This window comes from Eptatretus burgeri, chromosome 2 (genome assembly GCF_056783735.1).
Source record: "Eptatretus burgeri isolate ZD-2024b chromosome 2, Ebu_testis_v1, whole genome shotgun sequence".
Lineage (NCBI taxonomy): Eukaryota > Metazoa > Chordata > Myxini > Myxiniformes > Myxinidae > Eptatretus > Eptatretus burgeri.
In genome coordinates this window covers 44,269,497-44,341,585 of record NC_140962.1, presented here as the reverse complement: position 1 = coordinate 44,341,585, position 72,089 = coordinate 44,269,497, and the positions used below count along the sequence as shown (strand labels likewise).

Genomic DNA, 72,089 nt, shown 5'->3' with positions numbered 1-72,089 from the left:
GGAATAAAATGTAGGGCACGACACACTGGGTTCAAGCACAGACAGGGTTAGGGATCTTTGTGAGGCCTTAGCTCCTGGTGGATGAGCAGGCGATGAGGAGGTGGGCACGAGAAACGAACAGGTGATAATGCAGGTGACGAAACATATGGGCAGGAACCAGAGATGACGAACAGGCGATCAGAAACGACGAAGCAGGAACAGGGCAAAGGCAGGAACACAATAAGGCAGGCAGGTACCATGGACAGAGCAACCGCTATTCCTCCACAATCTCCTTCTCCTCCCTTCGCTTCGTGCCTAACCAACTCGGAGAGATGACTTCAACTCTCTTGGTGCAATCCCAATTCTCCTCTCTCCTTTGCTTCATGCTCAACCAACTCCCTCGGCTCTCACTAGAACCCCAAACTCTGCCCTTTTCAGGGGCAATGAAAGCTCCACACTTCCGGAGGTGATGAAACTCTGCCCCCCTCTCACCTGTACATTGCTGCCCCTCTCTCAAAACTCCTCCCTCTCTCTTTGCCAAGACCTCACCTCAGTGCTTCACCTGGGGAGACATCAGAGGAGGTTGCAAGTACGATTGCCTTAACCTTAATCCCCAGTAATTACCATGGACCATGCCCGTATGTTTCACATTAAAGCAACCCAATTCTGATGCTAATGGTTCTCTACTTCATCACACATAGATGGGCTAACTACTTCATAACTTTCTACATGTTTTACTCCCCTCCACCTCCCCGCCCAAGAAACGAAACACAAATACTATCATGACTGCATCTGCGCTATGTTTTACAATGCAAGAGTGGGTGGTGTGTCCTCCACACATCCTTAAAACAAAAATTATTGACGGTATCTTCTAAACCTTTTGTGGAGGCAACATGGGGCTCATGACCATTCCGATCAATCGGCAGACAAATTGTGCAATTGAAATCTCCCACGATACAAATAAAAGTAGTAGCATCCAGAGTTGGCAAAACCCAGCAGGATTAAAAACCTGTCAAAGGGCGGAGGAGCTCCTTGTGAGCCAACGGCCTTCCATATCTAGTGCTCAAACTGTGTCTGTGGATGTCCTCCTGTAGTTGGGTTCCTTTTATTCGGAGTTTGATGGCAGGATTTGCACTCTGGCCACTGTAAAACCCTTCACTCCGCAAAACACAAGAAAAACGCAAAGAAACTGAAAACCCACTCCATGGGAGTACCTCGTGTGCAGCTGCCCTCCACAGGGCAGCTCACCAGATGACAGGATTAGGGCAAAGCCTTCAGGGCCCCCACTCTTTGATGATAGTAGGTCAACCACGGGGTAACCTTCCTGGGTCAGATTGAGGTCGTGTGTTGGGGTGGTGCTGAGGTGTCGTCCACCAGTGGGCGGTCTCCTTGGGTTAACCTGAGTGGTCCCTTCGGGTGGGCGCCTGGAATGTCCTATCCCGAAGAGAGCATGATCACCTGTCTCTGTTATCATCTTAGTTCAAGCGTTTGAACATCAGTATTGCAGCACTCTCTGAAGTTTGGAGACCAGATAGTGGCGAGATAATGGCTGGTGGTTACACCTGTTATTGGTCTGGTTGCTCTGATGGTTACCATGCCCAAGGAGTTGCTGTAGCTGTGTCCAATAAGCTGACTCCAATGATAATTGAGGAAACACCGGTCAAAGAGTGTATTATGAGATTAAGGATTCGTCACTCATTAGGTGTCATTTCCCTGGTCTATGTATATGCTCTGACTGAGGTGAGTGATCTCACCGTGAAGGATGCATTCTATGCCACACTTGGGTCTGTGGTTGATTCGTGCCCCAGGTGAGATACTCTTCCAGTCTTCGGGAGTTACAATGCATCGACTGGAACTGATAGGGGTGGTTATGAGACATGCGTTGGTCCCCATGGGTCTGGAACTGTGAACCAGAATACCACTAAGTTTCTTGACGTTGCAAGAAGTCGTGGACTCAGGGTGGCTGTTCATAGTTTCAGTGCCCACAGGCTCATCGCTGGACTTGGTATTCCAACACTGGTGGTGTGGCAAAGAAGATTTACCAAGTGCTTGTTGATGGTCGCTGGAGGTTGATCCAGAACTGCAGGTCTACCGGAGTAGTCAGTTCCTCAATACTGACCATCAGCTTGTGGTAGCAACTCTGAAGTTGAGGCTCACTGTAAATCTGGGAGAATGGTACCATCTCAGTCTCGGCTGGATGTTGGCGAGTTCAAGGATGAGAGGGTAGCTGAGGAGTTTGCAAACAGGATGAGTGGGGATTTGGGGGGGGGGGTGTTTTGGGGAATCCTGAAGAGTTGTGGAGTGCCTTCAAGACCACCATCCTTGATGTTGCTGGTGGATGTCTTGAAACTCACCATCAGGCGAAGAAGAATTTTGTCTCTCAAGCGACACCAGATACCATTGACCAGTCTCAGGGCCAGGCTTAATGGCAGAGCTGAGCTGCTCAGGGAGTTGAGGCATAAAACTGCACGTGCACAGATGGTGGACGAGGAGGTCTATGGGTGAGGAAGTAGAGCATCAACTGTGGTCAAGTGATTCTCGTCCTGCTTCCAGGGGAATTTGCGCATTGCGTTCCTCCAAGCCCATCCCTCGGTGTACAGCTGTTAGAGCAGAGGGTAGTGGGCTCTTGACAGAGGAGTCTGAAGTGAAGGCCTGTTGGGCTGGTTACTTTGAGCAGCTGTACCAGGCTGATCCACCCGCTGTTGAGTTGGATGTCAGGGGTGTTACTATCCCGATTGCTGACCCTCCACTCAACTATGATACACCTTCATTTGTGGAAACACAGGCTGCGGTGAACCGTTTGAAATGGGGGTAAAGCTCCTGGGATCTGTGGCATCCACGCTGAGCCTCTCAAGGCTCGTGGAAATGCTGTACTCATGTCATTGCAAGCAGTTCTGTGCTCTGCCTGGAACACTGGCATCATCCCAACTCACTGGAAGAGGGGCCTTGTTGATCCTCTCTGGAAAGGGAACGGTGATCGATTGCCAGGAATGCAATAACTACCGAGGGGTGACGTTCCTCTCAGTGCCGAACAAGGTCTTTGCTCAGATAATTCTTGATAGGGTTCGCCACCATCTGTTTGAGCACCAGCGTCCAGAGCAGTCAGGCGTAACACCAAAGAGGTCAATGATTGACCGTATCCTTGCTCTTTGGTCCTCACCGAACGCAGACGAGAGTTTCAGCAGAGAATGCTTGCAGCCTATGTTGATCTCTGCAAAGCGTTCGATTCAGTGAATCAGGATGCCCTCTGGAGAATTCCTGGTCTTCGTGGGGTGCCACTAAAACTGATCGATCTGATGTCTGAACTCGACTCTGGTACTAAGAGTGTTGTGAGATGTGGTGGTGCCATCTCAGACTTATTTGCAGTTGTTATTGGAGTTTGTCAGGGGTGTGTACTGGCCCCCACACTTTTCAGCACTTGTATGGACTGGATTCTGGGGTGGATGTGGGAGAGATCAAGCTGCGGTGCATCGTTTGGGAATGTCAAGATCTCTGACCTTGATTTCGCAGATGATGCAGTCATCTTTGTGGAGGCTCAAGATATCCTTTTGGGGCCCCTTGCGGTGCTGAATGAGGAGTCGGAGCCGCTGGGATTACAGGTTTCCTGGGTCAAAACTAAGATGCAGGCTTTCAATTACATCTTGAATGCTGCTATCTCATCTGTCTTGTATCTGTTTGTGGTGAGGATGTTGAGGTCATGGAGAGATTCACTTACCTTGGCAGTGATATTCATGTCTCTGCTGGCTGTGAGTCAGAGGTCAATAGACATCTGTGTTGGGCCTGGGGAGTCACGGATTCACTTGATCATGGGGTGTGGCGTTGTCAGTATCTGTGCTGGAAGACGAAAGTCTGAGTCTTAAGGTCCTTGGTGCTTGCAGTCTTGCTCTACAGATGAGAGACTTGGACTCTGACCAGGGATCTGAGACAGAGACTTAATTCCTTTGGTGCCAGGTCTTTTCGTAGAACCTTGGCTCTGGCTGGTCGGACATTGTGTCCATCGAGCGGTTGCTGAGACTCAAATGAGATTTGTTACCTGCATAGTCCGTGAGCATAAGCTGCGGCTGTATGGACATGTGGCTCGTTTTCCTGATGCTCATCCTGCTCACCAGACTCTCTCAGCGAGGGAGTCTCGTGAGTAGAGGAGGCCAGTGGGCCGACCACGTGCCTTGTGGTTGCAGCAGATTGATGAGAATCTCAAGGAGATGGGGATGGGCCAGGCATCTGCCTGGGGGATGGCCAGACGGAGGACCCTGGAGTACCGAATGAAAGTGGACGCAGCGACGTGCTGCTCCGGCGCATGCTCCCACACCTGGCCTGACCTGATCCAGAGTTGTTGCAAAGTCCTCTGTGGTGTGGAAAAGAAGATTTTCCTCTCCATTGGATGACTCAGTGTATAAACATTCACAGCAATAATCTTTTTAGTATTATGAAGAAACTCGACAGACATCACATGCCATTTATAGATGTTTTTTTCAAGGAAATTTGTTGAGTGCAAATCTTGTGATTTAGGTAAATGGCAACGTCGACTCGAGGTGTCAGAAAACCGCTTAACCGCCACCGCCCCTTAAAGTTTCCCCCAATCGGCCATTTGAGTATTTGTAGCATGGCTCACTTGTAAGAGAATAATATCAGCTTGAATGGTTTGCACCCTTCATATGTGGGGCAAGACCCCAATTTCTTTTCAGAAATTTCACGTTTAATTCCATCATTAATTCATCTTGGGGGTGAAGTCACCTTCTTCGTTTGACTCCTTATTTGCCTTCGTGATGGCTTTCCTTTGACACTGAAATTACGGGTTCAGAAATTTCCACAGTGCATGGTCATTTATTTGCAGCAGAGGTTTTGCAGCTGCAATAAAAGCCTGAATATTCGGAAAATGATCCTTTATTCACACATGTCATTCTCTCAAAGTTTCTTTCAAAAATCTAACAATATTCTCTTTTGGTATTTCAAAATGCTTTTCTTCTTCCTGAGGTGTGTTCAAAGCTTCTCTCAAAGGGGAAGAAAGGCTATCAACCATTACAACTGGCTCATCATGATCATTTAGCTGTGTCTCAGGAGCTACTGTAGCTTTACCTCTGCCATTGAAGGTGAAGGAGATTGTTTTCACCCCTCTGTCTGTTTGCTTGTTTGTTTGTTTGTTTGTTTGTCTGTTTGCTTGTGAACAGGATATCTCAAAGTGTTGTGGACGGATCTGTATGAAATTTGGTGGGCTGGTTGGGTGTCACAAGGACAAACTGATTAGATTTTGGTGAGGATCTGGATCCAGATCCGGCTACTATAATTTTCTAAATGATTCTTCACCATTGAGAGATCGGGCCAAAAATGCTGTGCAGAACGACATCTCAAAAAGTTGTGGATCGATTCGGACGAAACTTGGTCGACACGTTGGGTGTGTGACGAGGAGGAATTGATTCAATTCTGGTGAAGATCCGGATCCGGATACGAGAATTATTTCATTGCCGAAGTGATTATTCAGCATTGAAAGATAGGGCCAAAAACGATATATGGCGGAATATTTCAAAAAACGTGTTGGGCCCAATATGTTCTCGTGGATCAGGCATTACGTGGCGGAGGTATGCGCTCTACCGAGTGCCGTTCAAGTTTCTTTTGTAATGGTATTGGTAGGTTCTTCCTGTTGAACATGCACAGAAATACCTGTTCCATCACCATCTAACTTAGGTTCCTCATCCTCCTCTTTATCCTCATGCATCATTAAAATTGGGAGGGAGGAACAGTTATTAATGATGTTGGGCATTTTAGGTTTTCCATTGATATTATAAACAGGATGTTATTCACTTTCACAAGTTTGATTTCAACCTGAATAATTTCCTTTTCCTTCATTGTTCACAGATGGTATAGTCTTAGCCATAGTCTCACCACATTGCTCCCTGTCATGTGAAGGACTCCAGATAATTATCCCGCCCCCTCCCGGAGGGAGGGAGTGGGATATTGTAATCGTCCGGTTTGTTACTTACGAAATCTAACGAAAACGAACTTACGAAACGAACTTACGAACTTACTTACGAAAACGAACTTACGAAACGAAATCTACGAAATCTAACGAAATCTAAAGACGAAATCTAAAGATTTCGTAAGTATAATGATGACTTCCGTCATCTGTTTGTGTGTTTGTTTGTTTGTGTGTGTGTTTGTGTGTTTGTGTGTGTGTTTGTGTGTTTGTTTGTAGGCACGATAACTCAAGAACGGAAAAAAGCTACCAATGTCAAATTACACCACGTGATTCAGGAGGGTGATGGCTAGCGCTGATTAAATTTTGGTCAAAATCGGTCAAAGGTCAAGGTCACGGTGAGGTCAAACATTCAATTTTTGATGGTTTGGTACAGAATCATCGTAGAAACTTCTGGTTTGCGTCGCTGCCTTCTCTAGAGACAGATTTTATTAGACAAGGTCAGAGGTCAAGTTGACGATTTCGTAAGTACCAGTCTATGACTGCTTGTTTGTCTGTTCGTTTGTTTGTTTGTCTGTTAGCAACTTTATGGCAAAACGGCTTTTGCAAACACTATCAAATTTAATCCACAGGTGGGCAATGGACCTTGGACGACCCCATTAACTTTTGGGTCCAATTGGATCAAAGGTCAAGGTCACGAAAATATCAAAATCGTTTTTCACTCATAACTTCGTCAAAAATGATCTGATTTACTTCAAACTAAGCTTATAGTGAACCTTATTCTATTTGTCATTTATAATCCTACCCATTCCTATAGTGAAAAATGCATATTTGTGAAGATCTGTAAGGTCCGAAGTTTTGGGGGTCATGGCCATCGGTCAAAATTACAAATTTTCCATTAAAACTAAAACATGGTTACGAGAATACAACTTTACGGGAAAACGGCTGGCTCAAACACTGTCAAATTGTATCCACAGGTGGGTAATGAACCTCGGACGACCCCATTAACTTTTGGGTCCAATTAGGTCAAAGGTCAAGGTCAGGTCACGAAAAGGTCAAAATCTTTTTCGCTCATAACTTCGTCAAAAATGGTTTAATTGACTTCAAACTAAGACTAAAATATTCCTTGTTCTATTCCTTATAATCAATATTCAGGTTAAGGATATATCAAATTTAAATTTGATCCCCAAAATAACTTTATGCCTTAAATGGGCGGGATTTGTTGTGCCTGGCCCCACTTGTTTGAAATATTTTCTGTGTGTACCATTAACACTCTACCACCCTAATCCTCATTTTCAGTACACAAAAGGGAACGTTTCAATTTCTTTCACGAAGCCTCATCCATCACCTGTTGCTCCTCACAAATTATGTCCTCTAAAGGTTGCGACTTCTCTGTTATGTTGGCTGTCTCATCGTTTACATGGTGCACATCTGTATGGACTTTATCAGCACCACTCTTTGCCGTACTTTGGTGCTCCGGTTTAGACTCCTGCACTGCAGGTGAATCGTTTAGAGTCCTCCGTAACAGTCACAGGGGAGCAGGTCCAGTTGCGGTGGCATATGTTTTTCTCCGCATTAGGACAATGCTGCTAAGTGTGTCCATATGCACCACACCCATACCAAATCAACCTTGCCGCAAACATCCTGTGCTCACGTTTTGACAAATTTAAACCAAAGAGAGACATTCAACTGCATCACACAATCTTTCAAAACAACAGAGCAAAACCCTCTAAACGTTTCAATGTGTTTAAGCTTCCCATATGTGGTGCGCATGGAGGCTTTGATGATTGTCGACACCACAGTGCCGGACTGACCGAGCTTTTGAAGAATTTCTTCATTAGATAGCGTCGTTAGGACGTGAGATAATCTCTCTATATATTAACAGACCTCGGTCTTGGCGTGCTTCTGTCCCTCCGTCCCTCCCTCCGTGTGACTATATATCTGTTATTTACAACATACCATAGATCTATAGATCTGATCTACAGATCCCCTGAAGACTATAGGTCTGAAAAGTGTCGAAAGGGTCGAAAACGGTCTATTATTTCAAAAGGGTCGAAATTTATCTATATATAAAAAGAGCTCAGTCTTGGCGTGCTTCAGTCCCTCCGTTCGTCCGTCCGTCCGGCCGTGTGACTATATGTCTATTATTTACATACTAATGGAATTTACCTTTCGACCCTTTAGATTTCTGAGACCCCTTAGACCTTTGAAGACCCTTTAAGACCCTGACAACTCTTAAGACCTCAAACACCCCCCAAGCACCCCAAAGACCCCCAACAACCCCCAAAATCCAAAAGACCCCCAAGACCCCAAACTCCCTGGAGACCCCCAAGACCCCAAATACCCCAAATACCCCAAAGACCTCGAAGACTAAGCTGCCCAGGAGATGTTTTTGGTTGTTGTTGATGTTTTCCTCGGAAGACCAAGACATGGTCGGCCCGCTCGTTGAGAAATTTCAGGCCTTCTGCGAGCCAAGAAAGAACGTGACTATGTCCCGGTACCGGTTCAACTCCCGTGCCCAGAGGAAGGGTGAGAACTTTGATAGTTTCTGAACAGACTTACGCAGTTTAGCAAAAGACTGTGAATATGACGAGCTGGAGGAGTCATTAATCACAGATAGAATTGTGTGTGGTATTGTGGACAATGCGGTCTGTGAAAAGCTGCTTCAAGTGGACCAGCTCATGTTGGAGAAATGTCGAACTTTGCAAAATATGAGAACTCAGCGCTGAGCAAATGAAAACCATCACCCCAGCTACGTATTCCGTCCATTAGGTCCAGCGGGCATTGTAACCTCCAAGTGCTGGTCGATCTAGAAACTACCATTCTGGAGGCAACTCACGGACATCATTTGGTGATTGCTGCCGACACCAAGACCATCGGCAGACAAACACCCATAGATGCGAGAAACACACCTATGAATACCTGCCTGACAGATGCCCCGTCGAGTTTGAAAAATGTGGGGCATGTGGTAAGACAGGGCATTTCATGAGGTCGACTGCCTGTACCACAAACAAGGACAAATGTGTCCAAGAGCCGCATCATAAAGGTTTTGTCTTCACCAGAAGAAGAAGAAGAAGAACAACAACAACAACAACAACAACAACAACAACAACAACAACGCGGAGCTCTCTTAGAGCCAGCGTTCGCAATGCGACGCGGCTAAAAACCAGAGTTGGTGTCAAAGCCACCCAATGCTCACCTGTTTATACATTTATCGGACTAGTCTCATAATATTTTTTTATAAAGCATTGCAGTGAAGTCTGATCCAAATAATTTTAAAGCAATACAAATCTGGAGACGGCGATGGTTCACGAGCAATGTACACGGTTCGCCTTTTTTATTTTTTGACCTTCGAGGGGACGCCACGGGCAAACTGGCGGGAATCGGGAAAAACGTAAATGATGAAAGTTGTAGTACTCGAAGAGCACGACTTGCATTCGAAACAGTTGAAAACCCTAGGAGCTCTATGCCCAATTTATTGATTTTTTTGACATTTTCTAAGTTCGTGACCTTGTGACCTTGACCTTGGGACGAAAATGAAAAATCGAGCTCCGTGGGGCTATGCAGGTGCCATTAGGCTAACCAAATACCGAAACCCCTGCCAGATTCGACAAACCCCCTCGGAGAAGATGTAACTTGAAACCGGCTACCCCCTAAAAACACATGTTTTTTGGGCGTGGCTCCACCCATAATGGGCGCAGCACGCCCATTCTCAGGAAAACACAACTAGATCATTATATAAACCTCCCACCCAAATTTTATCAGGATCGGATCAAAACCCACAGAGCTATGCTCGGAACAGGCAGACAGACAGACAGACACACACCCATAACGAATATAGTGGTCACTTACTGACTCGTGAACCAATATGTATTTGTATATTGTAATCAGTAAAAAATAGTGTGGTAGATAAAAGCATTAGAGAGGAAATAACTTGCACCAAAAACTTTAACATTTTCACACTCACGCTGACGCTCACGCTGGGGGTATCGCTATAGCTCTCTGTTCTTCGAACAGGCGAGCTAAAAATGTGCAGGAGATCGACGCGCAGTGCGATGCATCACTACACCACATCAGGGCAGTCAGCATCGACAATCATCTCGGTGATGAAGAGGAAGCAGAGTTTGATTTTGAGGACCTCGTCGTGGATGCCCTCACCGAAGGCAGGGATGGTGACCTCGATTGGATGCAGACTGGATTCATCAGTGAGATCCCGGTGACCTTTAAGATGGTTTCTGGGTCCCAAGTGGATATTATACCAGAAAACATTTAATAAGAGAAAGAGCAATCAGAGATTGCAGAGCCTCGCTCAGACTACTTTTGTTTGGTGTATTTTGTGTGGAGTTTGTGTAATGGTGTGTTACCTAATTAATGAGACAAAATTAGAACTGCCACTTTATAACTGCTGGCAGTGATGACCAGGTACCAAGACATCCCGCTTTGATGCAACTCCACTTTGATTGGACACTTGACCCTGACCCATGACAATTTTTAAAAATAATTATTCATTATTCAATTGAATTTTTAATGGGATTAAAATAAATTCAATTCAAATCAAATAAAATGGGGGAAAAAAAACAAAACTCAAAAACTACAAAAACTTAAAATAAATAGATAAATGAAAAGAAACACAAAAAACATTTTTTTTTGCATTTTCTTCTTTGGATCCTGTGTTCATAAATTATTGTGGTGTTGATGTCGTGCAGGCATGATAGGCTGAATGGCCTTCACCTGTGTCTGATTTCCTTGTTTTACACCGAATAGGTGCAGTTCTGCATTGGAGTAATCAGAAGGAACCTGAACAAGCAAAAAGCAAAAATGAAGCCACCAGGAGGAACCTGGATAGGATTCGCAATTCAGCTGCTTCTCCTCCACCCTCAAACCCATCCAGGCATAGCCAAGTGAGCCTTTTTCAAAAAAAAAAAAAACTTAAAATAAAAAAAACAAAACAACCCATATCAAAAATCAAATAATTCTGGCTGTCATGCCATGTGTCTGATGGAGTTGAAGTTTAAAACATGTATTCCCCATCACTACTAGATCATAAATCTGAAGTTTCACGTCGATTGATTTGGCGGTTCCAGAGAAAACATTATTTCATATTTTCTTCAATCCAATATGGCTGCCGACCATGTGACCTATAAATTATTCCTTCACAAACTTGCACACCCATGGCTTGGGGAACATTTGTGTGAAGTTTCCCCTCAATTTGTCCAGCCCTTCTGGAGATGAAGACTTTTTGTGGGTTTTAGGGTAAAATCAAAAAAATATGGCTGCCAAACCATGTGACCGATGACATCATATGTGTGAACTTTGTTTCTCATGGATCGGCGGACATACATGTAAAGTTTCGCCTCAATCTGTTCAGCCACTTCAGAGAAGATTTTTGAAGGTTTTTTAAAAAAAAGAACAATATGGCTGCTGAATCACATGACCGATGACATTATCAATTTTTTTCTGTGGACCATTTTATTCCGAGATGATCCTCAAAACTTTTCATGGGGAATTTTTTTTTGCCAAGGGCCAAGTTTCAATTTTTATCTTGGTGCAGTTTCAGAGATCGAGGTCCAAATTTTTTCCATTTTTCCAACATGGCTGCCACACCACGTGACCTATGACGTCATAATTATCAATAGAACATTCAACATGAGTTGTCATGCAAATGGTGAAAATTTTGTCTCAATCAAACAAGCGGTTGCAGAGAAAAACACAAAAGTTCTGTGCAGACAAACAAACAAGAAAAAGATGTTGTGCAGAGCATGATACTTGCAAAATACACCACCCTCTCCAAAGGTTGCCATGGATACATCAAATTGTCCATTTCATTAAGATTAAAATTGACAATCTTAATCAAAGCTCAGGTCAATCGAATGAAAATTGATTCTTTTTCAGATTGAAATTAATGATTTTAGAAGTTTGACCTTGAGCTGACCTTTGACCTTTTGACCTAAAATAATTGGTTTCAAATTAAGTGATGTACTATTGTACATCACTGTATATCAAATATGCTATTGCTGCTTAATTTTCAGGTTAATCAGATGAAAATTGGATGATTTTAGAAGTTTGACCTTGAGTTGACCTTTGACCTTTTAACCTCAAAAACAGTTATTTTCCCAATTCAGTGATGGACAATGCAAATCCTGTTCAACTTTCAAGTTAATGGAATGTAAATTCACGATTTTTCTGTAGAAAATTGATGATTTTAGAAGTTTGACCTTGAATTGACCTTTCACCTTATGATCCAAAAAAATAGCTTTTTCCCAATTCAGTAATGCTCAATGAAATTTCTGTTTAATTTTCAAGTCAATCGAATGAAAATTGACAATTTTTCAGATAAAAATGGATGATTTTAGAAGTTTGACCTTTGACCTTTTGACCACAAAATAGTTGGTTTCCCAATTCAGTGACACAATGTGCAAATCTTGTTCAAATTTCAAGTCAATCGGATGAAAAACCAGAGACTTGGTGTCAAAACCACCCAATGCTCGCCTGTTTATACATTTATCGTTTTTAAAAGACTAGTCGAATCATATTTTTTTATAAAGCATTGGAGTGAAGTCTGATCCAAATAATTTTAAAGCAACATATGTATTTGTATATTGTAATCAGTAAAAAATAGTGTGGGAGATAAAAACATTAGAAAGGAAATAACTTGCACCAAAAACTTTAACATTTTCATGCTCACACTCACGCTCACGCGGGGGTATCGCTATAGCTCTTAGTTGGGTGGTAGGAAGGGGGAATCACCACCGGAAGAGGGACAAATTTTCATCCAACTTTTCTAGACCAGTTTTTTGTGTAGATTACGAATATGAAAGGTCATCGGCCAGGTTCGGGGGCTTTTCCGAGATATTGCGGGTCAAATGTCAATCGGGGTCAAATTTAGCCAATTATGAGTTTTTACTATAAAACTGAGTCTGAAAGCTAAAATACTCTGTATTTATGGCTCGTTTATACTTTCAAGTGTCTAATCTTTATCAAAACAGAAAATCAAATCATTTTAGGGCTGACCTTAACTCAAAGGTCAACAAATAACAACTAGTGGAAAAACAGATAAAATGCCTAAAACTGGTCTATGTTGCTGAAAATTGTGATCAATGTTTCATCTAAGCTAAAATAGAGGAACGGGCACCCCTGCCCATTTTCCCACCCATGTGTCCTTGTGGGGTCCCCCAGGGGCATCTTGTTTCCCCCAGAACGTTTTCAAAAATATCGATTTTTTTTTAAATTGCAAACAATTTCAAACTGGTAAAATAGCCTGAAGTCTGTGTAAAAAACGCTAAAACTGAAAATAATAAATTGATGAAAATGACAGAGTAATTTCCATCTTTTGCAGCCAGTGACGTATGTATGAAACAAATGAAGCTAAAGCTTTCGGGTCCCCAATCCCGGAGGGGCCCCTGAAGCAACTTTTTACTATCATCAGCTGTTACTATGCCGATGTTGTACAGACTTTAAGCCATGGACATTGTTCACAATAAAGTCCCCACAGATGCTGCTCAGGAACTTTCAGAAGAAGTTGGCTTCTCTAGTGTTGAACAACAATACCAGCAGACAAAATATCAGTGTCTTCGAGGAGACTATGGCAAGACTCCACAGTTCTGGGAAATCTACATTGAAGCTGTTGATTGTCAACATAAACTCCATTACTCGATAAACCTGAATGAGTATGACCTTCGACTGCAATGCTGGACAGACTCATTGCCATTTTGTTTTGCTATGAACAAAGAGAACTACGCTAGATATGGAACATTCTATTGTCGTCAACTCATGACACTTGATGATACGCATCCTGGTGCCAAGGATGATCTTCTGAAGAAAGGCCCGTCTGTCTGTAGGAACAATACTGGTATCAGACAGTCAACTGATGCAGCTGGAGAGCAGACTTTTATGAAAAATTCAAAGACACCAGGTGGTATCAAGAACTTCACTCATCAGGAAACAGCATACAGAAAGTGGGTGCTGAATCATCCATTTACGTCTGCTATGGTTTCTTCTTTGCTGGAACTTACCAAGCTCGATGACACGAGTCACAACCCAAGGAACTGCATAAGACCACACGAGATCCAAAAATCAGATGATCATGTAAAAAAGACTATGCAAGTTATCTAGTCAGATTTTATCAATCCATTCTCACATGAAATTGATCCTAACAAACTGTTCAACATAGTTTCAGGCAAACCATTACCAGATGATGTCGCTGCCCACCTTTTGTCAACACAACAACGAGGAAGAGAACTCTGCAATGCGTTCAAATCCCAACTCGATACCGAAAGGAATGGTGAAACCACACGCTTTTTTAATCCGATATCAAAAGTTCCATGGAGAAGCTTTCAAGACAACCTGAAGAAGACAACAGTAAAATCTGCAGCAGGAAAGACCAAAGATGTAACAGTACAGAGAGATATCCTTGGATTACTGGCAGCAAAGTCATGTAAAGAAAACATGTCCGTCGATTTGGATAAAGCATTGCAGTATCCTTTAGCAACGGTACCTCTACCTCTTGTGACAGCAGATGGCAGTCGGCGGACAACACCAAAAAGTAAGATCATGGAAGCTGCACTCACATCACTGAATTTACCGAACACAGCCTATGATGTCCCAGAAAATGCAGTTTACGTGATTGACCTTATTGCGTATTTACGTTCGTTGGTGAATGTACCAGATACGTTTCGGTTATTAGCCAGGAGAATTATGGCTGACATACCCACATGTTACAAAGTGGTATATTTCGCGTGTGACACATACAATGCACATTCCATAAAACAGGCTGAACAAACTGCAAGAGGGCAGTCAGATGAGTACATTCTGCGCACACCTGATATCAGAATTCTGGCTGCATTTGGACAGTTTATGTGCAATGGAGGGAACAAAGAGAGAATGATGGAGCTGATTGAACAGGTTCTCTGTGAAGAGGAAAAGTCTCATTGGAGACGGAGTTGTGTACTATGCAAGGGGGAATCTCTGCATGGAGATAACGTCACACTGCTCAGAGGAAATACCAGCCCTGGCTACTGACCACATAGAGGCTGATACAAAGATCTGCTACCTCACCCAACATGCACTAGATGAAAACTCTGGTGGTCCCACGCTCTGTGTAGTGCGTTCAAGTTCTGGGGATACAGACATTTCAATCATTTTACTGACCAGCGAATGTGAAAATTTAAAGATCATCATAGATCACGGGAGTGGCAAAGGTCGGCGATTCCTTGATCTGAGTCAATGTCAACTCGCTGAACTCCAGAAACGTGCATTGCTTGGTATCCATGCCTTTTCGGGAAATGACTACGTTTCTTCATTTTTCCGAAAAGGGAAGAAAACTTGGTGGACACTGATAAAAGATGATGAAAATATGCAGAAAGTATTCGCAGAACTGGGTAACGAGCAACAACTTTCCAGCGTAGTGTTTGATGGACTTCAAAATATGTACTTGTGCAATCTACAATCAAAGGAGATGCAAACGTATTAATGAAGCCAGATCTACTATTTTCTGGAATCGATTTTGTGACGGCAAGGTAGCTGATCTGTGTGCATTACCCCCATGTGAGTCAACACTGGCATTACATTCAGCTCGAAGTAACAATGTAGCCAGGATGTGGCGTCTGGCTCACAGACCCCAGCAATTCTTGGACACTCCAGTAAACCATGGGTGGACTGAAGATTTATCAATCCATTGGGTTTATATACCATATCCTGTGGATGTTGTGGAACTTCTATGTAATATTTCTGATGAAGATAGTGAAGACGAGTTATCAGACTAGAGTGAAGACAGTGATTGTGATGAAATGTCCGACCAACATCTATATTTTGTGATTGTATCCAGTGACGTAGGAATAGTACTTCCACTGTCTTCAGCTAGATTTCTTAAATGTAATAACTGTTGATTCATCTGACAGTACCTGATTGAAACATGTTTTAGGGGTATTACATACTAAAGCATCTTAATGTTTCATCTAGAATCTATGAGGAGCAGGGGCAGTTCAGACAAAAGGGCATTTATGTGTTAAGAAAAAGATTTTCAGATATTTTAAAGAAAAATGTGTGATATATATTTTTTAAGGCAATGTCTGAATAAAAATCAATAGACAATGCATGAATTTTTATTACTATAGTGGTTAGAAACTACATATGATAATGAAATTTAAATAGAAAAAAAACTACATTAAAAAAAAACTTTTGGGGGCAAGTGGGTGCCCTTGTGGCACGCAACAACGGTGGGGCAGAAAGAACGGACGTAGGACGGCCCGCACCTCCAGTTTAGCTTCGATGAATCATTAGATGATTACTATTTTGAGCAACCAAGTTATCTCGGTGTCAGCATCGTATCAGTTTTTGCATCGGTTATTTGTTGACCTTTGACCTTTGAGTTAAGGTCACCCATAAAAAGATGTGTTGTGTTTTTTAATAAAGATTAGACACTTGAAAACTTGAGCAGCAATATGGGTTTATGCCAGGAAAGAGCACCACTGATGCGATGTTTGCTTTGAGAATGTTGATGGAAAAGTATAGGGAAGGCCAGAAAGAGTTACATTGTGTGTTTGTGGATTTAGAGAAAGCTTATGATAGGGTGCCAAGAGAGGAGTTGTGGTATTGTATGAGGAAGTCGGGAGTGGTGGAGAAGTATGTGAGGATCGTGCAGGATATGTATGAGGACAGTGTGACAGCGGTGAGGTGTGTGGTAGGAATGACGGACCGGTTTAAGGTTAAAGTGGGATTGCACCAAGGATCGACTCTGAGCCCTTTAGGACGGTTTGGAGACAAAGTGAGAGAGGCGAGATTGAGATGGTTTGGACATGTGCACAGGAGGGAAACGGAGTATATCGGGAGAAGGATGTTGAAGATGGAGCCGCCAGGCAGGAGGAGAAGAGGAAGGCCAAAGAAGAGGTTCATGGATGCGGTGAGGGCGGACATGCGGGTGGTTGGAGTGTCAATGGAAGATGTGGACGATAGAGCAAAATGGAGACAGTTGGTCCGCTGTGGCGACCCCTAGCGGGAGCAAGCCGAAAGAGGAAGAAGAAGAAGAAGAAGAATTAGACACTTGAAAACATAAACGAGTCATAAAAATACTGCATTTTAGCTTTCAGAATCAGTTTTAGAGTAAAAACTTATAATTGGCTAAATTTGACCCCAGTTGACATTTGACCCGCAATATCTCGGAAACGCCCCCGAACCTGGCTGATCACCTTTCATATTCGTCATCGACACAAAAAACTGATCTAGAAAAGTTGGATGAAAATTTGTCCCTCTTCCGGTGGTGATTCTCCCCCTCCCACCACCGGTCTATCTCTGTTCTTCGAAAAGGCGAGCTATAAATGACGATTTTAGAAATTTGACCTCCAGATGACCTTTGACCTTTAACCTCAAAATCAATAGGCTTCTCAGTTGAGATGACCTCAACAACTTGGTGAAGTCTCATGAAGATGGATTTTAATTTGTGACCTGTAGGCGAAGACAGACAAACAGACAGACGGACAGACAAACAGAATAACAAAATCGACTAGCCAATATACTTGAAAAATTTCCGATTTTGCAAGTAACAAATAAACAGACCCATAACTGACTCCTTCGGTGAGATTAATGATATGTTAGGCTTAATGACCAAATACAAAAACAAACTCATGTCAGAACAGTTGTACACACAACGACAGCAGAGTTTGTATAGTAATCTACTGGTGCATTTGCAAAAACTTTGATGTCCCAGTTCGAGAAAATTAGTGGGCCAAAATGAACCAAAAGCAATCACTGAAAACATGGAAGTACCTACCGCTCACACACGACCTAATAATCCCATCAAGCATGAACATCAAAAATAAAGCATTGAAACCAAATATCATACTTAAGTACACAAAAAAGTGAAGAAGGCATTGCTGATTGAGGTGGTAGATTAAAACCCAGGCTACACAAAGCGAGCATGCGTACCTCTTGGCTTTCCTGTTGTAATGTGGCGATTCATTACTTCGTAACAATAGAAAACATTCTTTACTCATTCTGATCACGTAATTTATTTTGCCTTCCTACCTCTGGTAGTGAACCGCAGTATCCCCATTGAAGCTTGAAGAACACGTGCCAAGTGGCTTCACCAAGCACTCCACAAAACAGTTGAAAAAAAGTTTTAAAACGAAACGTTAAATTTTTATTTGCATTTATCTATGCCGAAGTGACGGATCATACAGTACATGGCCAAAAGTATGCGGACACCCCTTCGAATTAGTGGATTTGGTTACTTCAGCCACACCCATTGCTGACAGGTGTATAAAATCAAGCACACAGCCATGTAATCTCCGTAGACAAACATTGGCAGTGGCATAGGCCATACTCAAGAGCTCAGTGACTTTCAACGTGGCACCGTCACAGGATGCCACCTTTCTAACAAGTCAGTTCGTCAAATTTCTGCCTGGCTCGAGCTGTCCCGGTTAACTGTAAGTGCTGTTATTGTGAAGTAGAAACGTCTAGGAGCAAAAACTGCTCAGCCACAAAGTGGTAGGCTACACAAGCTCACAGAACGGGACCGCTGAGTGCTGAAGTGCATCGCATGGAAAAATTGTCTCTCAGTTGCAGCACTCAGTACCGAGTTCCAAACTGACTCTGGAAGCAATGCCAGCATAAGCACTGTTTGTCGAGAGCTTCATGAAATGGGTTTCCATGGCCAAGCCCAAGATCACCATGTGCAATGCCAAGCGTCAGCTGGAGTGGTGTAAAGCTCACTGCCATTGGACCCTGGAGCAGTGGAAACGAGTTATCTGGAGTGATGAATCACGCTTCACCATCTGGCAGTCCAATGGACAAAACTGAGTTTGGCAGATGCCAGGACAAGACTACCTCCCCGAATGCATCGTGCCAACTGTAAAGTTTGGTGAAGAAGGAATAATGGTCTGGGGCTATTTGTCATGGTTCTAGCTGGGTCCCTTAGTTCCAGTGAAAGGAAATCTTAACGCGACAGCATACAATGACTTTCTATACGATTTTGTGCTTCCAACTTTGTGGCAACAGTTTGGGGGAAGGCCCTTTCCTGTTTCAGCACCATGCACAAAGTGAGGTCCATAGAGAAATGGTTTGTCAAGATCTGTGTGGAAGAACTTGACTGGCCTGCACAGAGCCCTGACCTCAACCCCATAGAACACCTTTGGGATTAATTGGAACACCGACTGCGAGCCAGACCTAATCACCCAATATCAGTGCCTGACCTCACTAATGCTTTTGTGGCTGAATGGAAGCAAATCCCCGCAGCAATGTTCCAACATCTAGTGGAAAGTCTTCCCAGAAAAGTGGAGGCTGTTGAAACAGCAAAGGTGGACCAATTCCATCTGAATCCCCATGATTTTGGAATGAGATGTTGGACGAGTAGGTGTCCACATATTTTGGCCATGAAGTGTATCATGGAAGATAGTACAAAAAGGAGAAATATCATGTAATATAAAATTTCTCATTTTCAGCAAGCCAGCCACCACCTGTTGCACTGCAGAACAACACGTGGCCAATGCAGGCGAGTGGCCCTGACCTTTGTTCATGTTGATCGATATAAAGTATTTGGTGACTGCAAATATTGTAAAGTGCTCACTAAGTGGCTTAAGCACTCAAGGAAGCACTCCAATGAAACAGTTGATAAGGAACAGCTGGCTTGGCAAGCAATGGTCCATCATATTGTTGCGGATTCGCGCCCGCCGGCGTGCGAACGGCCACGTAACTCGAATTGCGGCACGTCGCCCACCGAACGGACAATCCCGTCGTGACCCTCCCAGACTAACGCCGGGAACTAGTCACGGGTGGGCCTTTCGGCCTCACTACGATCGTGCCAATCGGCCCCCCGCGTGGGATAGGGTTGCTCGCCAAATTCGACCTACCTAAGTACCGGAGGGTAGACCGGGCGATCGCACCTCGCCGCAGGTCGACTTCGGACACGGGCCACTTTAAGCGACCCGTTCCGTACTATCGGGATAACCGAGCGGTGTTATCGTCAACCCCGACGGTTCGATTAATGATCGGGCGTTTTAGCCCATGACCAACCTTTTACGTGAAGTAAGATGGAGATTCAATAAAGGAAAAGACGAAGCGAAACGGGAAAAACAGTTCAACATAAAGCACATTTATTTCGCGATGGCACACGGATAGCACAGATATACAATTATACACCAAAAGCAAATGTAAAAGAAGAAACACCACAATAATGCACAAAAAGCAAATGTAAAAGTGAAACACAATGCAGATCTACCACCGACTACCGAGCACACGGCAACACTTATACAGTTTTACTTCACAGACGGCGCCGACAACACATATACTCAAAGCAAAAGAAAAAGGGACCACCCTCCACTATGAGGGGGCAGACGGGCCTGGGGCCGAGACCGCGTCGAGCCTACCCGTCTGGTGATGAGCCGCAAAATGGCGGTGGCGCCCCGACTCCGCGGGCCTCGCGGACAGTGTCTGGAATGGGGTGGGAACGGGGCCTCCTTCTCGCACTATCTCAGTGCGGGGGGAAACAGGAGGGGGTTGTTGATGCTCGGGGGGATGAGGATATCTCGCTGGCTCGGGTCCCGCGACGAGCGTCTCCACCGCGACCTCGGTCGCGTTATCGGCCTCCCCTCTCCGCAGCTCCCCGACTCTGACACGAGCGCCCTCTCGACTGCCTTCGCCGCCGCCACCTCTCCAACTCTCCACAGCTCCGTCCAACTGCTTTCTCCGACTCTTCTTGACTGACTCTTTCCAACTCCACTACTCCTTGACTGACTCTTTCCAACTCAACTACTCCTTGACTGACTACTACTGCTCCACTGCTTCTTCTGCCCGGCGAGCGAACGCGGCCCTTTATAGCCCCCGGGGCTTCGCTCCTTCACCTTCGACCCTTTACCTCTGGCTGGCTCCCCATTGGACAGAGGAAAAGTGGGCGTGAATGCTTTTTGATCCACGAATCTGCATATAGCGATTATACTCCGACGCACCTGGAGGCGGGGCCAAATCGTCCCACGCTCGCCGATAGGACGGAACAGAAGTGGGCGTGAGTCGTTTTTGATCCGATTGCTTCGGAAAGGCTGGTGTTTTTGCACCCGCTGCTCGGTGCGCGCCCTGCACGAGTCCAGGATCGGCGCCCACAAGCGGCGCGGGAATGGCGGTGATGCGATGGTTGCGAGAGCGAGATGTGACGGCAAGGGTCGTGGCTGTTGTTGTGAAGCGGCGTTGCGGTTGGTGGTTGTTGTGTGATGGCGGTTGAGACGTGGTTGGTGGTGGTAGTAATGGTAGTAATGGCGGCTGGTCCAAAATAAGGATAGTAAAAGAAAAACGGCTATCTAGAGGGGTCGCAGCCCGAATGAATGACATTTATTCCCTCTAAACAACGGGTTTGGGCCTAACTACACATATACTTACAGAGATATCTCACCTAAGGGACCTGAATGGTGGTTTGCGAATTTCGTCAACCACAACAATATTAAACACCTCCCAGAGACACCCAAACAATGTACGAATTGGGCAAATGAACACTCTTTTAGCAGTCGGAACTGCTGCTAAGTTCAATTCTGGAGCATAAATTTTGTAATCTGGCTCAGTTTAAGAGATTCTCGAGGGTATGGCATGTGTGGAAATGAAATATAGTCAACGCTGGCATCTCTGGGCAATTATAAGCATTAGAATGTACTCTGCGATTTAGAGACACGATGAACAGGCATTCAATAATATGAGTGAGGAAAGTGAAAAAAAAAACTTTATCGTAAAGGCCTAAGTCACATTTGCTCTATGGCGAGGATACGGTGGCCGTACGCTCTCGTGATTGACAGAAACATGCGGCGGCCGCAGAGTTTCTGAGGTGGCCTCAGGGTGGCCCTATGCCGTATGACTATATTTTACAGGCTGTAAGGTCGCCGTGGAATTATAACGCGGAGTAATAACTTTTTTCATTTCTACGTTCGCCGCAGCAATTCGACAAGCCAAAACAAAAGAAATGGTTAAAAAAAACCCACTCGTTACCATCCGTCTGGCCGCAGGTTCGCCTTAGGGCCCCCTGCGGTCACCTTGCGGGCACCTTGAGGCGACCTTGCGTCTACCTTGAAAATTCTATGGCCGCTGCAGGGCCCCCTTAAGGTCACCGTGCGACATCAAATCAAAGACCGTACGGCAACCCCACGTTTTCGGTCTCCACAATTTCTAAGACCTAAGGCCTAAGTCACATTTGCTCTACAGCGAGGATACGACGGCCGTACGCCCTCTGAATTGATGGAAACGTGCGGCGGCCGCAGAGTTTCTGAGGTGGCCTCAGGGTGGCCCTACGCCGTATGGCTATATTTTACAGGCCGTAAGGTCGCCGTGGAATTATAACGCGGAGGTATAACTTTTTTCATTTCTACGTTCGCCGTAGCAATTCGACATGCCGAAAAAAACAAAACTGTTTAAAAAAAAAATTAACCCATTCGTTACCATCCGTCTGGCTGCACGTTCGCCTTAGGGCCCCTTGCGGTCCCCCTGTGGTCGTCTTGCGGTCGCCTTGAAAATTCTTTGGCCGCCGTAGGAACGCCCTAAAGTCACCGTGCGACATCAAATCAAAGACCGTACGGCAACCCCACGTTTTCGGTCTCCACAATTTATAAATACGCCGTGCAGCTCCCTGAAAAATAAAAACATATGTGACTGCTACATTGTGTGACCGTGGAAATACTGCTGCTGCCGTATAATTGCTAATGGCCATAGATTTTGGAGACCCCACGGCCGCCGTGGCAAATGTGACTTAGGCCGAAATACGCCGTGCGGCTCCCCGAAAAATAAAAACATATGTGACTGCTACATTGTGTGACCGTGGGAATACTGTGGCTGACATATAATTGCTAATGGCCGTAGATTTTGGAGACCCCACGACCGCCGTGGCAAATGTGACCTAGGCCTAAGAAATCTACATTGATTGAGAAATCTAAGAAATCTCAAGTCAGGTCAGGTTCGATCTGTGACCTGCTACAGGTACCATGTAAACCTGTACTAACCTGTTCCATGGTCGGGTTGTCGGCCACTAAACCGTCTCCCCCACCAGGTTTTGTGGTGAGGGGGGTGTTTGGATATGGACACCCAGCAGGATTAAAAACAAAACCTGTCAAAGGGCGGAGGAGCTCCTTGTGAGCCAACGTCCATCCATATCTAGTGCCCAACTGTGTCTGCGGACGTCCTCCTCCAGTTGGGTTACTTCTTATTAGGAGGTTGGTGGCAGGATTTGCACTCCGGCCACCGTAAAACCCTTCATTCCGCAAAACGTAAAAACGCAAAAAAATCTGAAAACCCACTCCATGGGAGTACCTCCTGTGCAGCTTCCCTTCGCAGGGCAGCTCACCGGATGACGGGATTGGGGCAAAGCCTTCGGGACCCCCAATCTTTGATCGGAGGGAAACCACGGGGTAACATCCCTGGGTCAGATTGCGGGAGAGTGTGTCAGAGTGGTGCTGAGGTGTCGTCCACCAGACGGCGGTCTCCTTGGGTTAACCTGAGGTGGTCCCTTCGGGTGGGTGCCTGGAATGTCCTATCCCTAAGAGAGGATGATCACCTGTCTCTGTTATCATCTGAGCTCAAGCGTTTGGACATCGGGATTGCAGCTCTCTCTGAGGTTCGGAGACCGGATTGCTGCGAGATAATGGTGGGTGGTTACACCTACTATTGGTCTGGTCGCTCTGATGGTTACCATACCCAAGGAGTTGCTGTAGCTGTGTCCAATAAGCTGACCCCAATGATAATTGAGGTAACACCGGTCAACGAGCGTATTATGAGATTAAGGATTCGTCACTCCTTAGGTGTCATTTCCCTGGTCTCTGTTTATGCTCCGACTGAGGCGAGTGATCTCACCGTGAAGGATGCATTCTACGCCACGCTCGAGTCTGTGGTTGATCAGTGCCCCAGACGAGACACACTTCTAGTCTTAGGGGATTTCAATGCATCGACTGGAACTGATAGGGATGGTTATGAGGTGTGTGTTGGTCCCCATGGGTCAGGAACTATGAACCAGAATAGCACTAAGTTCCTTGACTTTGCAAGAAGTCATGGACTTGGGGTGGCTGGTTCATGGTTTCAGCGCCCACAAGCTCATCGCTGGACTTGGTATTCCAACGCTGGCGGTGTGGCAAAGGAGATTGACCATGTCCTCATTGACGGTCGTTGGAGGATGATCCAGAACTGCAGGGTCTACCGGAGTGCTCAGTTCCTCAATACTGACCACAGGCTTGTTGTAGCAACTCTAAAGCTGCACCTTAAATCCTGGAGAATGGTACCATCCCAGCCTAGGCTGGATGTTGCCAAGCTCAGGGATAAGAGAGTAGCTGAGGAGTTTGCGAACAGGCTGAGTGGACACTTGGGGGGTCTGGGTGCTTTGGGGGGTCCCGAAGAGTTGTGGAGCGCCTTCAAGACCACCGTCCTTGATGTTGCCGGTGGATGTCTTGGAACTCACCGCAGGTTCTAGAAGAATTTTGTCTCTCGAGGGACACTGGATACCATTGATCAGAGTCGCAGGGCCAGGCTGAATGGCAGAGCTGAGCTGTTCAGGGAGCTGAGGCGTAAAACTGTACGTGCACTGAGGGTGAACAAGGAGGCCTATGTGCGAGGAATCTGTGAGGGGGTAGAGCATCACCTGTGGACAGGTGATTCTCCTCCCGCTTACAGGGGAATTCGCGCATTACGTTCATCCAAGCCCATCCCTCGGAGCACTGCAGTTCGAGCAGAGAGTGGTAGGCTCTTGACAGAGGAGTCTGAAGTGAAGGCCCGCTGGGCCGGTTACTTTGAGCGGTTGTACCAGGCTGATCCCCCAGCTGTCGAGTTGGACGTCAAGGGTGTTACCATCCCTGTTGCTGACCCTCAAATCAACTGTGGTCCACCTTCGCTTGTGGAAACACGGGCTGCGGTGAACCAGTTGAAACGGGGTAAAGCTCCAGGGATCTGTGGCATCCATGCCGAACTTCTCAAGGCTGGTGGAAATGCTGCACTCGTGTCGTTGCATGCAGTTTTGTGCTCTGACTGGAAAACAGGCATCATCCCAACTGACTGGAAGAGGGGCCTTGTTGTCCCTCTCTGGAAAGGGAAGGGTGATCGCCAAGACTGCAACAACTACCGAGGGGTGATGCTGCTCTCAGTGCCGGGCAAGGTCTTTGCTCGGATAATTCTTGATAGGGTTCGCCACCATCTGCTTGAGCACCAGCATCCAGAGCAGTCGGGCTTTACACCAAAGAGGTCAACGATTGACCGTATCCTTGCACTTCGTGTCCTCACCGAACGCAGACGAGAGTTTCGGCAGGGGCTGCTTGCAGCCTATGTTGATCTCTGTAAAGCGTTCGATTCAGTGAATCGGGATGTCCTCTGGAGGATTCTTGGTCTTCGTGGGGTGCCACCAAAACTGATCGATCTGATGTCTGAACTCTACTCTGGTACTGAGAGTGCTGTGAAGTGTGGTGGTACCACCTCTGACTTATTTCCAGTTGTTACTGGAGTTCGTCAGGGATGTGTACTTACCCCCACACTTTTCAGCACTTGTATGGACTGGATTTTAGGGAGGATGTCGGAGAGATCAAGTTGCGGTGCATCGTTTGGGAATGTCAAGATCTCGGACCTTGATTTTGCAGACGATGCAGTCATCTTTGCGGAGACTTTAGACATCCTTTTGGGGGCCCTCGAGGTGCTGAATGAGGAGTCAGAGCCGCTGGGATTACGGGTTTCTTGGGTCAAAACTAAGATCCAGGCTTTCAGTGACATCTTGGATGCTGCTGTCCTGTCTGTGTCTGTTTGTGGTGAGGATGTTGAGGTCGTGGAGAGATTCACTTACCTTGGCAGTGATATTCATCTCTCTGCTGGCTGCGAGTCAGAGGTCAATAGACATCTGGGTTGGGCCTGGGGAGTCATGGATTCACTGGATCATGGGGTGTGGCGCTGCCGGTACCTGTGCGGGAGGACGAAAGTCCAAGTCTTCAGGTCCTTGGTACTTCCAGTCTTGCTCTATGGGTGCGAGACTTGGACTCTGACCAAGGATATGAGACGGAGACTTAATTCCTTTGGTACCAGGTCTCTTCGGAGAATCCTTGGCTATCGCTGGTCGGATTTTGTATCCAACGAGCGGTTGCTGAGAGAGACTCGGATGAGATTTGTTACCTGCATAGTCCGTGAGCGTCAGTTGCGGCTGTATGGACATGTGGCTCGTTTTCCTGACGCTGATCCTGCTTACCAGATTCTCTCAGCGAGGGAGTCTCATGAGTGGAGGAGGCCAGTGGGCCGACCACGTGCCTCATGGTTGCAGCAGGTTGACCATCATCTCAAGGAGATGGGGATGGGCCTGGCATCTGCCTGGGGGATGGCCAGACGGAGGCCCCTGGAGTACCGGCGGAAAGTGGACGCAGCGACACGCTGTTCTGGCACATGCTCCCATACCTGACCTAAGAAATCATTGTGGCCTGTTTCAAGTTCAGGCATGGTTGAGCAGGCCAAAAACATGGTGGCTTCAGACCCCAGCAAGGTAACCCTGGATATGTATTCAGACTCCATCAAGAGCGGTGGCTGAGGATGTGCCTGATGAAGGATATAATTAAATAAGGCCGTTAATAATCTTCAAAGGGGGTGTTTTAATCTACCCAAACACCCACTTTTCATAAACGCACTTCGTTGGAGTTTTTTGAGTATGTGTGTAAAGTTTCAGGCTGCTATGTTTCATGGTTTTGGAGTTATGGAGGAGACACACTGCCAAACATTGACATTTATTAGTATAGATATATAGATTATGGCACGGAGCAATATTTATGGCAGGCAAGCAAGTATGTTTATTAGGCAAGCAACAATAATTGGTTTCTTTACACTGAATTAACAAGTTGTATCAATGCGCTTTGAGGTCCAGAAAAGATCACACGATTTTGAGAACCTGAAAAATTATCCAGTTGCATACAACTCTGACGAATTTATTGACTCATATAATCATACAGGAAATAATGTTTGACCACTGCGAATGATTGTAGATCATTCTGATGAACTCCAAGATGAAGAGAAAACAAGAACATCAAAAATAAAATCACATTTCCTTTGTTGCAGCACATGTGAGGTTGAGTTGCGAAAGGGATCAAGGTCAGGGTTTTACAAACTTGGATTCGGAGATTAATTTACTGAGGGTGATTTTCTTCAACCAAAATTCGACACAAGTCTTCCCAGAGGGAAAAAGGTCACAAAAGGAATGCTGTCAGTGAAGAAAGAAAACATTCTGAATTTGTTAAGAGATTGTCCAGCAGCCAAAAACAGAGTTCTGGCTTGACAGCTTTAAGCCATGATGTAAATGATCTGATTGACAGCATTTAATCAATAAGATATACTAAACTGAGTTTCACCTCTAAACTCTCTAGCTTGGGTTCGCATCACGATCCAGTTATAAACTGTCATCCTGGTGTTTCATACGCATGGTGATTCATCAATGTGCGCGTCGTCCCTCGGATGGAAGTTAGACTGGGCATCCCGTCTGCCGGCATTCGTGGGTGGACGTTAAAGATCCCACGATGTCCTTTGCGAAGATTAGTCGAGCACCATAGCCAAATTCCGAATTACTGCCCTAACTAATACTGGGAAGGCAATGGCAAACCACCCAAACCAGCCTTGCCAAGAAACTGCTTTGACAGCACCAATGCTGTGCAACAGAGTATGGTACATCAGAATCTGAGATATGGTTTTGTAACTGGCATAATCGGTATGGAGATTTCTCAACAATTTTGCGAAAGAGACCTGACATTTTGGAAACAATACGAAGCATATTAAAAACTTTTTTTTTGTATACACTGTCGAGGCTCGTATATTAGCTAACACAACACAATGTACAACAAGGGGAGCAGGAGACAAAAGGGGTGGGAGAGGGAAGGAAAAATAGTAGGGAACAGAGACATGAGAAGATCTGTTGAAGGGAGAGGGATGGGGTGGGGTACACAAGGTAAACAAGATGGACACTACAGGGACCTTCAGGAAGGAAAGCAGGGAATTTGAAGGAGGTGGGTTTGGGGTGGATTAACGGGGATAGAAAATAACATGTTTTTGGATGGGGAAGATAAGAGATGGTGGTGAACAGCTGTTTTGAACACCTGGAGGGAGGAGTGGGATTGAAGAGAGTGGGAGTTTCTTCCAAAGGTGCGAAAAAACAGAGGAATGAAAGAGTTAAAGTGAGCAGTGATTCTTGATTTTGGTAGTTTTAGCGGAAGGGGGTTGCTGGTGGACCTTGAGCACCCTGCGGAAATATGGGGAGGAAATATCTCAGACAGAGCAGGGGGGCGAAACTGGAGAGGAGACGGAAGAAGACAGAAAGGCCACCGACCTGCCTGCGGTGGGAGAGTGAGAGACCCAAAGACTCAGCCTCATCACAGGAGATACCCATGATCCTAAATGCCTTGGTTTCCACAGCATGAAGCCAAGAAAGGTGAGAGGAGGGAGCACCAGCCCAGAGGGGAGAGCAGTAATCCATCAGGCTGCAGACGAAAGCTTTGCATGTGGTCAGGAGCTCAGGTGGGCCGAGGAAGGACTTTGCACGACGGAGGATTCCCAGTCGGCGATTGGTTTTGGAGGCCAGCTTGGAAATGTGGCTTTCCCAGAAAAGATCATAGCAGATCGTGAGACCCAAAAGCTTGAATGAAAGGACTTCTTCAAAGGACTTTTGAGAAAGTAGATGAGGGGGGGGGGTTACAGACGGTCCTTTCCAAAAGACATGGTGAGAGTGTGAGATTTGTCAGAGTTGAAAGACATGTTCGACCTGTTGGATTTTATCCAGATCTGCAGAGAGTGAAGAAGCTGCTGCTTGCTGATCTGAGGGATGACAGATGGTACGGCAAAGGATGAAGTCATCAGCAAAGAGATAAAGAGGATTTTCCAGAGAGTCAGAGAGATCATTGATGAAAATCAGAAAAAGAACAGGGCCCAGAACACTGCCTTGAGGAACTCCAGCCTGGACAGGAAGAGGGAATGAGAGAACTCCATTTAGGGCCACACGTTGGCTGTGACAGGAGAGGAAGTCTGCCAGCCATGAGTGGAGATGTCCTACGATACCATAGGAAGAGAGTTTGGTGAGCAGGGCAGTGTGCCAGACCATATCGAAAGCACGCGTTTCTCGAACAATTTAATGATCTTACCCCGACTTAGTAGTCTCTCATATGGAAAAGCAGTGCAAGATATAACTATTGCATGGAGACATTGAGTAAATCCACATTCCACCAGAAATACTCAAATATTTTGATGTCGTATTGCATTGATTGGGAGGGAAAGGGCAATAACTAGATCAAGACCTCAGATATTGGGGATTACATCCACTGTTGTTGTTTTCTTGATACGTGCGCAGCTTAGTTCCATTCCAGTGTTTTCGATTGCGAATAGAATGTCAAGGAATTTTATTTTCTGTCTGATCCATTCGTTTTTCATTTGGTGCTTTTAGGTTATGCCAAGACAGCATCTTTCCATGACTCTTTCATGATGCTCATGTTTTGCTCCGTCGTCTTTGTTAGAGACCATGTTTCACTGCTACATGTCATTGATGAGAGAACACATAGATTGTAAAATTTCCTTTTCGAACACATGGGCAGATTGCTTTTCATGTTTTAAATTTTTTTTTTCCAAATGCTGCCCATGCTGCTGTTGTACATTTCTTTATTCTTTAATGTGCTACATATCCATTTGTATGAGGTGTCAAAAGTAAATGCAATTGATCATTTCTTCAATTTTTCAATAATCAATTTCAATCTTCTTTTTTGCATATTATTTGAACATTAATTTTGTATTTATCATATTCACTGTTAGTTAGATCAGATGACTTTACAAATTGAACTTTTACCATGATTGGCAGTTATTCAGCATTGTTTGAAATCAAAAGATATCATCTGTAAATTTTAGGTGGTGCAATATTTCTCCATTAGCATACAGGATATGTTTTCTCCACTATTTCTCCATTAGCATACAAAACACAACTAGATCATGATATAAACCTCCCACCCAAATTTTATCAGGATCGGATCAAAACCCACGGAGCTATGCTCGGGACAGACAGACAGACAGACAGACAGACAGACAGACAGACAGAGACAGACGGACACACACACACCGATAACGAATATAGTGGTCACTTACTGACTCGTGAACCAATACACATGGAACTTTGACGCATGAAAAGGCAATTCAGCCTATCATGTCTGCGTTGTTCCTGTCCCCATATGTTAATAATACGCTTCATTGTCCCAATTAAATCTATTGCGACAGCAAGCAACACTGCATGTGCTCACCATTGTTAACCATCTCCTGCGGCTATGAAGATTAGTGGACAATATTGTGTTATCGATCAGTTTGTCACCCATCAAGATGGCGGCGCTTGTAAAGTGCCCGGATGTGTGACGTCATGTGAAATGCTGCGTCTCAATTCAGTGCTTCTCATCCGTTGCTAAATAATAGAATTCCGCACTGCCGATCCCATGAACCACCCATGGTAGAATCCCCCCCTCCCCCAAAAATAACACCACTGTCCCTAAATCCACACCACAAAAACCCCACCCCTATAAAATTAATCCCACACCCAAACAAATAATCCCACACCCCAAAAATGATAGATAATGCACATTGTGGCATTAATTGGTAAATTGGGGTTGTTTGAACATATTTGGTAAAATTTATATTGTTGGTGGTATGGATCAAATGTATTCTGTACCATTTCTTTTTTATAAACTAGATGGTATTCATAGAATACATACTCTACAGTCTTGAAAAGGACTTGGTGTGAGTGAAATCTTGTTTTTTTTTAATATATATCTCTAGGCCAGGGGTTCTTAACCTTCTGATGATTCCAGACCCCCAATGGATTGCCCAACATGGTCCCATACCCCCTTCGCTTGACTGTCGAAATCATCATCACCACCAGTCCAATAAGTTGACAGTATGAATTCCAAAGATGTCAATAGCTTGAATTTATTTTAGATATGGATAGCTAGGAATAGAACATGAAAGGCAATCATAAGCATTTATCATATATATTTACAAAAAAAAAAGAAAAAATAACCGAGAAATTACAAATATACAAACAGCTACAAGTATTTTACAATATAACTTTGATTCACCGATTTCAGATTATAAATCAGCAACTTTCCTTCTTATAGTTGAGTTTTATTACACAAAAGAAGAAAACAAACTTGAATGTGCAAGTTTTTCAATATCTCGACTACATAACACACACTCTTACTAATATAGTGAGATATTAGATGTTGTTTTTGTGCAATCGAAATATGGAATCGGGGTACAGTTACTGACAATGCTACTCGCATGTCATCTGATACATCAAGTCGATTTCTCCACTTTGATTTCAGATTTAATAATGCAGAGAATCCTGTTTCACAAAGGTATGTAGTTATGAAGGGAACCAAAACATTCATTGCCCTCATAGCCAAGTTTGGGTAAGCTGCGATTTGCTCACACCAAAACTGCTTGACATCCATCCCAGCCCTTTCAAAAATCAGCTTTCTTTCTTGGGTCTTCATGGAAGTCAATGAAATCATCCTTCACTGAATCGTTGTCACTCAATCTCGATATATCAAACGAGAAAGGGTTTTGGATCCAAACAGATTCGATGCTAAGATCATCAATATCTGAGAAGTAACCTTCAAAATGTGTACATAGGACTTCCAAATGGTTCTTGACTTCTTTGAGTATTTCTACAGGCAATGATTTACCATCTCCAATAAGAATATTGTCAAGGATTGGAAAGTTTGCCAGGTTTCCGCTTTCAACACGGCGACTCCGAATAGGTAATTTCCTTGTAAATGCGACAACTTTTCCCCTGGCTTGAATAATGTCCACATCCCTTCCTTGCATTGACATGTTCAATTCATTGAGGAGACTAAAAATATCAGTCAAATATCCCAGGCTAACAATAAAATGTTCATCTTCAAAATGATTTGCAAGGGGGGATTGTTGATGCTTGAGGAATTCGAAAATTGCATCCCGAATTTCAAGGGCACCTGACTCAATTGCTTCACGGCATCCTCTCCCAGCACGATTTTAGCCATCTCCAGTGCACAGGACTTCACTGGCATCTCTCCAATCGTGTGGGGTTTCTTTTCTTTGGCAATCATGTATGAACCTTTGTAGGAGGCTTCCAGAAGAGGTTTCCCAGGAGCAGCAAACCCATATGATGAAAGAGTTGCTTTCTGATCACAACAAACTCTTTTCAACTTAAAAGCATCAATCGATGTGCCAACATGATTACTGTGCTTGCTTTGGAGATGTTCTCTGTCCTGATGGCTTCAAATTTCCATTGCTCATTAACAAATTGCAAATCAAGTATTGGGGTCTTTCAGTTCCATCTCGTTCTGTCATACAGGTGAAGCCAAAACCAACATATGAATCATTCCACTTCCGTTTTTTGAGACATTTTGCAACAAATCTGTGAAAGAAAAATACAAAATCTGTTAAACGCATATCGGTAATGAAAATTCAAATAACACATGATTTTTTTATGGAACAACAGTATCCGAGAAATATTATTTTAAAAAAAAATAATAATAAGTCATACATTCGTGTCATTCCTAAAACAGTTAATTGGTACCAGAACCAGCGTCGAGCAGACCAGACAACCAGACAACGCGCTCGAGCAGACGGAGAATCAGACGACGCGCTCGAGCAGATGGAGAACCAGACTACTCGCTCGAGCAGACGGGGCGCAATTATTCATTCTTCTTTCTTGCCTTTCCTCCTCCTCGGGCGCGGTCCGCTCATGCGTGGCCTGCTCTCATTGGGTGGACCGCGTGTCGCGGCTCCGCCTTCTTGCAAAGGACCACGCCGGCTCTGATCCACTCGTCACCCATTGGCCGCAAAATGACGCATTCTCTCATTTGGCGCCAGGCCAGAACGAAACGCTCCGTGAGCGTGCGAACAGCTCAGACAATTCCTCGAGCAGTGTTGTTGTTGGCGTTGTCATAAGTGTAAAAATCCTATCTATAAAATAACTTTGCAGCGCATGTACATGTAATTCCCATTAGTATATCAAATATATACAAATATTCAGAGATCGAGTCCCATACCCCCAGCATTTAGTTCCCATACCCCCAAGGGGTATGGATACCCTCGGTGAAGAACCATTGCTCTCGGCATTAATTAGGCTTTGTTTAATTCCCCATGTAAGTTCTAAGGGGGTGTACGTCATCCAAGTAATATGCGCCATATCAAATGGTCATGTAACATGTGGTTCCCATCATGTGCTGCCTTTTTGGCTGCTGGTTGCATCATTGGTTAGAGGCCGAGCTATGCTACTGATGCAGTGCCTTGATTACCAGTGGACTGGTGCTCATTTCGCCGACCTCGGAAGGATGATAGGCTGAGTCAACCCCCTGATGTTAATTCAGTGGTAAACGGGGCTCGAACTCAGGTCCCTAGGATCCCAAGCCGCTACCCTAACCGTTAAACCAACACCAGGCTCCAACAATGTGGTGAAGTTTCAAATTCCTCTGTTGAACAGTTTTTGATATACGCCCTTAACAAAATGCAGACACGTACATACATACGCAACGCTTTTCGGTTCATGCACGCAGGGTAAAAATCACTCAAAGAGCAACATTTGCAAAACAGAACAAAGTAGAACGGCACTCGGTAGAGTGCATACCTCCGCCAGGCTAAACAGTTTCCGTTTTGTATCACACTGATACACTTGATCTGAATCAAAATAGATTGGCTTGTTCTTGTCACTGAACCAACTCAAATCCACCTAGTTTTGTCATAACTCATCCACAACTTTTTGAGATATCATTATATATATATATATATATATATATATATATATATATATATATATATATATATATATATATATATATATATATATGTATATATTGTTGTGGGCCGGGGGTCGGTGGCGAAAACGACCGTTAGGTGAGGAAGTTTACGTCGTCTCCCACCAGACTCCCCGGAATTTATAGGCCGTCGCTCCGGATAACTCCGAAGCTGGCAGGTTGATTAATCGACCGTGAAACGCCAATATCTCGACCGCGTGGCGTGGAGTTAATTGTCTTGATCCCAATATACCTAAGTAACCACGCAGTCTTGGCTACTGAGGATTCACGCCCTCGGCATGTCTTTCTCGAACCGGGTCACTCTACCGACTGCAGTAGAGTTCCAACTAGCGACTACCAACTCCGGCTCGGTTGCAGCTGAGCAGAAACTGCCAAAGCCGTGCTGGCTAGGATTAACGGATTATCGGGGATGAAACCCCCATCTGAACTGAGACCCGGACCATGCTGGACCAAATAAAGGACGGAAACGAGCTGGGAACATTTCTCATAATTTATTTACAATAAAAGCAAAAGACAGGAGAGGCGAGACTTATCACGAATATTCAATGCAGTATTTACAATGATGAAATAAACACTTAAACAATTCTACTTATAGACGGGCCCACACGCAGTCACACACACAAAAAGAAAAGAAACCCCGGAGTTTTTATTGGACCCTCCAGCCGATGAGAGAGACTTGCTGGGGGTCAGAGTTCGGATGGGCACCTGTGGGTCGTCGAAGGTCCCAGCCGCACGTGGGGGACTCATGGTTCGTGGCGGAGCTCGGGTGGTGAATGGTCGGGGTCCACAGAACTCCTCTCCCCGTAACAGCCACCGTGATGAACGTGACCACTCCAGAACTCCAGGACTTCTTCTCAGAGCGTGCTCGGGAATCTTTATCTGCCTCCCTCATGAAACACACACACACACACACACACACACACACACACACACACACACACACACACACACACACACACACACACACACACACACACACACACACACACACACACAGCTTTCGCACTGCTCTGGACGACGACGACGACGACCCTCCGAGTCTCCGAGATATATATATCTCCTCCCACACGGGGAGGGGCCTTGGCGAGAATCATCTCGCTGTCCGTCCCTCATTGGCCCACGGCCGCACCCCACAGGGGCGGAGCCGTGCCCCCTGTTCAGAGACCCCGCATTCTCCACGTGGCTCCACTCTCGAAGAGTAACAGTATCCATGTTGCGTTGGTGAGAGCGGCAAGGAACGGCTGCAAGACCCTGCCCTGGCAAGTCAGAGTGTTTGTAGACAGTGGGTGGGTAATGGATCGTGATGGGGGATGGATCATGCAGATGGGATGGTTTATTCGATGGCTCGTTGGATATAATAACCTTACTGAAGACGTCACGACGCACGTTTTCGAGCCTCCGACTAAACAAAAAGGAAAGGGAACCTGACTACACACGTACTTACCGGCATAACTAACTTTGGGACCTGAATGTTGAGTGCGCATGCTTTCCAGATTCGTAACAATATATATGTATATAATTTTAATGCGATCTCTCAATTTCAGAAATTTGGCCAATGTTGACATTTTGACCTCAAAAAATATTGGTGCTTGAATTCAGCAACCTGATGCGCAAATCCTCTTCAAATTTAAAGCCAATCGGATAAAATTGACAATTTTAGAAATTTGGCCTACGTTGACCTTTGGCCTATGTTGTGACCTCAAAAGAGTGACCACTATATCACGTGGTCATGTAACAAGTGGTGAAGTTTCAATTTCCTCCGCTGAACGGTTTCCGACGTACGGTTTCTTCATCATTTCGTCAGTCACGTGTTTTGAGCGTGAGCGAATCTGCTTCCGAGAAACGGTGAATATAGAGGGTTCGAAGGCACGTGGTTTGTTTTCACCGAAACGCCTCAGGTTCACTACTCGCGTACCACAGTGGGTTGTCCTTTCCTTTCCTTTCCTTTCCTTTCCTTTCCTTTCCTTTCCTTTCCTTTCCTTTCCTTTCCTTTCCTTTCCTTTCCTTTCCTTTCCTTTCCTTTCCTTTCCTTTCCTTTCCTTTCCTTTCCTTTCCTTTCCTTTCCTTTCCAGTCCTCTCCTTTACTGTACCATCATTTAGCGTCCTCTCCTTTACTGTACCATCATTTAGCGTCCTCTCCTTTACTGTACCATCATTTAGCGTCCTCTCCTTTACTGTACCATCATTTAGCGTCCTCTCCTTTATTTCACCATGCAGTAAGTACCGTGCGGTGCGCTATGACCCAAGATCTCTCCGGTGAAGTTCACAGACTGACCCCGCCGGGATCGACGAGCAACTCGGATGGAGGGAACGTGCTCTGTCCGGGAGGTTCTTCCGCAGGTCCGCGTGTCCGTGGTCAATTCACCCGACGATGAGGAGTTGGGACCCGGTACGTGACCGACGTTCACTCCGCTTCGCCGACTTGTCACTTGTGTCGTGGTGTTCCTGCGAGTTTGCATGGTTTTCATGGATTGTTTACGTTTCAGATTCGATTGTGAAGGTGAAGATCAAGAACGAGTTCGTCGATGATTTGTTCTCTCAAAGCGAAGGTTTGAAGCACAAGTTCATTCTTCATGTTCTAGTTTTTATTATTATTGTTTATTGTAAAAATCTTGTAAAAGTGAAGCACCACCTCCCTCTCCCTCTCCTCTCTCTCCACTCTCTTACTCTCTCTCTCCCCTCTCTCTCTCCCCCTCTCTCTCTCTCTCTCTGTCTCTCTCTCTCTGTCTCTCTGTCTCTCTCTCTCTCTCTCTCTCTGTCTCTCTGTCTCTCTGTCTCTCTGTCTCTCTGTCTCTCTGTCTCTCTGTCTCTCTCTCTCTCTCCTCTCTCTCTCTGTCCTCTCTCTCTCTCCCCTCTCTCTCTCTCTCTCCCCTCTCTCTCTTTCTCCTCTCTCTCTTTCTCCCCTCTCTCTCTCTTTTTTTTTCAGAGTTCATTATAACTTGTTTAATTGAGGAAAGTGTGAAAATATTGCTATAAAATTGAAGATTTGTGCATGTTCTTGTAATGTTTATGCCTGTTGTTGGCTTAATGGTTCGGGTGGTGGGTTTGGGACCCTATGATCCTGAATTCAAATCCCACTCGACTGTTGAATTAATACCAGGTGGGGTTGACTCTGTCTGTCATCCTTCTGAGGTCGGCAAAATTAGTGCCAGCTTGCTGGTATCCTGTGTCGGAGTGGTGACCAGTCAAGGATTGTGCTCACTAGCCAAGGAGACTGCTTGTGCAGCACCAATACTCTGTACTGAGTCTGGTCCCAATGGATGGAGGGATTGCAATGTTAACTTTGATTGAGTGTATTGGTTGATCTGATTATTGCTATTTATGGGATTTAAAGGTTTAGTCCTCCACACTAACTTCAACCAATTCCATTGATGCACATATACAGCAGCTGCATCACTCTCTGCTCATGGGCTGTTTCACAGTCATGGTCATTTCTGGTATTTTGTACCCTTGCATGCTAAATAGCTAAATGAGAGGCTGTTGTATCTCCGTCATTAGGGCCAGTAGTTGGTACTAGTGATGGCACAACTTGGACCACTTTTTATTTGACAAAAAATGTAAATTTTTGGCAAAATGGCATAAAAATTGCCTTTTTTTTGACAAATAGCTGTCTCATTTTCTCCAGGTACACTGCATTCACAGTGTATAAACAAATACAAGCAGAAATTTGGACTTTTATTTGTTGTTGCATCAATTATTTAATACCTCTTCTGTACTTTGTCCACAACATATTATTCATTTCAGACTATGAATATTTATTTCACCCTCAATAAATATGTCACACCGTTTGTCTGTCAAAAAATGTCCTCTCTGGAAATGCATGTTGTAGAATAATTTTTTTTAATATAAATAAAGGTTTAAAAAAAAGTTTATTGTGTGTATATACCTGCACTGTTATTATGCTACAAAGTTTGAGTGTAACCAATAACCTTCTATTTGCATGGCCTGCACTGATTGCCTTACATGTGTCCGTCAAAAATTTGTCCTCTCCGGAAACACTTAAACTGCCACGAGTTATAAGGAAACTACTTGCTGGCTATAAATAAACTATATTCATTCAGATGCTCCAAAAATTTGGATTTAAGTATTGTAATTAACAATGTTGGATTTGGAGAAATAAAAATATTGAGTTTGAATTTTTTGTGGTTGTGAGACAAACTTGGTACCCTCATTGTGAAACAGCCCTCATCTGGAAATGATTCAATTCTGGTTTGATAAATTAAATGAGTTTTTTTCAATCATGGAAAATAAATCTCATCGTCTCACCCTGTCGCTCTGGGAAAGGTCATCACACGAACCCACCTATCTACTTGTATGGACATCCATCAGAAGAGCTCACTCTTTTGAATGGTCTAGGCCTCACTATTATTGGAGCCATGACCTTTCCTGGGTAAATTACAATCAAAACCAGCCGCAAATTTGGCATCCTCCGTTGATCCAAGTATTTCGTTGGAAATCCGAACTACTTAATCTGGAGGCTTTCGTCTATAAATCGCTCAATGGAGTACTGCTCTCCCCTGCTCTCCAATGCTCTCCAATGGAGTAATGGAGTACTGCTGTTTTTTTTAAGGACAGGTCCTATTTTGTATATAGCTTTAAATAATTTTTGCTTGATTAAATAAAATGTATTGTTCAATAAATGTCTAAATACTAATACATCTCAAAGTTATCGCATCTCTAGAAACTGTTGGGCTAAATCATACAGCCGGTTTTAAAAAGTGTCAATCCCATCTATATTCACTTACTTGGTGTATTTTGTATTGGCATTATAAGATAAATGTATTAGTTTGCAGTTATATCTTGTACAGAATGTATTGCTTCATGTCAAAAAATGATGTCCTCTCCGGAAGAAATATGTGATTTTCTTCATATTTTTCATTGTGGTGGTAAACTTTTATTTTCAGAGATAAATTAGTAATTTTTTTCAGAATATGTAGAAAAGTACATGTAGTTTTAAAATGTTGTGCTAAATTCCATCATATGCAGTGCTGTTAGTGACTGGTAATTAAAACATATCTTTTTTCTGGATATTTGAAACTTAGTTCAGTCTTTTATTGATATTTCTACAAATATACTTCATTTGTATACTGAATCATAATTCCAGTAATGGAATAATACTTGTGGAACATATGGAAACCACTGAAGTTTGATAGTGTTGTTATTTTGTGGTTATAGTTGAATTGTATTAACTAGTGCGGGCCCGTAGGTGCGTAAACGATGACTGGATTGGGGCATTTTTAACCCCCCCCTCTCACCCCCTTCCCCCCTTTCTCGTCCCCTCCTCTCTCCCCCTCTCTCATGCCAGTATGTGCAGCTTCGTTCCTTCGCTCTCGTAAACGATGACTGGATTGGGGCATTGTTTCAATTGAATCAGACCAACCGTATCATAAATGGCCATAACTTGGGAAACGCCTGGGAAACATACTCAGATCCCGAGCGTCAATTGTGACATCATATCAAACGAAAAATTGTGACGCCCCCTCTCTCTCGCTCCCCCTCGTCTCGCCCATCCTCTCTCGCCCCCACTCTCAACCCCCCTCTCAACCCCCCTCTCTCGTCCCTCCTCTCTCCCCTCTCTTGAATTGTGACGCCTCCTCTCTCTCTCGCCCCTCTCTCTGTAAATGTATTCACAAAAAATAAATAAATAAATAAACATTAATTGTGACGTCATTCGTGATGTCATAGCACCGTGTCTTGTCATTGGTTTGGTAAATAAATGGCCATAACTTGGGCACCGCTTGTCCGATTAATATCAAACCTTGAAAAGGCACATACTCAGGTCCCCAGCGTCAATTGTGACGTCTTACCAAATGAAGAAGAAGAATTGTGGCGTCAATTGTGGGGAAAAAATAAATAAACAATTGTGACATCATTCGTGATGTCATTGGGCGACAGATAAATGGCCGTAACTTGGGAACCGCTCGTCCGATTGATATCAAACCTCGAAAAGGCACATCCTCGAGTCCCCAGCAATATTCCTGGCAAGTTTCAATCAGATCGGACCAACGGTCGTCGAGAAACGGCAGTCGCATACAGGCATACAGGCAGACAGACAGACAGACAGACAGACAGACACACACACAGAGATTGCTGGAATTAGAGATAGATGACTGTTGTAGTTGAAAAAATACTCTCCTAACATCTTTGGGGTATTATTTTTAATAAGAAATATTCATTCAGATGCTCCAAAAATTTGGATTTAAGTATTGTAATTAACAATGTTGGATTTGGAGAAATAAAAATATAAAAATATTGAGTTTGAATTTTTAGTGGTTGTGAGACAAACTTGTTACCCTCATTGTGAAACAGCCCATATACCAAAAAGTTACAAATGTATTCAGACAAAATTTGGTGACCAGGTTGGGTGTGTGACAAGGAAGAATTTATTCAATTTGGGTGAAGATCCGGATACGAGAATTTCTTTAAGTGATTCTTCACCTTTGAGGACCCTGTCACACCTTGACGTTTTAGCCAGCGTATGGCCAATGTATGTAAAACACTGGCGTACGCTGAAGTGTTGATGTTTTGGGCGTATTCATAATGAGTTGGACGTATGCATAACGTATTAGTAATGTACACAAAGTTTCGATAACATGTAGATAACTTGTACCAACGAATGCTTAGCGTGTTGTTGGCATTCACAACCTATGCCCAACGATAGTCTAACTTATGCATAGCGCGTGGTGGCGTAGGCTATTAATAGGCTGCGGCTCGATGATTCAAATCATAACTGCACTAGACATCGAAGTGTCAAGCCGCTGTCACACCTTGAAGTTTTAGCCAGCGTATGCTGATGTATGAAAAATTTGCCGAATACATTATGGGTAGGTTTTGTAGCACGCTGGCATACATCGTAGTACGCCGAGTACGTCGACAAATTTTCAGCATGTTGAAAATTTTTCGACGTATCCAGCGTATGACTCACACGTTCCGCATACACTGGCATAAGTTGTAGGCACATTACGCGATCGTTGACACACGTCGACACACATTACTTGTAAGTTACTCATAAGTCGAAACACGTCGAGGTAATGTTTAGCATACCCGAAACTTACTTTTTAACCTATGTGTAACGTATCTCCAACGCACATTGACGTATGTAGACGTATTTGATTGACATCTTCCAGACGACCACAGAACTTACTGAACGTGTTTCTAACTTACAGCTACTGTATAATGGCGTATTGGCAGCGTTTAGGGGAATTGGTATATAAAAATGGGCTTCACAGGAGGAACCCGTCAGTGTTCCAGACTCCATGTTTTTTTTTTTTGTTTTTTTTTTCCTTCGGCATGACGGTGATGTTGACACTGATTTCTTGTGCGGTTATGATTTAAATCGTTGAGCAGCAGCCTATTAATTATATTGTATTATAACTGCACTATAAATCGAAGTGCCAACATCACCGTCATGCCGAAGAAAAAAAAAACGAAAAAAAAACATGGAGTCTGGAACACTGACACTAAACATTACCTCGGCGTGTTTTGACTTGTGAGTAACTTACAAGTAACGTGTGTCAATGATCGCATAACGTGCCTACAACTCATGCCAGTGTATGCGGAACGTGCGAGTCATACGCTGGCATACGTCGAAAAATTTCAAGCATAGAAAATTTGTCGAACAGCTCGGCGTACTACGACATATGCCAACGTACTACGACGTATGCCAGCGTGCTTTTAACGTATACAAAACTTACCCATACGTATTCGACGTGTGCCAGCGTTTTAGACAAATTTTTCATACGCTGGCTAGATAGTCAAGGTGTGACAGGGCCTTTAGAGGTGGAACCAAAATGATGTAAGCACAATATCTCAAAAAGTTTGGACAGATTTGGATGAAACATGGTGGACAGGTTGGATATGTACCAAGAACGAATTGATTCGATTTTGGTGAAGATCCCAATCCGCAAATTTCTTTTTATTTTCTAAAGTGATTCTTAATAATTGAGAGATAGGGTCAAAAACTATATCCAGTGAACCCTCAAATATTGTGGGTTTCGAGCAATCACTGGCAACTTATCGTGTTCCAATTTAGTTATCACGGTATTTCATTTCGGCCTATTGTGATTTTTGAGCTGAGCTGAGTCTTTCTTTGCGTCAGCTTGTACAATTACCTACCAATTATGTACCTTTTGTTGTTTCTCATGCATTGTTAATTGTTGTAATCAGATACGCATACCGGAATGAAGCTATAGGCCCAGTCAAACCTTGACGTTTTCGCCAGCTTGTGCTGATTTTTGTAAAATTGTCTAAAACGCTGGTACACGTCGAATACGTTATGGGTAAGTTTTGATAACATTGAGAGCACGCTGAAAAACACTGCCATACGTCGTTGTACTCTGGCTTTAAACGTTGTACTTTTTGGTTGTCCTCAAATTTTCCATGCTTGAAATTTTCAGACTTATGCCAGCGTATGACTCACACGTTCCGCATAACGCTGGCCATAAGTTGTAGGCACGTCACGCGATCATTGACACACGTCGACACACGTTGCTTGTAAGTTACTCATAAGTCAAAACACGTCGAGGTAATGTTTAGCGTACCCGAAACTTATTTCTAACCTATGAGTAACGTGTTGTACTCACGTTACGCGATCGGTGACACACATCGACAGACGTAACTTGTAAGGTGCTCATAAGTCGAAACACATCAAGGTAATGGCTAGCGTCAGTGTTCCAGACTCCCTGGTTTTATTTTTTTTAATTTTTTTTTTTCTTCCTTCCTTCGGTATGATGGTGATTTTGACACTTAGATTTCTAGTGCGGTTATAATATAATATGATTAATAGGCTGCCGCTCAACGATTTAAATCATAACCGCACTGTACACTGAACACCGTCATACCGAAGAAAAAAAAAAAACCGGGAGTCTGGAACACTGACGCTAACCATTACCTTGACGTGTTTCGACTTATGAGTACTTTTCAAGTAACGTGTGTCGATGTGTGTCAACGATCGCATATCGTGCGTACAACTTATTCCCATCGCATGCGGAGCGTGTGTCATACGGCAAGTACGTCGTAAAATTTTCAACATGTTTAAAATTACAAGACGTACTCCATTTAATACGACGTATGATAGCGTACTTTAGCGTTTTATTCACGCATACCAAACTTACCCATACCGTATTCGACGTGCGCCAGCATTTTAGACGCATTTTTCAGAGGTCGGCATACACTGGCAAGATCGCCAAGGTGTGACTGTGATGTTGACACTTCCATTTCTCTGGCGGTTATGATTTGAATCGTTGTGCAGCAGCCTTTTCATAACCTACCCCCCGTCATCGTCGGCGATACATGCAACGCGCTATGCCTAAGTTAGACTATCGTTGGGCATAGGTCGTGAAGGCTGACAACAGGTTCAGCATTCGTTGGTATAAGTTATCTATAACACAACGAAACGTTCTGTGTCCATTAATAATACGTTATGCATAAGACCAAGTCGTTATGAATACGTCCGAATCTTTAAAAAAAAACATCAAAAGTTCAACGTAAGCCAGCGTTTTACAAACATTTTAATACGTTGCCATTGCTGGCTAAAACGTCAAGGTGTGACTGGGTCTTATAGTTAATAATGAATCTTCATCGAACAGGAAATGACATGCGGTGATCCTGTAATGCAAGATCTAGTGGACACACAACAGTTAATAATGGTGCCCATACGTAAAATGATGGACAAAATTAATTGTGCCTAAAGGCAAACAAAGGTTATGATACTGTGTGAACCAATTGAGTTGTTAGATACATTGGCAAGAAGTGAAAGTGCGGCATCTGTGGTCAGCAGTTTACGGGATCAATGAATCGACTGTGCAGGAAAGTAAACATGAGTTAAATATCTGTGTAAGGATTCCTGCCAGCAAAGCTCAATATTCTCATTCCAGTCCCATGATCCTCATATTGAAAGGACAGAAAAGGTGCTGAATGTTTGGATCGATGTCCAAAAAAAATGTATGGGAGACGCAATTGTGGATTTACTTGGAATTTGAGTGGACTTGTGCAATGATCTCTCCGGCATTTACATTTACCAACCTTTCCACGAGGCACCCGGGACCGAAAGCTCCATTTCAACCGTGTCTCATGGAAAACTACCTACCGTAGCTCATGGAACTAATCGAGGTGAAGGGATTTATGCCGGAGCAGGTTTTTAACGTCACATTTTTCTCACCTCCACCCTCCCCCCTGTATCATCATCATCATCTCTGTGCCAAGTGTTGTGTTTTCAATTTCCGGCAGAGTTCAGTCCGAACAGTATGGAATACGTTTACCCTCACCCACCTTTCTGATTTTGTAAAAATACCCTCTGTTTTGGAGCAAATTTAAAAGGTAAAACTCGTGTGTTTTTGTTGATTTTATTTGCATATTTATTTCAATGTTAACATGCTTTATATCTAATCTTGCATCAGTTGTGATGTGCTTATTTCTGGCTGCCATCCACCTTCCTCTAGATTTCCTCGAAGCCCAGGAACTGAACCCCCCTTTTTCCATTGGACCATGGTTTCCATGATTGTGGCTTTAACTATCGCAGCATTTTCTTAGAACCTAACCCCTGCGATATTTGAGAGTTTATTGTATATTACAATATTTCAAAAAGTTTGGACGAGTTATTGCAAAACTCGGTTGATGAGTTGGGGAGGTGACAAGAACAAGCCAATTACATTTTGGTTCAGATACGGATACAGATCTGGCCTATCAGTGGGATACAAAATGTAAACTATTCAGCCTGGTGGAGGTATGCGGTCCATTGAGTGCTGTTCTAATTTTGTCATGGAATCATTTCATATCAACAATGTTTGTTAAGCAAAGGGGTCATTCCGTGTCAAATCAACAAATGCCTCCAGGTCGACCACCTCGGATTTTTGTAATTTTTTTTTTTTTTTTTTTGCAGGTTGGGCAAATATTTAAAAGAAAAAATGTGAAATATTAGTTCTGTATTCCAAGGAGTTTTTGAGATATGACCGCTAGAGTGTGTCAAGGTTGGTTGAAGAAAAACGACCCCTAATTATCCTTCAATTTCAGCAACCCATTTCTTGGCATCTGTTTGAGATAAAGCAATGAAATTTTTTTTTCCTAATGCAACTTTTATGGTATTTTAAAGAAAAAATAAAGCCGGATACATTTTAGAAAAAAATGAGGCCTGCAGCCACCCTCAAAAATGGTAAAAAATCAAAATAGCACGACTGAAACGGGAAACTTTGACCCATGTTAAAGTACCTTTCATTTATTGTCACCTATGTAATTTTTTGTGTGAAAAATATACGAAAATGTCCACCAAAATATGAATTACCAGGTGTCTACTGCATTTATTTTTTATTTTAGGCCCTTTCAAAAAGGAAAAAAATATGAAATTTCATGATTTTAAGGTCAAAAAAATCACATGTGGCTTACCTTCAAAATATACGTGCTTGGTATCAAATGAAAGCTCCTTTCATGTACTATAACTGTACCAAATCTCATTAGTTTTACAGCAATCCTTCATGTTCTACCAACCCCATCAATAAAGCTAATCAACACCAGTGCGTTAAATCTATTTATAGCACACAGTACAAAACACCTTACAAAATATGCAGCACAAAGCAATGCAATGTCAGTGTGGCCAGGCCATTAGTCAAAATAACTGTTAATTTCCACTTGAAAGCTTCAAAGTTGATCCCTTCAAATGACCGATACATCACATATTACTGAAGTTATTCAGGCACTGATAATATTGTGCAAGTTTTGTTTAGAATCCAATCACATCAAAGTAATGCACACATTAGCTCAACTACTGATTCATAAAATAAAGACAGTATAATTTAGAAAGAATCAGACATGCATTTGAAAATTGCCCTTTGTATGCATTTATTGTATTAGTAATAACTATAAAAACCTTACCTGCAATAGGTTGTTTTATGACATTCTGTTTCTTCTTGAAGAATAGAACCAACAGTACAAGTTTTTCATTGTTTTCTGCAGACCAGGTCCATCTTGTTGGTGTGCTTCCAAATTACAACTTTCAGAAACTTTTGCACACCACCCCAAGTTTAAAAATATGCCATACCTAGAACTAGGCTATGCTAAAAATACATCCTGAGTCAGCTTCAGATTAAAGACTCTAGTAATTTAATTCTTTATGCTTACAGGTGAAACACATTATTGTTCAATGTTAAATTTTTTTAAATATTAAAGCAAAAAAACAAAACCATTTCCTCTGGAAGTGTATTTTACTCATTAGCATTACCGGGTACTTACAGATGGGTCAATTATTCATCATGTTGGAGATGTGTAATGAAAAAAATCACCTTGATTGACATGTGAGAATTGGTTTGTGCATTGATATTTTGGTATTTAATGCCTGAAAATTTTTATTTAAGTGAGACACAGAAATTAATTGACTTAACAGCTCACAAATGACATTGCCAATAATGAGTCAAATTCGTTTTGGGGCTTTATTGATGGGGTTGGTAGGACATGAAGGATTGCTATAAAACTAATGAGATTTGGTACAGTTATAGTACATGAAAGGAGCTTTCATTTGATACCAAGCACGTATATTTTGAAGGTAGGCCACATGTGTTTTTTTTTTTTTTTTGACCTGAAAATCATGAAATTTCATATTTTTCCCTTTTTGAAAGGGCCTAAAATAAAAAATAAATGCAGTAGACACCTGGTAATTCATATTTTGGGAGACATTTTAGTATATGTTTCACACAAAAAAATTACATGGGTGACACAATAAATGAAGAATCCAAAAATCCGCCGCTGCCACTCCGCCCCTCCCATCCGTCCCGCGGAGATCGTGACTGCACGGTGCTCGTTGAATGGCGAGTGGCGAAGATGTGGTAGCGTAGTTGTGGAAGGTGGCGTCGTGTAGTGAATGGCGTGATCGTTGAGATGTTGGTTGTGGCGATGTTCGTTGTTGTTCTTGCACCAAATTAACAATAGCCAAAGAAAAACGGCTAACTGAAGCGTCGCAGCCCGAATGGATCACATATATTCCCTCTATACAATGGGTTTGGGCTAACTACACATGAACTTACTGATATATCTCACCTGAGGACCCTTTATGGTGTAATGCGAATTTCCACAGCCGTAACAATAATTAAGGGGTCGTTTTTCTTCAACCAACCTTGACATGCTCTAGGGGTCATATCTCAAAAACTCCTTGGAATACAGAACTAATATTTGAGATTTTTTTTTCTGTTCAATATTTGTCCAACCCACGCAAAAAAAAATCATGAAAATCTGAGATGGTCGACTTGGAACTTTTCTGAAAATTTGTTGATTTGACATGGAATAACCCAAAGAGTGGAGAAATGGGAACTAGGTTGATTGTAGATAAAACGCCACGTTGGTTAGAATCAGACATTGTTGTTGGATGATAGCACAGCTGCTTAGCTGAGAAAAGATTTGCCCAGACAGTTCAAGGCTTTTGAGATTGTGGACAGTCCTGTGATTGGCACATTAGAGATGAGTCACACAGCTATAAAATGTGTGAACGAGACATAGAGAAACAACCGATGTGGGGAAATGAAAGAGAGATGTTGGTGAAACTGCTCTGATTGCTTTGCTGTTCCACTTTGGGGTTGGAGGATTATTCCCTTTAAAATGAGGAATTTTTTTGGTATCTGCATTCATCGGAGAGACTTGGCTGTCCGGAGCATTCTTTGTTGGACTCTCCATGCTCTGCAAGGATTGTCACTTTCTGTTGGGCCGTTCCTTGAGCTGGGATTACCCCCACAGGGTTCCCAACATCAATACGTGATATCGTGAATCCAAACTGGTACATCTTGCACAAATGCTAAACAAAGCACAGACAGTTTATTAGCATCACCTTATAACACAAACTATCTCATCTACTTCTGCTTTCTCTTCTGGTTGTTTGTTATAACTGCCTCTACAGCTCACTACTCTGTTAAGTACATCATGAAGTGCTTGATACATGTCAATGTGCTCGCATAATTTAGAGATTCTGGTTAACGTGTTTTGGTTACCTGTTGCTTCTGAGTATTTCCCTGGTTAAGGAAAGGTTTAAAATAATCTTGGTAAAGTGTGTAAATTGGAAATAGTTTTCTATTGCCAACATGAGCCAGAGTCCTTTTCCCTAGTATTTGGTAAAATGGTACTCGTTTACTCCAAAAGCTCAGAATCTGGGTTTCAACCAGTTCTGGGTGTTGGGATATGGTTTGTCGTTTGGGTGTTGTCACTTGTGTGGATGCTTACAACCCCCAAACAAAGACAATTCCTTTTTATTTAATAATATTAAAGTTTATCTTGATGAGATGTTTTTTTGTTTTCCAGATTTGATTGTGAAAGTGAAGGTCGAGTCCGAGTTTGTGGATGAATCATCCTCCCAAGCCAAAGGTCTGAACCTCAACAACATTCTACTTGTACCATTTACAAGCAATCTTTTGTGTGTTTTCGGCAGAGAGGTTTGGACTTGTCGAATTAAAGAACAATATATACTTGATGTTGGTTGGGTAAAGTTTTTTTTTATTTTTATTTTTTTGGTCCAGGTCTTTCATGAACCAGCTGGCTAGGCCTGACGTTCCACTGCATGTGGCAGGGATTTGTAATTAGTTCTGGATGCCTGGGATAACTAGCTTGCTCATTGTGAAAGAATCAGTGGGAGTACACTGTTGCGGGCCGGGGTCCGGTGGCGAGAACGACCACAAGGTGGGGGAAGTTACGTCGTTTCCCACCACACTCCCGGAATTGTAGGCCGTCGCTCACGGATAATTCCATGACGCGGCGGTTGCTTAACCGACCGTGGACGCAAATACCTTAACCACGTAGCGTAGGGTTTTCCTGCCAGGTGTAATCAGTTTACCTAATTAACCACGCGGTTTCGACTACCGGGGAACCACGCCCTCGGTACGCTTTGCCCGAACCGGATCACTCTACCAACTACGGTAGCGTACCAACTCCCAACTCCGGATCGGATGCAGCCGAGCGGAACTGCCAAGGACGTACCCGGCGAGAATGAACAGATTATCGGGGATAAAAACCTGGCTAAACTTAGATCCGAACCATGCTGGACCAATGAAGGAAAAGACGAAAACGAACTGGGAACATTTCTACAATGATTTATTTACACAAGGCGAGGAAAAATGTGGTACAGGAACAGGTTTATTGGTGTGTTATGCAGGGGACAGAAGAGAGATTTAGTGCGACAATTTTACAGCAATTTACAAAAGAGGACACAGAGCAGACTTGTCGTGAGAATAATACAGGCAAGAATTACAGTAATCAAAAACTTCAACAGTTTTTACTTAATGGACAGGCACCACACACTCACACACACTCGGACAAAATATACCCAGTTGAATGGCAAATGACTTTTGCAGCCACGGAGGGAGGGAGCTGAGGTCACAGTTCTTTTGGTACCTGAACGTTCCGAGGGAAGGGATGCTCCGTGGTGCGGCACCAAACAGAGGTCGTGCAGTTCGGCCAACAGCCGCACGAGTGGAGACCGTGTCTGCGAAGGAGCCCGGGTGGATAGCGTGGCGTCCAAGGTAGAACGGGGCAACAGACAGGACCCAACGAGAGACCCCGTCAAGGTCGGGTGTACTCGGACCAGCACAACAGACGGGCCGCCGAGGCGAGACGTGAGCAGGCACTCTGTGATCATGACCTTCCTTCTTCAACCAACAACCAAGGGACCAACTCCACCACAGATCTCCAGAACTCCAAAGAACTCAACCACTCAACTAACGACCTTCCTTCTTTCTTTGCAACCAGCCAACGAATCCACCGAACTCTCTCACTCTACTCTGAGGATGGTGCCGTAATTTATAGATTCCCCTGGGTGGGGAGGGGCCTTGGCGAAGCTGACGTCACCGTCCGCCCTGATTGGACAGGGCCTTCATGGGGTCATGACAGGACAGGCCCTTCATGACAGGGCCGCCCTTTTTGGGCGGGATTTCGGCCAGGCCGGGAAAACCCACCCACTCCACGCTTGTTTGAGGAAGGTGGACGGTAGTACAGCCAAGATTGAATTGGAACGTTTGGGGAAGCCGAAAAGGAACCGTGGACGTGAAGATTCTGCCTCGGAAAAACGAGCCTCCGGAGACAGCAGATGGACAATGGTGCGCTGTGGCCAGCGAACCGAGGGCTGCAAGCGCTATGGCACCGTGGATCGTAATGGAGGGGATATAATGATTTATTAATCTAACTAAAAAAACATCGCAACTCTCCCAGTGTCTTCCCACTACACACAAGATATGGATGTATCTCCACATATAATTCTGGTATAACTAACTTCGGGACAACTGTATGTTTGTATGCATACGGTTCCTAGAACCGTAACAGTTTTCCTTTTTCAAGTTTTTTTCCAAGTTAAAATTTTCATTGTAAAAGTGACATTGATGTTTTTGGTGAATTGTCTTTGCAGAGATAAAAATGGAAAAGTTTTGCTGTTCCAAGTGTTCTGCGTTAATGAAAACAGAAGTTCCTTTCAATCGCCGCCTGACACGGAGTTCTTCTCAAGACCTTAACAAATATAGTGGTGTGTTGAACAACATGCACTGCAACAGGTGTATAAATATCCTGCAAGAAGAGACCCAAAGAAATGAAAGGCCACAAAAGTTTGCTGTTTGCAAAAGAGACTTCACCTCATCGCGTTTAAAAAGTCGAGAAAACATGGACACATGTGAGAAGCTACACAGGTGTACTGTGTGTAATAAGGAATTCACTTCTTCTTCATATCTATTGAAGCATCAAATGTTGCACACTGGAGAGAAACCCTTCAAGTGTTTACAATGCAGGAAGACCTTTCGCTTTTCATCAAATTTAGTTGAGCATGAAAGAATACATACGGGGGAGAAACCCTACAAGTGTTCTGTGTGCAACAAGGTATTCAATCGTTCATCATATTTTTGTGAACATCAAAGAATGCACACAGGAGTGAAGCCCCACATGTGTTCCATATGTAACAAGGCTTTTAAACGTTCAACACATTTACAGCGACATCAAAGAATACACACGGGTGAGAAGCCATACAAGTGTTCTTCGTGTTCCAAGGCGTTTACTAGTTCATCACATTTATATCAACATCAAAGATCACACACGGGAGAGAAGCCATACAAGTGTTCTGTTTGCAACAAGATGTTTCGTCGTTCATCACATTTGTCCACACATCAAAGGATACATGCACGCAAGATGCTACGTTGCACAGAGTGCAATAAGGCATTCACTTCTTCTGCATATCTATTGAAACATCAAGGTGTGCACAAAAGAGATAAGAGGCTCTACAAGTGTTCGGTGTGTAACAAGCCATTTAACCGTTTATCAAATTTATATAGACATCAAAGGTTGCACCCCAAAGAGAAACCCCACCCTCACAAGTGTTCACAATGCAAGAAGGCCTTTGCTCTTTCATCAAGTTTACATCAACATGAAAGAATGCATACGAAGGAGAATTCAAGAATGGAAACAATTCGACAAGGGAAATTGAAGCCCAAAACTAAAGAGAAGAATCCAAAAAACAATAAAACAAATCCAAAATTGAAGAGAAAGACACAGAATCAATGGGAGATGAAAAGAAACAAAATAGAAATGATAGCAGGGGGGAAAAAACAACCACGACGATGCCAACAACAGACGAAAATTAGAAGGGCACTCGGTAGAGCTTGTACCTCTGCTACGTAATGCTTGATCCACAAGAACATCTCGGGCCCAATACATTTTTAAAATGTTATGCTATACAGCACTATATCGTTGTTGGCCCGATCTCAATGGTGAAGAATCACTTAAAAAAATTAAATAACTCTCGTATCCAGATCCTGATCCGGATCTTCACCAAAATCGAATCATTTTGTCCTTGCCATAAACCCAACCTGTCCGCCAATTTTCGGCCGAATCCATCCACAACTTTTTGAGATATTGGTTTAGCACTATCTCTCAATGGTGAAGAATCGCTTTTAAAATTATAGTTACTGGATCCGGATCTGGGTCTTCACCAAATTCTCATCAGTTTGTCTTTGTCACACACTGTTGTCAATAACATTGGAGTCTAGGTGTTACCTGTCCACAAAATTTCATCCGGATCCATCCACTACGTTTTGAGATATCCTGCACACAAACAAACAGACAAACAGGAAGGGATGAAAACATAACCTCCTTCACCTTCAGTGGTTGAGATAACAAAAGGAGCTGCTTGAAAATAATCCAAAAAGATTCTACCCCAAACTAGGGAAACGGAAGCAGAATAGTCAATTCCACTTGAAAAAAGATGAACGAGACAACTTCTGGAAAGGAATTTATGTAGACCAAAAAGAACACAACGTAGAGGTGGAATTGATCCCAAACTTGTATAGGAAAAAGCAACATCGAAAGAAAATGCTCCAAGTGATAATTGATGAAGAAAAAAAAAAACTTGGACAATTCGCAAAAATACCAGACTTCCAAAGCCCTGGCCTGGAGGGGATTACAAACTTCTGGCTAAAGCAACTAGATGCTCTCCACAATCACTATGCTCGAACATTCAACAAACTTATCCAAGCGGAAAAGGCAACTGATGAGAGGCTCACAGAAGGTAACGCCATCCTCATCCCAAAATCTAAAGAAGCCCAACTGCCTCACATATATATATATATATATATATATATATATATATATATGTATATACGAATAACATGTCTACCAACAACAAACAAATGATTTAACACCACCTAACACAACAAGGAGGTCGAGAGGCAGAGCAGAAGGGGGAGGTAAGAGGATGCTGCAGAACAATAGACCACCTATTACTGAACGAGACCATCTCGAAAAGTGCAAGTTGCGAAGCACAAAATTGTCTGCAGCCTGGATGGCCTATTAAAATGAATAACATTGGAGTACAGGTGGATACAAAGGAAATATTCTTCCTTGTACATCTGAGTGGAGAGTCTTTAGGAGATGTTGGAACACGAGGGTATTGAAAGGACCCGATACCATCACAGAACCTGAAGGTGAGGCTTATGAAGAAATGGATAACTGTGTTTTATCACCTGCACAACCAGGAAATCTCTGATCTGGTGGTCCTTCGGTGTAATAACTGCGGGGATTGCTCTCCTAAAACCCAGTGGACTAGGCTTGGTGGTTTTACAGACTGGTAAATTGTAAACTTAGGACAGAACACTGGTGTAAGATAATCTGATAATTTGTTTTAATCTGATAATCTGATGGATATGCAAGTAAGTAATTAGGTATTCGATTATTTTGATAAACATGTTATTTTGCACAAAATTATGTTGAAGTACATTTTGAATAATATAAAGATGATGTGGGTCAAATAAAGAATTTAAATTTTCCTGTTGGTTTTCAAGTTGATTTTTCACAAGTTTCACTCCTGCATCATACTCCATGAATGAAAATGGACTTCAATGTTTTTCACACTCATTTACCAAGAAGTCATCTTGCATTTTCTAACTCCAACGAATTCATGAAGATGAAAAACCAATGAAGCCAAATGTGGTCCTTTCAGTTTGGCTTGCTGCAAAACTAAAGGGTCTTTCTGGACCTGACTACTTCACCACATCACACACACGCACACACGCACACACACACGACAACAGACGATTTCAAACGTTTCTGCTTCCGCGTACCTTCACGTGTAATGCTGGTTCATGAGTTCCTCCCTCCAGCTCATTAAAGCTAAGTTTCCTGGACCAGATGCATTGTTTTCCTGTTTTATTACCCTGTACACCTTCAGTATCTCTTCCTTCTCTTCTTTTTCACCTTCGGTGGATGGGGGGTGTGTTTTCACTCCTGTCTGTTTGTGTCTGTGAGCACGATGTCTCAAAAAGTTGTGGATGGATTCGGACGAAACTTGGTGGGCAGGTTGGGTATGTGACGAGGAAGAATTGATTCGACTTTGGTGAAGATCGGGATCCAATAATTTTTGAAGTGATTCTTCACCATTGAGTGACGGGGCTAAAACAAAATATCAGGATTTCAAAAAGTTATGGATGGATTTGGATGAAACATGGTGTGTGAGTTGGTTATGTGACGAGAACAAACTGATTAAATATTAGTTCAGGTCCAATCCAGATCCAGCCCATCAGGGGGATATAAACTAATCAGCCTGGCAGAGGTATGCTCTCTACTGAGTGCCCTTCTAATTTTTTATATAATTGTCTCGGAGACGACTTTGAAGCTCTCATATCTTCGCTGCTGCATTATCGAGGTCCACATGTATTGTTACATTGAAGGGGGTATCCATAGCTAGATTGTGGTAAGTGTAGTATGGTCCTTGTGTTTTGCATAGGTTAGATTGCCATGTAACCAGGATCTGTCAGAGTAAGTCATTTGTTACACATGACGCTGTTGAGGCAATGTATGTAATTTGTAGACAGATTAATTATGCATTTGTAAATGTCTCTTGTTTGCAGACGAGGCTAGGTGAGGACTTCCCATTGCAAAGGCACATGTGTGCATCTTGGCCAATTGCGATCTCTCTGGCCAGTATGTGCCAGCCATGGCAGCGCAATGTGCTATGGAGCCCAAAGTTCCAATGTACATTGACTTTTATTGGGGCTGCCACCATGGGCGAAACCCGAGAGGAAGACTCCGTCCAGGAGGAAGAAGAGAACAGAATCCACCAGCGGAGAGAACCAAGAGAGGCTCGTATGCAAGAAAGTTGAGCAAGAGGTCCACAGAGGAGTTTGTGAGGAAGACGTTCTTGAAGTAGCTTTGGGATAGACCCAAGCTGGTATCACCCTGCCTTTGGAGAGGAGAAGAAGCCACCATGCCTTTCGAGAGGGGAAGAAAGACCTCAGCACTTGGAGGAGGAAGAAGAACTGCTCACCAGGAGACCTCGGGGAAAAGGACGGACGACCAGTTGAAAGTTGAAAGCCAACTTATTGCTGGCCCTGCTCGTGGGTGTCTTGCTTTGTCTTTGGACACCAGCATCACTTGCTCTCGTCTCCCTCCTGGTTTCCTTAAGTGGGCTGCATTGAGCCCTGCATCCACCCTGTGCATTGTGGAGACAAAGGGAAGTCCCACCTGCATTATTGTGTTGTACAAGTGTGATCTGTTGCGCCCAGTGGGTTCGGTTTGACGTTTTATTTATCCTTCTTGTATGTAAATTTGCATATCCTCATTCTTCTCTTTCTGCCTTTTCACTCACTTGATTTGTTCCGTTTATTATAGCGTCTTGTCGACCCCTCTTTCCTGCACTTTGCTTTTCAAATGAACCCTTTAAAATGTAAGAAAGGGTGCTTCAGCCATTTGCTTTCCATTTGTGTTTGCAGTCATTTTTGGCTTGGGAAATGGTAAAGTGAAGTAATACTGAGCGCATGCCATAAAAGATTGTTTGGACCATCCCTCGGGACGAAAGGTCCTGGCTCTGAGGAATCCTGTATTAGCGGAGACTCGGATGCGACCGAGTAATATATATATATATATATATATATATATATATATATATATATATATATATATATATATATATATATATATATATATATATGTATTGTGGACTCGGTGTTCAGGGATTACCACGAGAGGCAGCACTCGAATTCCTCCTGAACACGTGGCCCTGTAGGCTGACATGCCGTGGATAATTCCGTGGCCCAGTGAGTTGGTAAGCGACCATAAACATCAATTGATTTCATCAACTCTAACAGGGTTACCCATCGAACATCGTTTACCTGAGAAGCTGACTAGATTAACCGAGTTTCGTGTCCTCAGTGTGCACATGAACTACTGCCGAACGAAACGGTGAGTGCGCACTGGTTAACGAGAGCAAATCACGTGGGGTAAAACTTCCCATCTAACAATACTTTGCTCTGTGCTGGACAAATGGAGGGAAGGATGCTACAAGCTGGTTGAGCTGAATTGAAATTGGTTTATTTACAAACGAGTATGAGGAAAAGCATGTGGCACAGTGAAGACAAGGGGTTTATTCACAGGGGATATACGTACAGCAGGGACATGTAGTATTAGTGTGGTGCGGCATAAAACATACAACGATACACATTCATGTAGTACAGAGACAGAATACAACTAACCCGAACTATCTATCTTAGACAATCTTACTTTGAGTTAACATGATGGGCACCATCAAAATCACTCTGTGGAAGGGTAGATAAGTAAGAGAGATAAGAACAGCTGAGACATTCAGCTTACCCGGCATATACACGCGGGCATGTGCTCGTCCAAGGTGCAGGGGAAGGCAAGGGTGCGGGATAATGAAGATCAAAAGGGAGGTGGCTGGGTGCTTGATGAAGAGATGCGGTGTTGGGTGTTCATAGTGAGAATGACAGGGTGTGAGTCGGTGGTTGCTCTAAAAAGAGCCATTGTTCAGGCTTTGCTTTCACTGATGGCTCTTGTGCGTCCAGAGTAGATGATTCGGAAAAGAGACGAACATGTAAGGATCAGAACTACTGATCATCTATGATTGCTGATTTTGCCTCTCGCTCAACACTGCGCCCGGACTGCTTGGCGCTTGGTCTGTTTCCTCAGCCTTCCGATCCCCTTGGCAGCAGCACTTTTACCTGTGACATGTGGCAGATCTACAATAGCTTTATGCTGTTGTTTTGTTGTTGTGGTTCTTGTTTTGTGTCGATTTTTGAAATGTGCACCCATTGGTCAGACAGCTGCTGGACCATACCCACATCTCTTGCTTGACTCCACCCACCATATCAATTGCATGATATTGCCACCATCATGGTTTTCTGATGGGCCGAACACATTGGGCCTGTAGGCCTCTGTTGATTATAGACTGTCCGTGTTTGCTGCATCAGATTTCCATTGACTTCATTTGGGTCGAGTGTTACTCATGATTAGGGACCCCAAAAAATCTAATCATGGTGTTGGTTGCATCACAACCTGTGAATGAATGCAAACAAATAGGTGCTTCATGTTCATACTTCACAGCACCATGCATTATCATCGAGTGTTTTGATGTCAAGTCGATGCTGTTTGGTCACAACACCAGTGTGAAAGTAAAAATTGACGTCATTTCATCACAAAAGTTTAGCGGTAGTACAAAGCCATAAGTGTCAGATGACTTCACTGTGATGTCTCTGGAAGACATCGATTGTGCTGCATGTAAACAGTGCACCAAGATCACAGTATCTGCTTCACAGATCACAAGAGGTGAGGTCCGGTGTTATGTGACCATCGGTGCTTGTCAGAGAGACACAGATTTCCCCTCAAACAAAGAAGAGTTGGCGGTCCAGCAATCTTTCAACATATTCTTCTTTTGTCCAATCACCAAGAAGATGTTTAATTTGTTTACCTTTGTTTGCGCTGTTCATAAGGAATGAGTTCCAATCTCTTGGAAGCTTGGTTGAAGGCCCTTTGACACGGAAAGTGTCTGTTGTACCTCGTCACCTACATTCTGCCAATTTGATAGAGTTTTCTATATTGGTATCTGTGACAAAGTCCACTCTTTTTGCCTTTGGTATAGTGAGCTGACTGTCTTTTCAGCCAATTGTCCTAAGTTCTGTAGTAGACTGGTCATTGAGTGAAGGAGGGCATTTCCATAAATGATGTGTACTTTGTCATTACCTCTCATTCCAAGTTACTGCTCTTGCATCCTCTAATTTGAGTAAGAGGGTAGATTTCTCTGTATTGATTGGGACACCATCTGCGGTGGCCAAGACTCAGGGTAGTGGGCTTTGTGCGTACGATAGCCCTCTCTCTTAGCTTTTCCAAATTCACTGAGATCCAAAATTACAATGGGCCATTATTATCAATATCATGGTAGTCGCATTTTGCACACGAGCTGGTGGAAATTCTTTCTGAAAGACAAACTTCGAGACATGATGACCTGGATGTCTTGTCTGCCAGCTTGAAAGATGTGATTGATGATGATGACAGTGTTTCAGTGTTGATGATGATGACATCAGTGAAGAAGATGAAGAGTAGACCTAGAATTTGATCTGTGGAAATATGTATTATTCTGACATTATGTCTTGTATTCTGATGGTTATTTTTGTAGTGAATTGTTTCCAAGATTTTACCTTTCTTGATGTGGATCGACATAGATCTTTATATAGATCATAGTAGTACATAGATTCAACACTTGTATGAACCGAGCAAGGCATTCCACAGAAGAGAGAAACCAAAATACTTCATGTGATCGTTTTTCCTCTGCCACTGAAGGTGGATGAAGGTTGTTTTCACCCCTTAGGCCTAAGTCACATTTGCTCTATGGCGAGGAAACGGCAGCCGTACGCCCTCTGAATTGACAGAAACGTCCGGCGGCCGCAGAGTTTCTGCGGTGTCCTCAGGGTGGCCCTACGCCGTTTGGCTATCTTTTACAGGCTGTAGGGGTCGCTGTGGAATTATAATGCGGAGTTATAACTTTTTTCATTTCTACGTTCGCATAAGTAATTCGACATGACGAAAAAAAAAATCTGGTAAAAAAAAATATATATATATATATTTAACCCACTCGTTACTGTCCATCTGGCCGCACGTTCGCCTTAGGGTCCCCCTGCGGTCGCCTTGCGGGCACCTTGAGGCTACCTTGCGTCTGCCTTAAATTTTATGGCCACCGCAGGGCCCCCTTAAGGTCACCGTGCGACATCAAATCAAAGACCGTACGGCAACCCCACGTTTTCGGTCTCCACAATTTATAAATAGGCCGTGCGGCTCCCCGAAAAATAAAAACGTATGTCACTGTTACATTGTGTGACCGTGGAAATACTGCGGCCAGCGTATAATTGCTAGTGGCCGTAGATTTTGGAGACCCCACGGCCGCGTGGCAAATGTGACTTAGGCCTCTGTCTGTTTATTACATGGCGAATTTTTTTTTCCGTTAAGTATGTTGGTCTGTAGAGTTTGTTTTTGTGCAGGGTATCTCAAAAAGTTGTGGAGGGATCCGGATGAAATTTGGGGGGCAGGTTGGGTGTGTGACAAATATGAACTGATTAGATTTTGGTGAAGATCCGAATCCGAATGCAGATACGATAATTATTTAATTAGTAAAGTGATTATTCACCATTGAAAGGTGGGGTCAAAAACGTACAAAATATAGCACGATATTTCATAAAATTTACCGGTCCTGACATGTTCTACTGGATCAGGCATTGCGTGGTAGAGGTATGCGCTCTACCAAGTGCCCTTCTAGTTTTGATGTTTGTAACTAATGTACAAGATGTTGTATATAATTGACCTGAGTGTACGATCAACGACTTTGCGTTACATGTTAAGAGAATTAAAGCTAAATTTGGCATATTTTGAGTGAATTTATTGTCTATATCGAAATCCAAACAACAAATATACAATTATATGTTTTTAATGATAGGATAAATCAAAAGATACATTTTGATACCTGACACTGCACATAGATATATAGTGACAGTCACACGGGTGTATTGTTAAAATCGCTCATTTTACACCTGTGGTGCTCTAAGGGTACGAGTAAGCACCCTCTGACAAATGGTACACAAACATATTTCAAAGGCTTCGAACCCATATTAATAAAAAAGAAACATGGTTTGAAAAATTCCTTAATGTGTGGAAAGGATTTCAGTATCTGGCCCTTGCACTATAGCGTCCACCTGAGGGAGGGCACGCTCATTGATGCAGAGCCCTGCCTGCGAAATGCAATCTGACCATCGTAAAATGGGTTGAAATTTGTGCATGACTTCTTTTTAGAGGAGCTCAACTCCCCCCCCCCCCCGCCTCTAAGCCGTCTCACCTGGGTTTGAATCCCGACCCAGCTAAAAACTGTCATCCCGGTGTTTCACAGGCAGGGTGATTGATAAATATGTGTGCCATCCTTTAGATAGACGACAGGAGTCCTGTCTACCGAGTGTGGACGTTAAAGATCCCACGGTGTCCTTTGCAAAGAGTAGGTGAGCTATCCCTGGCACCCTGAGCAAATTCTGAATTCCTGCCCCAACGTTATTATTATTATTATTATTATTATTATTATTATTATTATTATTATTATTATTTTTTTTTTAATACAAAGTCAAGGCTCGTGGAAGATTGAACATAGACAGATCAGGACGCTCAAGAACAAAAGGAACAGCAGAAGGAGATGGGGGGAAATGCCAACAGCAGGGTGGGGGGGGGGAGAAAAATAGATGGACAAACAAGGGATGTAGGTAACGATGAGGCGTCAGGGAGAACGCAACGGGTGGACAAGATGGATCCAGAAGCAAAATTTTGGGGATGGCAGTGGGTGGTTTAATGGGAGTAGAAAATATCATGGTTTTGGATGAGGGACTATCTGAGATGGTGGTGAACAGTTGTCTTGAAGACCTGGAGGGAAGAATGAAATTGAAGAGGATGTGGAAGTTTATTCCAAAGGCAGGAAAAAAGAAGAACAATCAAGTGGTGGCGAGCAGCGATCCTGGATTTAGGTAGTTTCACGACGAAGGGGTTGCTGGTGCCTGGTGGACCGAGTGCATCCTGCAAATACCTAAGTTTAACATCAGGCCTGGCCGGCTGGTTCGTGAAAGACTTGTGCCAAAATTTTCCCTGGCCAACCCCAAAAGAACTTGGTAATTTTGGCCGTTAAAGAAGCCGAAAAAATGCATGACCTGGGATGCATCGTTTATCAGAAATTGGTTAATTTTTATAACCGAGATGGTTTCATGCTACACCAATGGCCGAAAGACCCGAGGGTTGCCAGAAATTTGACGAGGTTTGTCCGAAATACCCGCGAGTGGATCGGGCCAAGAAAATGTTTGCTTTTGTGCTCGAACATGTTACAGAGCACTGTTATAAAACGGAGATGGTTAGATCTTGGGGGTATCCGCCATAATTGAGAGAGTCTTGAAGACCTGGAGGGAATGCATCCTGGGAAAGCCATGGCATCCCAGGAAAGTATGAAACAAGACGATCCCGTAACATACAGGACACCTTGTCAGCCTGTGACTGTGGGACAAAGCATTTATCGCCCGTTTTGTCGGTGGTGTCCGAGTGTGCCTGGGCAGTGTCTGTGCTGTCGGGCAATGACGAGTATTTCTGCTGGAGTAATATAACTGATTTATCAATTAATGCAAATCCTTCACAGACTGTCAATTGAACCGAAAAAATAAAACCTCCCAATCTGTAGTGAATATGAGACCAGCATTTTCATCTTCACTAACATTTCCATTGTCGCCATCTTCGTCTGAATCGCTCCCAAAAGGCTCGCAATGACATGGCTCCATAAATCTCCCGGACAGAGTTTCAATCACTCGTTTTTTTCTCAAATAGTTTCTTCAAAATCTCACTGATCAGTTTCAACATAATGAGAACCATTAGAGTTGCTTATAACGGTAGAATCGGTATCAGAATCCGAGCTCGAAATACGGACACTGTTTCTCTATGTAAGACGCCATTTAGATCAAGGTGGGTTCTGAGTGTGACTGCACTGGCGAAAATCGACACTTTCGGGATTTTTGTGATTTGCGATTGGATTTGTGCACTTTGTGATTGGCAAAAAAAATTCACAATTTTTTTTCCCCCTTTGAATTAAACCGTGATTAATGATTTTCAATGGTTTTGAGAAAAATAATATTGCGCTTGGGTTCCCCTTTTAACGAAGCTTGGCAAATTCTATTTTATTAACTTTTTGATTACGTTTCAGAAGTTTAGGTTTTCTTGGAGTGGGTTATTCTTTATTTTCAACTTTTGCACTTCCAGGTGGCCATGCATGCTGTCTTTTGGATAGCCTTCATTAAGCTCTGCTTTGTAACGACCAGTTTTGATGCATTGATGAAACTGTTTTTTTTTTTTTTTCCTTGTTCCAGAAGTTTTGCGTTGGTATGCTAGACCAGTAAGTTCCTGGTCCGAGCGCAAACTGCACTGCAAGTCAAATCGCCACCCGTGCGGAGACTCTTTGCTTCATGCAATAAATCCAATGAGCCGCCTTTGGGATGGGAACGCTGTTTTCGGCGCGAGCGTTTTGTGGAACACAGGGAGGATTAGTCGGGGCTTTGTCGTGGCCTATCATTTGTACAAAAAGAAGAAACAACGGGTGCTGCTCACGCAGCATGCCGCCTGGGTGGCCTCGAAAGGTTTGAGCTTGGGTGGTCTGCTTGTTTTTTGGATTTCTCTTTACTTACCCCCCCCCCCAGCCCTCCACACACTGACACACACACTTGTCATCATGTGGCCTCTTCCACCGACATCCACATTTCCACTTTCCATATTCATTCCCTCATTAATTTTCCAAACATTAAAAACACATCGCCGATACGTTGAATTCACGAATTCCCATCAAAACCCATCAAATTCGCCTTCTCATCAATACATTGACCTTATGATACCTGGATCCGTGGTTTGAATCCCATCTAATACTGAGCAAATCGTGCGCTGATTCGTTCATTACCTCCTTATACCACTCGTCTATCGAAACGCATCTATATACGAGTGTATATACAGGGTGGCCAAGAAATACATGACATATTTATACTTCATATGTAAAAAGAGTCTTTTATCATACAAAACTACAATCTCAGGAGATTACATCAGCGACCTTTGTCTTGAAAACGATGCCTTTTAAGTGTCCACCATTTTCATGTTTGCATTTACGTACAGGAAATGCCACACCATGCAATGACACGTTCACTGTGTAAAGGTCATTGGTGGTACTGCTCAGGATTTTCTTCTGCCCCAAATCGGGTGTTCTTGTTGACGTAACCTGATCAGAGCTCGAAAGGAGGCTTCATCTGACATGATTAGTCTCTCAATAGATCTGTCATCCTCCTCGCTCATCTGAAGAAATGTTTGATAAAATTTCATCCTGCTTTGTCTGTAAACATCACTAAGATTGTGAACCACTTGAATTTTGTATTGAAATATGTGCAAATCATCCAACAGCATGATCTGAACTCTGAAGTGATGTTCTCTTTATGTTCAATGCCTGTAACAGTTTTCTTCAAATGGTGCGGACTATGTGGAGCACGAACACGCGCAGCAGCAATATTGTTAGTCAGATGGATGCTTCTGGGTCGTCCTGGAGGAGGCGAGGCTTGTGCACTGGCAGTTTCAGGAAACGTTTTGGCACGTGAGAGTATTATGTTTCTGGAAGGACATTTTCTAACATTGTAAATTCATTTGAAGTCTCTTTGAACCTGGATTATTGAACCAGATTTGAAGTAGAGTTCCAGGATCCTTGCTTTTATATTTGTCCACTCCTCCATGTTCGTAAATCCTACAGCAGTCCTTTATAATGCACAATCGGAAAAAAAAGAAAGATTATGAGCATTGCTTAGGATTTCACTTGAATTTTAAAATATATATATACACAAAATATTTAAAGCACTGACTGACTGATATTAAAGATCGGTGCCTTCTGGGTGATGTAGAAAAATGAAATTTTACGTATCGAAGCCAGGACACCGGCAAATCGCAGAATCATCAGACAACATCCGTAAATGAAAATATAAATGAATGAAAAAAAAATGCAGGTGAGTGACCTCGAGACAATGGGGAAGGATGGTAATTCGGTGTACCGACAGACATCAAATGCGATACACCAGGAAAAATCAGAGCCATCGGAAAGCATCCGTGAATGAAAATATAAATGAATGAAATATCAAATGCAGATGAGCGACCCGAGGAAAGAAGGAAACACAATTCGTATGAAACAGCTGTTTGCCGTATTAACGTGGGGAAACACGTTGATTTTGGCAAACAGCTTGGAAATCGGGTGTTATTTCACAACTCGCTCAGGGCGACGGAGCGCGGACCACTCGCTCAGGGCGACGGAGCGCGGACCACTCGCTCAGGGCGACGTGGCGTGGAAAAAGCATCTGCAGTGAGTGAATGATTCGCTCAGAATGACGTAGCACGGTACCGCTATTGACAATGGGTGCTCATCGTTAAGAAATCATTTTGACCTGTTCTAAGTATATGAACTGTTTCCCCATTGTTTTGGGTCCTTCACCTGCATTTGATTTTTCTTTTTTTTTTCTTTGCATTTTTTTTTCATTTATTTATATTTTCATTTACGAATGCTTTCCAACAGTTCTGTAATTATATCCTGGTGTATTGGTTTTGATGTTCATCAACACATATTACCATGCTTCACCATTTTTTGGGGTCGCTCACCTGCATTTTTTTCATTTATTTATATTTTCATTTGTGGATATCGTCTGATGATGCTGTGAATTTTTTCCGGTGTACCGCCTTCGATGTCCATTGGCACGCAAAATTTCAGTCTTTCTACATCACTCAGAAGGTACCGATCTTTAAATCAGTTAGTAATTACAAAGAGCTTTATATAAAGACAAGCCGATAGGCGACGAGGGATTCGCTAGGATCGAAGCGCTGGATACGATGCTTTTCATTCTGACTGATCCGCCGAGGAAGATTCATTGCCAAGACGTATTGGTTCACATACAATTGTTCCTCTGCCTGGCAAGATTTTTCCTATTGCGTACATTGCCAACTGGCACGCCCACTTTCCTACACCACTCCCACTTTCCTACGCCACTCCCACTTTTCATCAACCACGTCCACTTTCCCTAAGCTCCGCCCACTTTCCTAAGCCCCTCATAAAAAATGACGGTAAATAGACACCCGATTTTTGAAGGACTACCATTTGAAAAATAAAACCTCAATCAAAAATCGGCTCGAGTAAAATTTTCTAAATATCTTGAAGTGTTTAATTCCGAAGTCTCGTTTTTCTACATTCAAAACTGAAGGACAAGTATTGAAAATACTGTACGTGGTTTTTTTTGGCCGCTGCACAGCAACGGTGGTTGCTAGGCAACGAAATTCAAACGCGCACATTCCCTACAAATACTGCACATGTTGGCAAAGTTTCATCGAAATCGGTTCGCTGGTTCGTGCTGTGGAGCCTCGCGTTGCAGACACACATACACACACAGACAGACAGACAGATGGAAAACCTGACAATAAGGGATATCTAGCATATAGAGCGAATCCAATATATAATGATACTGCCTGATGTGGAGGAAAGTTTTTGGTTAGAGAAGACAAAAATTGAAGTTTTCTGACTAAAGCCAAAGTATTGCATCTGGTGCAAGTCTAACTCTGCACATCACCCAGTCAAAACCATCCTTACTGTCAAGCATGGAGGTGGCAGCATCATGTTATGTTGCTGTTTTTCATTAGCATGGACTAGCAAGCTTGTCAGGATAAAGGGGACAATGGACGGTGCAAAGTACAGGAGAATCCTTGATGAAAACCTGCTCGAGTCGGCCATGAATCTGAAACTGGGTAGGAGATTCACATTTCAGCAGAACAAATGATCTGAAGCACGAAGCGAAAGTAACAATGGAGTGACTTTAGAAGAAGAAAATAAATGTTCTTGAGTGGTCCATTCAAAGTCCTGACTTGAACTCAAATGAACATTTATGGCATGATTTGAAGAATGCAGTCCATCGACGATCCCAATAAAACTTTGGCAGAACTACAGCAATTTTCACATGAAGAATGAACAAAGATTTCTCCATCTCACTGTGCAAATATGGTAGAGACCTCCCCAAAAAGACTTGGAGCAGTCATTGCTGCAAAAGGTGTTTCCAACAAGTACTACAGTGCCTTCAGAAAGTAATCACACCCCTTGACTTTTTCACATTTTGTTGTGTTACAGCCTGAATTTAAAATTGATTAAAATTATATCTTTTGTCACCGATATACATAAAATACCCCATAATGACAAAGTGAAAACGTGTTTTCAGAAATTTTTACAAATCAATTAAAAATGAAAAGCTGAAATGTCTTGGGTCGATAATTATTCAACCCCCTGAGTCAATACTTTGTAGAAGTGCCTTTCGCAGGGATTACAGCTTTGAGTCTTCTTGGGTATGTCTGTATCAGCTGAGCACATCTGGAGTTTGGGGGTTTCTCCAATTCTTCCTTGCAGATATGCTCAAGCTCAAGTTGTATGGGGAGCGTCGGTGAACAGCAATCTTCAAGTCTGGGCTTTGTCTGGGCCACTCAAGAACTTTCACGTTCTTGTTCTGAAGCCATTCTGTTGTTGCTTTGGCTGTATGCTTGGGGTCATTGTCCTGTTGGAATACAAATCTTCACCACAGTCTCTGGTCTTTTGCATTCTGAAGCAGGTTCTTCTCAAGAATTTGCCTGTATTTGGCTCCATTCATTGTTCCTTCTATTCTTAAAAGTCCCCCAGTCCCTGCCACTGAAAAGCATCCCCATAGCATGATGCTGCCACCATCACGCTTCATGGTCGGGATGGTGTTAGATGGGTGATGAGCTGTGTTCGGTTTCCGCCAGATGTAGCGCTTTGCATTCAGGCCACAGAGTTCAATTTTCATGTCATCAGACTGCAGAATATTTTGCCTCATGCTCTCAGAGTCTTTCACGTGCCTTGTTGCAAACTCCAGGTGTGCTGTCATGTGCCTTTTCTCAGGCGTGGCCTCTATCTGGCCACTCTCCCATAAAGCCTCGATTTGTGAAGTGCTGCAGAGATTGTTGTCTTTCCGGCAGGTTCTCTCATCTCATCCAAAGAACTCTGTAGTTCAGTCAGAGCGGTCATTTGGTTCTTGATCACCTTCCTGATCAAGGTCCTTCTTTTGCAGTTACTCAGTTTGGTCAGACAGCCAGCTCCAGGAAGAGTCTGGATAGTTCCATATTCTTTCCATTTCCAAATGATGTTGCTCTCTGTGCTCTTGTGAACTTTCAACACTCGAGAAATTGTTTTATGCCTTTTCTCACATCTATGCCAACTCACAATTCTATCTCTTAGTTCTATAGACAGTTCCTTGGACTTCCTGGCAGAATTTCTGCTCTGACATGCATTGTCAACTGTGGAGCCTTATATAGAAAGGTGTGTTTCTTTCTAAATTCTGGCCAATCAATTGAATTGGCCATAGGTGGACTCGACAAAGTTGTAGTGACATCTCTAGGATGATCATAGGAAATTGGATGCACCTGAGCTCAATTTGGAGTGTCATAGCAAAGGAGTTGAATACTGTTACGGTTGTGGAAATTCGCAATACACCATAAAGGTCCCCAGCTCAGTTATGACGCTAAGTTTATGCGCAGATAGGTCCCCACCGTTGTTTAAAGGGATTTATTCGTGTTCACCGGGCTGCGACCCTTTGAGATAGCCGTTTTTCTTTCGCTATCATCATTTTGGCCCGACAGAGCACGCTATGACCCTTTCCACCGCAAACACCGTCCGAAAACGTCGAGCGAAGGCCCAGTGAAAAGAACTGGGATGACGCGCGAGTTTTCCTGCCGTTTTTGCGCCGCCAAGGCTGGCACGAGAAGCGGCGAGGAGCTTGCTCGCGATTGGTGGACACGGGGCATGAGGCGGTCGGAGTAAGGGCACGCCCCTTTTCGAGAAGCTTCTCGAAGGGAGGCGGAGCCGAAAACGGGGAGGAGCCCCACGCTATATAAGGCGGACCGCACGCGGGCTCGTTCTCTCTCTTGGTGGTCGAGGTCGAGTTCCCTCTCTTGGTGATCGAGGTCGAGTTCCCTCTCTTGGTGGTCGAGGTCGAGTTCCCTCTCTTGGTGGTCGAGGTCGAGTTCCCTCTCTTGGTGGTCGAGGTCGAGTTCCCTCTCTTGGTGGTCGAGGTCGAGTTCCCTCTCTTGGTGGTCGAGGTCGAGTTCCCTCTCTTGGTGGTCGAGGTCGAGTTCCCTCTCTTGGTGGTCGAGGTCGAGTTCCCTCTCTTGGTGGTCGAGGTCGAGTTCCCTCTCTTGGTTGTCGAGGTCGAGTTCCCTCTCTTGGTTGTCGAGGTCGAGTTCCCTCTCTTGGTGGTCGAGGTCGAGTTCCCTCTCTTGGTGGTCGAGGTCGAGTTCCCTCTCTTGGTGGTCGAGGTCGAGTTCCCTCTCTTGGTGGTCGAGGTCGAGTTCCCTCTCTTGGTGGTCGAGGTCGAGTTCCCTCTCTTGGTGGTCGAGGTCGAGTTCCCTCTCTTGGTGGTCGAGGTCGAGTTCCCTCTCTTGGTGGTCGAGGTCGAGTTCCCTCTCTTGGTGGTCGAGGTCGAGTTCCCTCTCTTGGTGGTCGGGGTCGAGCTCTCTTCTCTTGGCGGTTCACGCAGCTCGTGTTCAGTTCAGTTTGTCGTGGCTGCTCATCGAGCTCGCAGCTCGTATTCAGTTCAGTTCGTGGTGGCTGCTCGTCGAGCTCGCAGCTCGTGGTCAGTTCAGTTCGTGGTGATTCTTCTCCTTTGAGCAGCTAGTTCGTGAGCTTGGGCTTCTTCTTTTCTTGGGACACGGACGGGAGGCGCCGCTTTGCCAGCTCGGGCACGCAAGCCTGCGCACACGAGAGGAGAGTGCCGGAGAGAGCTCGCCGACCGTCGCACCACGGGGGTGCAGGTAACCAGCGTCGGTCTCGTGGGCCCATTCGGTCATCCACGGGCCACGGCTATAAAGGTTTACGAACCCCGTCTACCCCTTTGCCAATGAGGGGGTCATTTGTTTTGTTCTGTGTGAATGATGTGGTGCCGTGTCCGTAAGTAGAACCTGTTTAAGTGACTGTACACTTTTAGCATATTCGGTGGTATTGATTTTGTTTCCATGCTTTTTCTGTATATTGCATGACTGCCTTGGCTGTACATACGTGCTGTATGAATAAATGTGCTTTGTTTGAATGTATCCCGTTCGACGTGTCCTATTTCCCCTTTGAAAGTGACATCTTGCATCATGGAATGAGTAGTGGGTTTTGAACACCCGAGTGAAGAAGAATCACTGAACTGTCGAGGTCGGCGATAACACTGCTCGGTTATCCCTGTAGCACAGAACGAACCGCTTAAAGTGGTTCGTGTCCTAAGCCGACCTGCGGCGTGGTGCAACCCCATCGGTAGGTTACCCGCGCGGGTATTTAGGTATATCGACATTCGGCGATTCACCCTATTTCACGCGTGCAGAATGCGGACTGGGTTGTGGTGAAGTTAAACCCCCACCCGTGACTGGCTCCTGGCGGTAGTTCCAAGGAGGGTCACGACTGAATTGTCCAACCAGTGGGCGACACGGTTGCAATTGGAGGTACGCGGCCAATTGCACGCCAGGCGGGCCAGAATTCGTAACAATACTTATTGACGCAAGATATTTCAGCTTTTAATTTTCGTTTATTTGTAAAAATTTCCAAAAACATGTTTCCACTCTAAGTTTGGAGTGTTTTGTGAAGATCAGTGGCAAAAAAATTATATCAAATCCGTTTTAAATTCAGGATGTAACACAACAAAATGTGACAAAAGTCGAGGGATGTGAATACTTTCTGAAGACACTGTAAGCTGGGTGTTGGCTTCATAGTTCCTCACTCCCCCACACCCCCAGGAATACCTCTGATTATGGATTCCCCTCCACTCCCACCTCATGTGTATATATATATATATATATATATATGTGTATATATATATATATATATATATATATATATATATATATATATATATATATATATATATATATATATATATATATATATATATATATATATATATATATATATATATATATATATATATATATATATATATAGTGTGTGCTGTACCATCCACCAAACAGTGATGACTCCATTTACACTTTATTATCTGAAAACATGGACCAACTTCTATCCTCTCATCTGAACTCTCTCTTCCTCATATATGGTGACTTCAATTGTCATCATGCCAGTTGGCTGGGTGTGGGTACTTCTCTCACCTGCCATGGCACTTCAGCAAAAGACTTCGATGACTCATTGGGACTGAATCATTTGGTCAACTTCCCGACACGGATATCAACCAACGATACTCCATCTCTTCTGGATCTGATTTTGACAAATTTCCCTGAAAATATCTGCTGTTCTTCCTACGCTCCAATCGGTTCTTCTGACCACGTGCTTTTCAAATTGGACATCTCTCTGGCTGTTATCAAAGAACCACCTCAGCGCCGTTGAGTCTGGCATTTCACTCAGGCTAACTGGCAGGGTCTCCAAGCAGCCATCCAACTTCTAGACTGGTATCCCATCGCTACTTTCTCCAACATCAACTCATCCTGGGAATTCTTTCAAAGAAACTTGCTCTCCCTCATGCACAGATTTATCCCCTCTCGTCTTCAGTTGTCCGACCGTCTTCAGTTGTCCGACCTACGACTGCAATATTTAGAATGATTACTCCAGTGAGTACCAGTGTACTGGGCTCGGTGTATGCCCCGGTTAGAAAAGGTGTACCATATCCCTGTGTCGTAAGAGGCGACCAGGGTTGCGTCAGGAAGGGCATCCGGCGTAAAACCTGTGCCAAATCATTATGCGGATCATAACGGATGATCCGCTGTGGCGACTCCTTACGGGAGCAGCCAAAAGAAGAAGAAGAAGTCTTCAGTTGTCCGACCCTTGGTCGACCCCAAGTTGCCCTTGGTTCACTGAAGCTTGTGGTGAGGCAGTTGTCCTGAAACAACTTGCCTTTGCTTCATGGAAAGCAAACCCAACTGAGGGTCATCTCAGTTCCTTCCATCAAGTTCGGAACAAGTATGTGTCTACCCTCAGGAGAGCCAGAAAACAACATCTTTCTGAGCTCAAGTCTGAACTCTCAAAAATCTCTCCTCCCTCCAAATCCTGGTGGCATTGAATCAAATCTGTTTCTGGTGTATGATTCCTCTCCATCCCCTCTCGTACCTCAAATGGCCACACTGCTGATACCGCATGTGAAAAGGCTGAATGCCGAAACTCTGTGTTTGCATCTAAATCTTGTGTCTGAAACCCAACGTTTTCTGTGCTCACCTTACCCAGTCGCACCCAACTGTCCCTGGACTCTGTGTCCTTTTCTTCTTCTCCTGACATGGAGAGATTGCTGTCAAGCATCAACTCAAATTCTGCAACCGATCCAGATGGCATCAGCCCACGTGGCCTACAAACCTGCTCCTCTGCTCTTGCTCACCCTTTGTTTGTTCTATTCACCCTCTCATTTGCTCAAGATCATCTGCCATCTGCTTGGAAATCAGCAAAAATGAACACCCTGCATAAAAAAGATGCAAAAACAGATTCCTGCAACTACAGACCAATCAGCCTTCTCCCAATCATCAGCTTTTAATCATCATAGCTCCCACTCATCATGACTCGCAGACTTCTTCTCCTGTCGCAGCCAACATGTGGCCCTAAATGGAGTTCTCATCCCCTCTTCCTGTCCAGGCTGGAATTCCTCAAGGCAGCGTTCTCAGCATACACCAGAAAGATACACCAGAAAAGGCTGAATGCCCAAACTCGGTGTTTGCATAAAAATCTTGTGTCCAAAACCCATCGCTTTCTCTATCCACCTTACCCAGTCTCACCCAACTGTCCCTGGACTCTGTGTCCTTTTCTCCTGACAAGGTGGACAGCTTGCTGGCAAACCTCAACTCAGATTCTGCAACCGGTCCAGATGGCATCAGCCCACGTGTCCTAAAAACCTGCTCCTCTGCTCTTGCTCACCCTCTCTCTGTTCTATTCACCCTCTCATTTGCTCAAGGTCATCTGCCATCTGCCATATGCTTGGAAATCAGCAAACATTACTGCCCTGCATAAAAAAGGTGCAAAAACAGATTCCTGCAACTACAGACCAATCAGCCTTCTCCCAATCATCAGCAAGGTTATGGAATCCATCATCGGTTCAGACATTAAGTCCTTCCTCTTCTCCAATAGCTTGATTTCTGATCATCAATTTGGTTTCAGACCAGGTCACTCTACCCTGGATATGCTGCTTCTGCTCTCCCAACAATGGATGGAGGTCCTCAATGCCGGACATGAAATCAGAGCCATATCCCTAGACATATCATGTGCTTTTGACACGGTCTGCCACCCTGCCCTGCTCACCAAACTCTCTTCAGATGGTATCCATGGCCATCTCCACTCATAGCTCACATACTTCCTCTCCTGTCACAGTCAATGTGTAGCCCAAAATGGAGTTCTTTCATTCCCTCTTCTGTCCAGGCTGGAGTTCCTCAAGGCAGCGTTCTGGGCCCTCTTCTTTTTCTGGTTTTCATCAATTATCTCTCCGACTCTCTGGAAAATCCTCTTTATCTCTTTGCTGATGACTCCACCCTCTGCTGTACCATGTCATCCCAAAGACCGGCATGCAGCAGCTTCTTCGCTCACTGCAGATCTGGATAAAATCACAAACTGGTCCAACACGTGGAACATGTCTTTCCACCCGGAAAAATCTCTCACTCACTATGTCTCTCCGAAAGGACCGTTTGGAACCCCCCCCACCCCCATCCACTTTCTCAACAATCCTCTGGAAGAAGTCCTTTCTTTCAAGCTTCTGAGTCTCACGATCTGCCATGATCCTTCCGAGGAAAGCCACATTTCAAACCTCGCCTCCAAAGCCAGTCACCGACTGGGAATCCTGGGTCGTGCATAGTCCTTCCTCAGCCCACCTGAGCTCGTGACCACTTACAAAGCTTTCGTCCGCAGCCTGATGGAGTACTGCTCTCACCTCTGGGCTGGTGCTCCTGCCTCCCACCTTTCTCGGCTTCACGCTGTAGAGACCAAGGCATTTCAGATCATTGGCATCTCCCATGATGAGGCTGAGTCCTTGGGCCTCTCATTCTCTCACTGCAGGCAGGTCGGTGGTCTTTCTGTCTTCTACCGTCTCCTCTCCAGTCTTGCCCCCCCCTGTTTTCTCTACGAT

The 72,089-nt window shown here is 43.8% G+C and overlaps 1 protein-coding gene across 1 annotated transcript; it reads left to right on the top strand.

Moving 5' to 3' along the window:
- Nucleotides 1–35,509: 35,509 nt before the first annotated feature.
- Nucleotides 35,510–52,927, top strand: LOC147031940 (uncharacterized). Its single transcript, XM_085869175.1, has 5 exons — nucleotides 35,510–35,585; nucleotides 35,884–36,055; nucleotides 36,153–36,215; nucleotides 47,938–48,000; nucleotides 50,030–52,927. Exons 2-5 carry the CDS (start codon nucleotides 35,968–35,970, stop codon nucleotides 51,283–51,285), a joined length of 1,470 nt encoding a protein of 489 aa, XP_085725301.1. The 5' UTR covers nucleotides 35,510–35,585; nucleotides 35,884–35,967; the 3' UTR covers nucleotides 51,286–52,927.
- Nucleotides 52,928–72,089: the final 19,162 nt, after the last annotated feature.

Bases quoted from the DNA above. Each gene is read 5' to 3' on its own strand.
- LOC147031940 (XM_085869175.1), top strand. From the start codon at position 35,968: ATGGAGGGAACGTGCTCTGTCCGGGAGGTTCTTCCGCAGGTCCGCGTG. The intron at 36,056-36,152 runs GTACGTGACCGA...TTTACGTTTCAG, and splicing joins CGATGAGGAGTTGGGACCCG to ATTCGATTGTGAAGGTGAAG. The intron at 48,001-50,029 runs GTCTGAACCTCA...TTGTCTTTGCAG, and splicing joins ATCATCCTCCCAAGCCAAAG to AGATAAAAATGGAAAAGTTT.